The following is a 60,703-nucleotide window of genomic DNA, read 5'->3' as shown; positions in this document are numbered from 1 at the left end:
CCAATCAGAGGAAGCCCAGCCTGAAAATCTCCACCCACCCTCTTCAGACCTAAACACTTTTGACTTTCCTGCAGATGGCTCTTTTGCTAACGACTGTCTCCCTGAGCTTCACTAAAAGGAAGACGGAGGGCTTGTTTCTCCTGAGGGTCTGTAGGAACTCTTCCCCAAGAATAAACCCCTTCTTGGCAGTGCAGTCGAGCAGGTCATCAGCACACTCCTGCCTCAGTGTGGTTGGCCTTCTCCTGCCTGACCCTGGCAAGGCCCTCAGATTGTCAGGCTGCAGCCCGAGTTTTCCAGTCTCTGCCCAGCAGCTCACCCAACTCTTCTATTATTTCCTCTATCTGCACAAGAGGTCGATTATCTAAATCGCTATTGTAGGCGATGAGGGCATTTTGGGTTCTGAACCCAATTTCCAATGTGTGTGGTCGGGGGATTGCCCCCACCACCACCAAGCAATACTCAGGACACCAGCCGGGTGTCCTACAAATCAACACAATTCTAACATGATCCGCTGTGAGATAGCATCAGACCCACAAAACACCAGTTGCGAGCCCAGGTTGTTACCTCTGCTTCTGACCCACTGGCTATAAATCTGAGGTCCCCATAGCCCCCTACTTGGGTTTCATTAATTTGCTGGAGCAGCTCACAGAACTCAGGAAACCCATTTACTCACTAGATTACCAGTTTATTACAAAGAATACTAAAAGATATGAATCAACAGCCAGATGAAGAGATACATAGGGCGAGGTCCAGAACAGAGGAGCTTCTGTCCTCACGGAGTTGGAACCCATGGAAGCACTCTGGTTCCCCAACCTGGAAGCTCTCCAAACCCTCTCCTTTTGGGTTTTTATGGAGGCTTCATTACCTAGGCATACCTGATTGAATCATTGGCCACTGGTGATTGAACTCAGTCTTCAGTCCCTCTCCCCTCCCTGGAAATCAGGGGATGAACTGAAAGTTCCTCTACTCATGGTTGGTTCCCCTAGCAACAAGTTCCCATCTTTAGGTGCTTTCCTAAAGTCACCTCATTAATATAAACCCAGTGTAGTGGAAAGGAGTTTATTATGAATAACAAGAAACCTATTTCACCTTTATGGCTGTGAAGCAATTTCAGGAACTGAGGACAAGAGACCAAAAGGGTTTGGGGATCCATGAGCCAGGAACCGTGGACAAAGACCAAATACATATGAGAAATACATTTTGGTCATCTAAATGACCAAATACGTATTTCTTATATGTACTACAATATTGCAGAGGGTAAAAATAATCTCATGAGGTATAAAGATGGGGCTAATCTTCGTTTGAACCATATGAAATTCTTTTCTTGACAGTCAAAAAACAGTTAAGTATTGGCAATTTCATATGATTCACCTAATGGTTCTTCCTGTCTCAAAAGGCAATGTAGGGCACATCAATTCCCCAAGTCAGCTACACTCATTCGATTTCCATGATTTCAGCAAAGCACATACACAGAGGACTCAAGCGTGTATCTCCAGCTCCCGCTTCTCTCCTGACCCACTGGACATCCCCATTTGGATGTCACAAATGCACCACAAATTTGCTAATATGTCCCAGTTAAAATCACCCTTCCTTCCTTTTCTCAGACCTACTCATTCTGTATTCCTTATGGCACATGGCTCCAATGTCTACCCAAAGTCACCAAGGTCTACCCAGGAGACTTCTTGGCTGCTCTTTCCTTAATCTTCACCTCCACTCGATAGACACACGTATTAATAATGTCTCCTTAGCGGTGGTCAGTCTATTTCCTACTTCCCCACTGCCCTCTTCTAAGCCTTCAGAATTTCTTACTTGTATTCCGGTAACAACCTCCCAATTGTTTCCCCAGCCTCCAATTTTCTCACACCTCCAAATCACATGGAATCCTTCAGAGAAATAGTTCTGAAGTGCAAATCTGTTGTTATTCTTCACGTCTCCTGTTGCCTTTATGATAAAGTCTTCACTCCTTATGGCCCATAAGACTTTGTATCTCATGGTTCTCAAAGGAAGATGGGATCTAGCAGTATCATTTCATTTAGGGTTATTTGGGGGTTTCTCGGTGTCCGGTATGTTACTAACACTTAGTGGGCAAGGACCAGGGATACCAAATATCCTGAATGGGAGATGCAGTTCTGTCCAAAGAACTGTCCTGTCCAAAGACCAACAGTTCTTGAGTTGAAATACACTGGTTGGCTCCTGACTACTTCTCCAGTCTGATTTCTAGCTACTCAAACTTTTTAACTTTGTGCTGGAACCATCTTGAACTTTGCAATTCTTGGAGGTGCCTGTTATCTTCTACCTCTGTCTTTGCCTCTCCTTGCCCATCCCACCAGTCCCATGCACCAGCTTCTTAATTTGCCAGCTCCTTCCTACTTATCCTTCTAGAACTCAGCTCAGATGTTATAATTCTGGGATTCCGTAATTCTGGAGCTCTCTGGGCTCCAAAGCATCTCGCATTTCTCTCTCTACTACTGTGTTTATACTGTCTCTTCATTTGTAGGTATCTCCCATTCCCCTGTGAGCCCTGAAGGGTAAGACAGGGAGGTCAGTTTCTGTATTCCTAGAGTAGAACTAATTTACTGTAGTTCCTCAAAGAATTTGTAAAGCTATAGAATATCTTCCACTTTTTATCAAGATTTTTTAAATCTGAAAATTGATACATCTGCTTGGTAAAAATTCAAACAATATAAGAAAGAAGACCCTGTAGCATAATGGATAGGGTTACCTGAGTTTGAATTCATGATTCACTGCTTAACTTCCCTGGCTCTCTATTTCCACATCTGGAAAGTGAAGGTAATAATAGCGGCACTATTCTATAGTGATGAAATGCAAGTGATAAAGAGGCTGATCTCAAGTTCCAGCTCTGCCACCTACTAGCTGTGTGACTTTGGGCAAGTTACTTGACATCTCTGTGCCTCAGTTTATACAAAGGTAAACTAAAGATAATAAAATCTGTCCTACAGGTATTTGGATGATTAAATGAGATGATACATACCTAGCACTTAGAACACGGCCTGGCATAGGGCAAGTACTCAATAAATGTTAACTAATATTAATAATAGCAAAAATATTATAAAAGAGTATATATTGAAGACACCAGTTTCTCTTACCATAAGCACATTTATTAATATTTTATGTATTACTCCAGAAATTTTATGTGTATATCTAGTGATATATTTATTTTTCAAAAACAAACAGGAGTAAATTATACATTTCTTATTTTTCCCCATTTACAATATGCTTAGAGACCTTTGTCTAATAGCACATGTAGTTCTAACTCATTGTTTTAATGGCTTCATTGTATGGCAGTTCCATGTTTTATTTACTAGTTCCATAAATTTTTTTACAAGCTCCTCCCACTATTAATAATTATTTCCAGTTGTTTGCTATTGCAATAAAAGTTTGCTGTTGAGTAATTACATTCATCACAGATAAATCTCTCTCCCTTAAGAGAAGGCAGTCTCAACTACTCTCCAAGATATCAAGGCTTTTAGTCTCCAGACTTCCTCCGTGATCTCCTACATTGCCCCATGCAAGTGTCCTGGGGCCATCTTGTCTCTTGACTCTTTCTCAAGGCCTCTTACCAGATAGTCTTCCATCCCCACAGGCCTTATAGTCTTTGGGATCCATACCACCTGAGTTTTCTTTCTTTCTTTCTTTTTTTTTGCAATAGCTTTTTTTTTTTAACTTTTAATTTTATATTGGAGTATAGCCGATTAACAATGTGTGATAGTTTCAGGTGCATAGCAAAGCAACTCAGCCATGCGTATACATGTATCCATTCTCCCCCGACTCCCTTCCCATCCAGGCTGCCACATAACATTGAGCAGAGTTCCCTGTGCTATACAGTAGGTCCTTGTTGTACACAACCTGAGTTTTCACCAGTTAATAGTTACAAGTAACTGATTACTACTGTTAAAAATGACCAAAGAAGACAACTTAGGTGATACAAACACACTTTATTTGACACTTCATGAAGTGAACAGTCTCCTTTTGGAGAACGTCAAAATGGGGTGGAATGCAGGAAGCTTTTGTAGGCTAGAGAAGGAACAAGGAAGTAAGTAGAGACCCCAGAGTTGGCTTCATGTTTGGGGAACCACCTTTCTGATCAAGTGGAACATTTCCAGGGACACAAACGTTGTCTAAGTTTTGATTTGCTGACATGGCACCCTGGGCAGAAGCAGCTCCATCTTGGGTCAAGAAACTTATTTCAACACCGTACAAGAAGAACAATGTGGAATGCTATGTTACCAGATGGCTGCAGCTGGGCAGAAGGGGGAAATGTGTGCCTTCATCTTTCTAGAAGGGGAAATGATTTATAACTGTCAGAAATCTGATAAAAAATTAGAAGTACATAAAATCAGTTACATAAATTATAAAACATGAGTCATGATTCTATTTGTTTTGTGACTTTAAAAATGACTAATTTTTCATCAATGTAGAAAATAAATACGGATCACTACAATATCCAAGTGGTTGTTCCCACTTCCTCCCTCCTCTGCAAATATTGTACTCACCCTGTGCCTGTGGTTGGAATTCAGTATTGGAAGTGGAGGAGGCTGGAGGGAGTGGAGGGCAGGAAGAGAGGATCCAGATGGAAAAGTTGGGGAAATGTCAGAGAGAAATTTCCCTTGTGCCCAGTTTCGCTCAGAGCTGCTTCTGCCTGGAGCTCTACAACAAAAACGGTTCAGAAAGGAAGCCAAAGACAAAAAACTCTTTCGTGAAGCTTTCCAGGAGTAGACATGTCTGAAAAGCTGATTGTGTTTCTTCCCAATCATGCAGGTCCACAGTCACCCAGGTCCAATCAGCACAAAGACTGAGATGATAAACCTACGTCACAAAAGTTTCTGGACTCCAGGCTTCTTTTCAGGGACAAAAAACGCTTGAAATATATATGTCCTCTCTGGAGGATTTGTTCATCGCAGGCCCATGTTTTACTAACTGTCAGTTGGGGAAGCAAAGGCGGGAGTCAGCACCACGTCCTGAGGATCTATCTTCTGGGGATTTCAGGAGACACCAGGGAGTGCCGTGAGCTATGGGGAAACATCTCACGTCTGCCCTGGAGGAGCAGTTCATCTTGCTACTGTATTTTGTACAGCATCAAGAGTTTTTCAATCAGATAGATGTTCTCCTACTTTCATTCATCCAGGTAGTCCATTTCTGCCCAATCAGGCAGATCGGCTGAACAGAAAGCCTAAAGCGTGTTCATCCCAGGGTCTGGAAATGCCAGATGTATTTCTTTTAAGTCCTGAACTGCTTTTCACTGAACGAGGCCAAGCCTCCATCCAGAAGGTTCTGCTTGGCAAGTAAGCCAGGTCCTGCCCCTGGGCTGCTAGGGGTCGGGACCTCGTGTTGGGCTGTGAGGGCTGGAGGTCCCCTGTTCACCTCTACCATGCAGTGAGCCAGGCTGAAGCAGTGGAAAGAGCATGGGGTTTACAGACAGTTTCTAGCAACGTTCCTTACTAGTGTTGTGACTTCTGTCTCGTCGTTAGCACTCAGTGCATTATTAGCTATTATTATGAGCAAGTATTAGAGGCCAGATGTCACCAGCACTAAGGCACTGTTGTCCTCTTGTCCCTGGCTACTCACACTGCATCCGTAGATTGGTTCATCTTCATCGCCTGGGAGCTTATTAGAAATGCAGACTCTCAGGCCCCACTCTAGAACGATGGAATCAGAATCTGTGTTTTCTCAAGGTCCCAGGAGGTTCCCACATGAACAGTCTGAGAGGCCCTGAGGTCTAGTGGTCAAACTTCCTGCCTCCCTGAAAGGGCCGACACACCCACTCTGCTTTATTCAGAAGGACAGTCTCTCCGAGTGTTCTCCTTGTGGTGAACAGTCTTCCTACAACCCACACCTGGACACGTGGTCAAATCAAATATGAACTGACTTAATGGGGTCAGTGGGACAGGATATTTGATATTGAGATTGACCATCGCCATATTTAACTCCCATTTCATAACCATTTTGCTTTCTTCTTTCTGAAAAGGGTGGAGAATTATTTCAAAACAGTCCACCTCCCCAGCTGAGTCATGGATGAGGCTGTATGGTAGCTTTTTATACACTTCTCTGCCAAAACGTTTCTTTTAAGGAAAAAAAAAAGAGTCCCTACCAGATACACCCTGGGAATCTGTCCCCTTCCCACCTGGCTTCTGGAGGTCAGTCGCTGCACAGATGGAGCTGGTCTGTGTGGCCACCTGGCCTCCCCTTCAGTGAATGTCACAGATTCTGCCTATTAAGTGCCCCTTTCTTACATCTGCACATGCAGGACACTAAGCCATTTGCAACGGCAATTTCTGAATGTGACCCACAATGCATCCTTGCAGCAACTCTCCGTCAGGACCCACTGAATTAGAGGCAGCTGCCGTTCCTGAAACCCGAATTCCCGGTGCGAGGCCTCTGCCGACCATCTGTGACACCATGGAGACCCTGTTTAGAATCAGCAATGTTGCCTGGACCGTGAGCTGTGACTCTGAAGGTGTGTGCAAACAGAGATCTCACTCATGTTTGGTTAAAATTTCCTGTTCTTCCAATTTTCTATCCTAAAAAGATGTTTATGTCCACTGTGTGAAACTTTCAGCAGGAGTGGCCTTCATCCCATACTCTTGGCCAAGAGCTGTGCAATTCGTGGGCTGCATGGGAATTGGTCTGAGACCAGTGGGATCAAGGAAGGGGCTGGCTGTGGGTTCTGAAGATATGTCAGCCGGGTGTTGGTCGTTTGCAGGTAATAGAAACCCAACTCACACCAGCTCAGGTTAGCTTAGTAACTGGGAAGAGTGCTGGGTGGCTCACAGGTAGAAGAGAGAGTTGAGGACCAGGGTGTTGGGAACTCTAATGGGAGATAATACAATGTTTCCAGGAATTTCTCTCCTTGGTGGGTGTGTGTGTGTGTGTGTGAGTGTATACATACACTCAGGCTGGCTTCCTCTTTGCCACTAGAGATGATGGCTGCAAGGAGCTCTTTGACTTGTTTTTCCCTTGTATGACCCTAAGGGGTCAGCAAATCATTGGCCTGGTGGCCTATTTTTGCACACCCCCAACTCCACACATGGCAAGCTAGGAATGGTTTTAAATTTTTAAAGAGTTGTAAGACAACAAAAAAGAAGGCTATGAGACAGGACCCTACGTGGGCTGCAAAGCCTAAAATATTTACTATCTGGCCCTTCACACACAAAAAAAATGTTCTGAATCCTGAAGGGAAAGAGTTCCTCACCCCTTCCACCAATTCCAGCAGAAATGGTCCCGAGAGACATGCGCATTCCTGAGGCAGTCACTGTGGCAAGAGAGGTCGGGGGATTCTGATTGACCAGGCTTGCTTCACATGACCCCTGGGTACCTGGGCGGCAGGACCGTTCTTCCAAGAAAAAGCAGGTTGCAGCTCCCAAAAGAAAAAGGGAGAGTTGGGCAAGTCAACCAACAGATAACCCATAGGAAACCGATGACACTCTTTTTTAAAAGAGGGCTGTTTCCAAAGACATGGACAGTGGCGAGGGATGGAGGAGAACACGGGGATGGGCCACAGGGGAAACCTAGGCCTGAAGGGGCAGGGAGGGAACTGTTAGCTAAATCTACAGGAGCTGTGACCATGAGATGGGTCACCGGGCTGGAGAGAGAGGGGAGAACACAGCAACGGCCAAGCTGCTGCCTGGCGGGGAGGGAGCTCACACTGCCCAGGCCTCCAGCCTCCTGTCCGTGCCCCCCATTGGCCACACCAACCAGGAGGCAGCGGGCACAGCCTAGAGGTCAGCCTCCTGGGCACGGAGCACGTGGAGAAGTGTCTGGAGCAGGTCTGGAGGGGCAAATGGAGACAATGCGACAGTCCACAGAGAGAAGTCTGTCCTCCAACTCTACCCGGCTTATGGCCTGTGCAGTCAGAGGGCTTGAGCTTAGACGGGGCCCACACTTGGGTCAATGCTCTGCCGTCACCGTCTTGACATCCTTAATAATTTTTGAACGAGGGGCCCCGTGTTTTCATTTTGCACTCGGCCCCACAAATTGCATAGCCAGGCCTCACTCTATATTTAACGACTGCGTGATCTCAACAAGTCCTTTTATCTCTTCTGCCATTCGGTTTCCCAACCTGTAAAGTGATCTGAATGATATTTTCCTCTCAGGGTTGAAGAGCGAATGAGATTTGTACGTGCAGGGCCTGCTGGAGAGAGCGAGCCACCAGCCAGCATGGTCCTCCCCTCCCGCAAGGGTGCTTCCTCCACTTTCCGCAGACACAGACCTTGACAGCTGTGGGCAGCAACTCGGGAAAGAAGAGGAGGCCCTAAAATGCAACCCGACTAGAAAGAATCCTGGTCTTATCTCAGGCCCAGAGCTGATCACAAGGGCAGAAGTGACAGAGATGGGGAGGGGTGGTCGTTTGTTTGGCTACTAGTCATTCAGAGACCATTAGAAATAAACCTAACAATCCCCTAGTTACCTTGTTTGACATGAGGAAACTGAAGTCCATAAATATCCAAAACCTTGCCCAAGGTCACAGACATAGTGAATAGCAGAGCTTGACCCCAACTCAGGACTTCTGGGGCCAAGTCCAGGGAGCTCTTAACTCCCTGTTGTTGACAAGGAGGCCAGTAGATTGAGGGGCTCTGATGCCTCCATGCACGTAAGCAAACCCATCTCTAAGCCTGGAAACGTCTCAGGGTTACCAAATCAAAACGCTAAGGACAACCAGCCACAAAGAGCCAAGTAGGCTTTAAATCAAACCATCTCCTTTCTTTGCTTCCTCACTTTCCTTATGTAAGTCTTTCCCTGGACCTCGTCAGGTTTGGCACTGCCCCACTGGAATGGATAAATGCTCAAATAAGCTCTTAAAATGTTTAATATGCCTCAGTTTATCTTTTAACAGAACACATTCATACTCACACCAGAAACTGGACATGGTTTGACTTCAATGCAAGACTTGGGGATTATTATCAATTTGCTGTGGTACAAATTGTTAACAATTTGCCTTTTCTCCTCTGCTCCCTCCCCAAGAAATCCCCACCTTCTTTCTTCCTCTGCACTTCCACTGGAAGAAACTCAGGTTTTTATTCCTTGAGGGTGCGTACTAGCGTCATAGGTGCCATGGACCTTGAACCGAAGGGCCTCATCAGGACTCTGATGAAGCCCCTGGCATGAGGCCCTGAATGCGTCTCAGAGCTGAATGGAATCTGGATGAAAATTTCATTTTCTCCACATAATGCCTGGGCCCTAAATGGTCAATGTTTTGTGAGTCCCGTTAAGGTGAAATAATTCTGTTCATCCTGACTCACAGATTTTCTGCCTGCTTATATACCTAAAGGCTTTTTCCACTTCTCATCAGGGTATTTTTTATTTTATGCAAAATTGTCTTATATCCCACAGCAAGCTTTAATCTGGTGAGGACAGTCTGTTTTTCCTGGCAACCTCGAGGATACTAGATGAATGGGGGTCAGCTGGGTAGTTTGAAGAGAAGCCTTGGTAATCTGTTAAACAAAGCTGGGAATTTTCCGAAGAACGTTTAGCAAAGATACTACAGTTTGAAGTGAATAGGAAGGGTTTTGTTCGCAAGCTCTGCCTCACTGTTGGACTCAAAGAGTGTTCAGCCCCAGAAAAGAACATCAATGTCTTTTTGGAAATTAAACACACGCACACACCAAAGACTTCTTTTCTGCCCACACTGAGTTTGCTTACCTGTAAAAAAGTTTGTCATGCCTGAAAATATGTATCTTTGCCTTTGACCCAAAGCAAATGCTATAGAGGAACAAAGATACCATATCTTTTGTCTTTGGGAAAATGAATTGTCCAGGATTGTGCTTCAGAGAGATCAACAAAAGACCCAAACGATTCTGCACAGTGAAATCTTGGAGTTTGGGCTGTGGATTGGGAATCCGGAGGCACTTAATCTCTTTGTACATTTATTCCTCCATTTGAAAATCACGGATAATACCTGCTGCCTACTTAACCTTAAATGGATATGTGAGGATTAGCCAATTAAAGTTTGCCAAATGCTTGGAAACCAATGGAGGGAAAAATCTGTATGAACATAAAGTATTATTATCATTTCCCCCGTCTTCCTTTTCTCTCTCTCTTTCCAAACATTCCTGTCCTGGGAGACTCGGTGAACAGTGCTCGTGGTTTTGCTTCTGGTTGCTATTGCGGAAAGGGGCTTTTTCATTTTATTAACAATTTATTAAGTGGTTTGTTTGAAATTGGTCCTTCCTATACCATCAAGGGGAGGTTTCCAAACCAAAGCATCCTAGAGTGATGTCCAATGGCTCACACCTGGCAAGGTTTCTTTTGGGTTTATCTTTAGAATCCTATAGAGAGGCAAAAACAACAATTTTCAGGTAAAATATTAAGTATAATTTGGAAAAAATGTGCCCATTAGTGATGTAAAGCTAGTGAAGTAGAAAAATAAAGTTAATTTAGAACCCTTGTTACAATCCTTAAAGAAATTCCCCTTTAACCAAAACAATAACAGCACTTTATATTTACAAACATTGCCCCTCTGGTTCTTAAAACCACCTGTAAAATGAGCATAACACAATTTGGTCATATTATACTCATTTTACAGTTGAAAAAATTGAAATGCAGAGAGGTTAAGTGATTTTTCCCAAAATAATTTAGCTAATGAGTGGCAAAGCTGGAACTAGAATCTAAATTTCCTTGTATTTTCTGGTTCCAAGAGCAGTAGATTTTCCCTTGTTGCTACCTTTTGACTATGGCCCAAATGATGTTAAAAGTCCAAACCTTGTTGCTTTGGTACTCTGATATGTTTTTGTCCACACCACCAAACAACTGAGTTCTGACACGATCTACCTGCAGATAGCATCAGATCCCACAGGTTAAGGGTTGTCCTACAAGACTTCCCCTCCTCCCACTTCAGAGGCCGCTCAAAAGTCCAGGTTGTCGCCCGTGCTATTGATCAGAGGTTCCAATAATCCCCCTCCTCGGGTTCAACTAATTTGCTAGAGCAGTTCACAGAACTCAGAGAAATATTTTACTTACAAAATTGCTGGTTTATTATAAAAGGGTATAACTCAGAAACAGTCCAGTGGAAGATATGCGTAGGGCAAGGTATGGGGAAGAGGCAAGAGGCTTCCATGCCGTCTCCAAGGGTGCCAGTCTCCCCGAATCTCCACGTGTTCACCAACCTGGTAGCTCCCCAAATCCCGTCTTTCTGGGTTTTCATGGAGGTTTTCTTACATACACATGGTTGATTAAATCATTGGTCGTTGGTGACTGAACTCAATCTCCAGCCCTCTCCCTTCCCTGGCCTGGGGGTTGGGACTGAAATTTCCAACCCTCTAATCACTACCATCCTTCGGTTACCTAGGGACTTTCCAAAAGTCACCTCATTAATGTAACAAAAGACGCTTTGTTGCTTTCATTACTTAGGAAATTCCAAGGGTTCTAGGGGCTCTGTGCCAGGAACAGTGGATGGAATCCAAATGCATATTTCTTATTATATTAATAAATTACAATCTCACAGGTACCCTTTCCTTTACTTCACAGACTATTTGGACTTGTGCAACACATCTAATCTGATGTGAGAACCTGTGGAAAACCTGGAACAGAATGTCCTTTCCAAGACCACTTCTCTGTGCTAAGGGATTGTAAGGCCAAATGCAGAGAATTACCTAAGGAAAGCTGGGAAGTCAGGACCAGGAATTCTTACTGGAACGGCATTTATCGCTCAGTGTCTGACTCTAATTCCACCCATGCTGTTGCTTCGCTATGTCTAGAGTTGGGTACGCAGTCAATCTATCAGGAATATTTGGTAGGTCCTAATACATAGATGGAAAATCATTATCATTGTTAAGAAACAAAATTCAACTAAGTAAATTTTAAAGATTTTATTGGCTTTATTCAACAAGTCATGAATGAAGCAGCACCCAATCTAGCAGATAGAAAATAACTCCATGGAGCTGTACAAAATGAAAGACTTTTATAGGCAGAAGGGAGAAGATACAAGGAAGTTACACTAGGCAAAAAAGCAGGTTGGTTATTGCGAGGTTACTTTCCTTTAGGGGATGGCAAGGGTCTACCAGCCAGATGACCTAACTAGTGCTGATCAGGCAATTCCTGACTGACTGGTTTAAGATTCCATTTCCAGGAGAGCTGAAGGTGTAATTAAATTAAGTCTTGGTTTGGTGACATGGAGCTTAGCATAAGTGACTCCATTCTGGGCCTGTTGTCTTGTTTTTAACATCATTGTGTGGGATATAATGGATGTTGTGGTATACCAACCAGATCCTTCTTTCAGGACCAACACTCTCATTCCCCCAGATTCTGGGAACTCTCAGCTGAGCTCCACTCCAAGAATTGGCAACATCCAAAGACAGCTGCACCCACCAAGGTCACCCTCCCTACCCTGTGGCAGGATGTTTGAGTTGGGGAGAATGGGTGTGGTTTATGAAGGTCCAACACCCCTGCCTCAGGGCATGACAACTCTGGAGGACAAAATGATGGTCCAGAACTCTTCTTAAGATTGATTGAGGCTTTTTTTGTAATTCCACGACAGTTCAATTTCTCCCTAGGTCCAACCTTTTTCTCCTGTCACCTCCTAAGAACACTCTCTCAATAAACCTCCTGCACCCAGTTCTAAGAATTTCAGAGTCTGTTTCCTAGAGAAACTGACCTGTCATATAGTACCAGAAGGGGCCCAAAAAAACAGACTTCAGCCAGCTGGCAATGATGATTCCATCGCTGGTGGGAGATGAAGCATTAATAGCCCTTGGCATGTACTTGCAGTACGATTATTAAAACTTTTACCAGTGGCAAACTAGGATGGAATACCGGTGGAAGGAAATTGTTCTAGCAAACAGCATTGGAGAGTTTTGTGGTAAATGCTAACTGTAAGGACTGTGAAACTGAATGACTGTTGCTAAGAGCCATCCATGCATTAAAGAATGTCAATGAAGGCAACTAACCATCAATATGAGCAAAGTGTGAAAGCCAGAAGGGGGCCTCCTTGGCAGTATTTAAAAGGACTCTCATCTCCTGCAGCAGGCAGGCAGAAAAATCTGAGGATCAAGGCCAGGATTTAAGTATAAAAGTAGCAGAACTCCATGAAGGTTGATATTTCACCTTGACAGTTCACCTACACTAAGATTGTGGCCCTGTTTGGGAAGGAGTGGGACCCTAAGAGTTATGATGAGGAACCTAAATCTTCATATTCTGCTAGACTCTCTGGGCCAAGAAAAAAGGCCCATTCCTTCTTGTTAAAGGCTAGTTCTTCCTCCTTACTGGAAGATGAGACAGAAGCTTCTACCTTGCAAAACTATGTGCACCCACCCCCATAATCTACCACACCTCCCTTTGTAATCACCAGAAGAATAACTTAGGGTCAAGTCACAACATAACCCAGCTGGGGGAGTGCAGGAGTTGCAAAGCAAGAAAAAGGATTATACACCTAAGAAGCTGAAAGATGTAACCAAATTTTACTGTCAAGAGCCAGCAGAATACAAATGGACTGGATTCTTGGAGGCGCTGGATTAAAGGGGATGGAATATAAAGTTGGATAAAGGATAGTTTATAGATCTTGGAACACTAACCCTTGATGCAGGATTTAAGATCATGGCAAGAACCTTGGGAGACATGCCAACATTGTTGGGGCAAATGAAGGAGGAAGGAATTGAAGGGCTAGGAAAGTGGGCATATTGCACTGGCTACATAATGCAATGTCAGAAAACCTGTTAGCTTATTATGTTCCGTGAGAGAGTTCAGAGGACATTCCATCTACCAAAGAGCAGGGGATGTGCAGGGGACACCGGCATTGTTAAGAATCTCGGTGGTGGTTAACCTCTGTAGAATAGGACTGATTTTGGAGGATGCTATTGCAAAATTGGCTCTCAAATAGCACAGTGCTTGTAGACTTCTGAAAAAATAGAGGCCAGGTGGTAGCGCTTAGCCATCAAAAGCAAAGTGAGCTCAATTATTGTAAAGAGTGGCAAGGCTGGGGAGCGGGGAGTGGCATGACTCACGGAGTGCTGTGGAGATAGTTAATGGAACGCAGCATCTCCAGGGTCAAGACTGAGCGGGCAACAAGGTTATTTCTCAATCTGTGTAACAAAAAGAAACAAAGGCTAAGGGCTACTGCTACAATAAAATGTCACAATCCCTAACTAAGTTTCTGGACCTGATTCAGTTTTCAACCCAAAGACCTCTGACTGAAAGCAAGGCTGGGTTTCATGAGTGAAGGACACTGCAAGATCAAATGCTATCATAATGATTCTCCCAGTCCTTCTCCAGAGGGATCTACAACCATCTACTTAGGGAACCATGTACTGAGGAAAGTGCAATACTCATTCAAGAACTGTGTGTTGACATTGGTTCCTGGCTCACAGTAGGTCAGCTAAGTGTATGGACCTAACCAGTAGCTATTTCTCCAGTCTCTGAGTGTATAATTAGAATATGCGGTTGACAGAATCTCTATATTGGTTCCTTGACCTGTGAGTTAAGAATTCTCATAATGGGAGAAGCCTCTGATACTGTCCCTCCCACCATGGACAAGATATTAAATCAAAACCAACATTGCATCCTTTGGGAATAGATTAGTGTCAGGTCTGAGGACCTAAAGGATGCAGAGTTGGCAATTACTGCCCCATCCACATTTAATTCACCAGTCTGGCACCTACAGAAGCCAGATGGACCCTGTGATATGACAGTGGACTACCACAAACTCAATCACGTAGTAGCCCCAGTTGTAGCTGTTGTACCAAAAACGGTTTCTTTGCTAGAGCAGGTTAGCCTGGTATCTAATACACTATATGCAATCATTGATCTGCATATGGGATAAACAACGGTACAAACTTATGATCTTGCCCCAGGGCCATGTTAACTCTCTCCCTCTCATAATATAGTGACCTGACTGGGCATTCCAAAAAACCATACATTTCTTCACTTTACTGATGACATCATGTTAATCAGATCAGATAAGCAAGAAGTGCCAAGTATTTTGGAGGCCTTGGTAAGACACATGAACTCCAGAAGGCGGAAGATACCTCTAAAGAAGAGTTAGGGACCTACCATAGTAATGAAATCTTCCAGGTACATCCCCTTCAAGGTAAAGAACAAAGGATCATAAATAGCCCCTTCTACCCCTACGGAGGAAGTACAATGGCTGGTAGGCCTCTCAGATTTTGGGTGTAGCCTCTTACACATTTGGTAATAATGCTCTAACCGAATGTTTATTACTATGTTCAAAACTTAATTATTTATAAATTATTTATTCATAAAAACAATAATTATTTTATTCATTGTTTTGTGGGGCAGGAATCTAGAAAGTTCTCAGCTGGGTGGCTCTGACTTGGGTCTCTCAGGTATTGCAGTCAAACAGTGGTTGAAGTTAGAATAATGGGGGGTGGGGGAAGGAGTGGAGACCAGTGAGAAAGAAGAAAGCTGGAACAGCTGAGAGCTGGCAATACATTCCCCCCCCACTGCCCCCCCCGCCTTGCCTCAGGATCTTTCCAGAGAGTTTCTCCATATGGACCAGGTTGGGCTTCCTCACAGCATGGTGCCTGGGGTCCAAAAGCATTCTCAAAAAACCTAATAGAAGTTGCATAATCTTTTCTAAACCAGTCTCAAAAATCATGCAGCATTACTTCTGCTACTCTTCTTTGGTTGGAGCTGTCAAAAGTTCCCACTCATATTCAAGGGCAGAGGACATAGACACCACCTCTTAATGGAAGGAGTGTCAAAGGATTTGGGGGCATGTTTTTAAAATGCCATAGTGTGATGAACTGACATCAGCACCAATTTTAGAAAAGTCTGTGCACATGTGTTGACTCCACCACTTTCTACTTGCGTGCCTATGAAATATAATACGATCCATCCTCTCAGGAAAGGACTTTTGCTTTCTCTTTTTGCTGCTCAGTAGCAACATGGAAGATAAAAATGCTTTGTAGTCAAACTCCTTTGGATGCAAGGAACAAAGACTCACTCATGCTACTAAGAGTTGCCGGGAGAAACAAAACCAGGAGCAGGAACAGCAGCTGCCCCGGAGCTGGAGGTGAATCCTCGTGACCTTAGCGGCAGGAGGTCTTGGAGTCCCACCCTAGTGCTCTTGCATTTATCTCATTTGGCTATTCTCTACCTTTCAGTTTCTCCCTTCTATTCCTTTCTCACCTTCTGCTGTCTCTGTGTCCTTTCTTTCCTTCTCACTTCCGCTGACCCGCCGTTTCTGCTCTCTTAGAACCCAAATAAGCATCATGGCCTCTCCAGCTTCTCTCTACATCAAGGCTTCTCTCTACATCAGCTCTCACCACTGTCTTATTCTTTAGGAATTTCCTAGTTCAAATTCCCAGGAAAGGAACAATTTGCTGGTGCCAAAGTGGATTGTCTGTGTTTGGGTAACATCATTTTCTTGTTTACTTACCAACAACTTGTATAAAGAAAGCTCAGGTCTTAGCAATTCAAGCTGGAAGGAAAAGGCAACCATGATTGGCATGGCTGTACATTCATCAGCAGAGTCCAATGTAGATGTCAACCTGCAAAGAATTGTGGTGTGGATCAATTAAAATAAGAAAAGTAAAAGATACTGTAAAATATAAAGTTATCTAAGAAGATGTGATATTACGTTTTTAAACATACATTCAAATGGATCCACAGATTCACTTTTCAAGTATCAATGTGTCAAGTTAATATCCTTGCTAATTAATCTATCAAACTGATATATGCAGATCAATATTTTGTTTCCATGAACGATTACTGCTACTGTTTTTCCTTGACATCCGGCTATGTGCTAGCTACATCAGGACCTCCAAGAGTTGAGCCTGACTCTCAAATTTCAAGAAATTAGATGTTCAAATGAATGCCGTGCTAATTAATATATAGATTTTAGCATTATATTTTCTTGGATTCTCTTTAAAAAGGGGGAAACTCAGAAAGTATACTTTGTTCAATAATAAAGGCTTGAAAATGCATCTGTTTCTAACTGCATGTGGTACCTACTCAAATCTGTATTGGAAAATTACACAGTAAATGTTTCGTAGGTTTTTCTTTTTCACTCATGTTCAGTCTCTCACAGTCTCTCACTTCTTAATCAATTCCTTTTTTCTCAACACAGACTGCATTGCCATCGAGCTATTAACTAATAATTTTTTTAGAACTCAGAATGAAAAGAAAAACCTAACCAAACAAATAAACAAGAGTAAAGCTTCAGGAACCTTTGTGCCTGAACCATTATGCTAAGGCATACATCCCTCTGCACATGGTGAGTTGAGTTCAGATAGGCTCCTGATATGGTGATTGCAATTTTCTAATTTAAGAATTGTCTAAAATCTAAAATGAATTTCCTTTTCCTTGTCTTCAGGAAAGCCTGCAAATACCAAATCCAATAATGAGAGAGATTTAATTTCCTTTTTGGTCTATGACACAGCATAACAATTATCTGTGGATGATAAAAGAAAATGCATAAAGTAGAATGCGCTTAGTTCACACCAGATAAAGCCCCCGTGAAATGATGCCATGGTTGGCGTCATCTGCTGACATTCATGCATGATTCAGCACCTCTAGACAACAATTTGGAGGAAATCTGCTTCTCCATTACAAGCCAGACTCTGCCTTTTTGCTAGAAAATGAAAGGATCAAAATTCCCAGCTTTTAAGGTTGGCTACCTCCTGTGACATCCGGCAGCCAGAAGCAATCCAGAGACTCTTTCTGGTGTTCCTCTGCACTGTTGAGTGCATGGTAGACATGAGGCATCCAGGTGATTGACGGATTTCTCGCTTGTCCTCTGGCTGCTTTTGCATCTGTTGACATAGCCTCGGTGTTTATATGTGTGATTAGGCCGAGACTTTCTGCGTCAACCACACACAGATTGTATCAAAAATAATCAATCTTATTTGACTGCCTTAACATTTTGGCTATTTTAGTTGTTAAGGCAACCAGATCTGATGGAGTATTCACTCATCAATTTGATGTTCAGCAATCGTCTGTCATGGTTCTGAAGTTGGAGGGAAAAAAATAATAAAAATCAACTGTCAAAACAGTCAATCCAATCACGAATTTCTCCCTGACACCAGAGACCATTGTTTCTCCTTTCCATTTCCCCTCCTCCTCCTCTCCTGAGATCTGTCCCTCCCACAGGTTCTTTCCTCCAGCGATGCTGAACAGCAGAGAAGGGAGATACTCTAGGTTCACAAAGGCTTACATTTGCCTAAAAGGTTTCCCTATACTTTGTTTTGACGTTTGATAATTTTTTGCTAAATAATCCTAAAAGGTCCTAAAAGGATGGATGCATTGAATGTATGGAGAAAGTTATTCTGAATGGAGAATTTAAGCAGAAATGTCCTTTGCTTTCTCTTTCAAGACGAATTTCCCTTTTCGGGGAGCACAGCTCCAAAGCCAGCGACAGGCACCTGGCTTGCACAGTCCCTTCCTGTCCCTTGAGCCTGTTCCAGCCTCCTTGGAACAGAAGAGCTCTGAGTCTGGCCCTGGTTTGGGATGTGGCTGGCTTTCCAAGCTGGAAAATGTGTTAGTAATTACTTTTTACTGCTGTTTCTATTTGAATTTCCAGACTTCTCCCCCCTCTCCCAGCCTGCGTTTCTCCACCCAGCTTCCTACCTCATTGACTGCTAATTTAACCCTGGCTCCCTTCCTCCAGAAACATCTGACCTTGTGCAAGAACTTGGCATCGATTTCTCTCCTCCTGCTTCCCCAGAAAGGAAGCGCTGGACTAAGGTAATCAGCATCAGCAGGCATCCCTGCCAGACCGCCTGCCCGCTGTCCGCTGGGCTCCGCCAGGTACGACAGCAGCCCCCTTTTTTCCAGGCAAAAGGGCAGTGGCCACTAGTTGCCATTTGCCAGGAGACCTTTTCCAACATTTTGCTTCAAGATGGTGTTACCAGGGATGTGGACTAAGCCCAATTAGCTTGTTTAGTGAATTAACCTCTAGGGGAAAAAAAATATATCCATAGAAGCATGGAAACTTCCTTAGCTCACATATCCCTGCTTTAGATTTGAAAGAATTCTATTGCTTTTTCTTATCAAGAAAGATTATTCTATGTTGACTGATAATCTGGAAAGGGTTATAAAGAAACTAAGAGTTGTTTTAGCTGCTTAAGAGAACAAACTTTGCAATCACTTAAGAAATGCCCATTTCTTCCTTCTGTTGATAAGCTGATTACATACCACTGTTATCTCCCCATTAATTAAGTCCCCAAGGACAGTTGCAGGGTATAGTTTCATAACTGACATAAGAGCATATATGTACTTGAAAATAATGCTACTTCAGTTTTTTAGAAATAGTCCATAATTCCGTATTTTCACTAATTCAGTCCCACCTTCCCTTATTACACTGAATGAGTGGGTTTCATGTTACATGTTTGTGAATGTATGTTCTTGGAGTTTGTAGAATAGAACTATCTTTGTAAAATGCCTTGTGTTATAGGGATTCAGTATAGAGCTAGAAGTTGGTTGAGTAGAGATGGGGATAGAAATTACAAATAGGGCCATGGACTCTACTCATTACTATACACATTCTATACCACCCAGACTATGAAGTTCAAAATACATAGTACAAATATACATATACATACATATGTATGTATACATATAACATACATATGTACAAAGTACATAGTATGAAATTGTGGATAAGCCATCCTATCCCTCTATTTATTGGGCAGGAGGAAGTAGCAACTCCATGGGTCCCAAGTGACGAGGCCTCTATGTATAATATTAGGAGACGCACATCCAGAGACGGGGTCCCTCCATGTTGTTTCCACTTCTCAGTTAAAGGAAAACTGAGACTAGTTCCTTAATTAAGCACAAGTTTTCAGTAATGAAATACACTACATACACCCAAAAAGAGCATGTGAGAGCAAGAATGCATGCTCCAGAGCTAAAGCCCTGGCTTTAGCTGTGGGACTCTCAAAGTATGGTTTTTAATAAGTTAAAAACTTGACTCTCATGCAAACATACAAAGAACACATGTCAAAATTCATTTAATCTATGAATGAGGGAAGCATTAGGATTATAATACTGGTTCAAGAATAGGAGAGACTGGATATATATCTATAGATAGAGAGAGAGAAAGAAAGGAAGGAAGGAAGGAAGGAAGGAAGGAAGGAAGGGAGGGAGAGAGAAAGAAAGAAGGAAAGAAAGAAAGAAAGAAAAAAAGAAAGAAAGAAAGAAAAAGAAAGAAAGAAAGGAAGGAAGAAAGAAAGAAAGAAAGAAAGGAAGAAAGAAAGAAAGATCTCTCTTGAATTATATTTTCTACTGGACAAAAATCATTTGTATTTTTATCAGACAAAAATCTACAAGTTGGGACTTCCCTGGTGGTCCAGTGGTTAAGACTCCAGGCTCCCAATCCAGGGGGCCCAGGTTCCATCCCTGGTCAGGTAACTAGATCCCGCATGCTGCAACTAAAAGAACCCTCATGCCGCAACTAAGACCAGGTGCAGCCAAATAAATAAATAAATGAATAAATAAATAAAATAAAAATCTACAAATTAACCTATAATTTCACAGAATTTAGTACTAATCAATACTAAATAGCAAGTCAAACAAAGGTACATTCTGTTAGAGAATTAATCTGTGGTCTTCAATTAGATAAAGCTCCACATAGGGTTCTTTTTGCCTTATTTTCATGTTTGGGATAATTTTTCTTAACAGGATTTAGGGCAAATTACCTCAAATCTCTCTGAACCTCAACGCCTTTATTTGAAAAGTGGGAACAACAATATCTACCTTATGGGGTTGCTGCAGGATTTAAATGAAATTATGTATCTAAAGCATCTCCCACAACATGTCAATAAATGGTAATTCCCTTCTCTCCATGTATTCCTTTTATTCCATATTATCTGACATTTTGCCAACCAGATCTCTTTTGATTGGCACTTCTACATGTTACCAAAATAATGGTAATTCATGGTTATAATGATGATCCTGAGACTCTTCACAGCCTTCTGTATCATTACAGATAAAATTATGTGCTTAGTATAGTATTAAAGTTAAGTGTAATTTATTATGCTTTACTTTTTAAAGTCATTATCCATGGAACTTGACTCGGTTAAAACAAAATATCCAGTTAACCAAAGCCATATTTTCCAGATTATTAAGCATAAAAGAAAATTCTACCAAGTGTTTTTACTTGGAACAATAATTTGAATCCACAGGTAGATTTGAACAAACACCCTCTAAATTTTCTTCCAACTCTAAGATTTTATAATAAGTAGAAAAGGATACCTAAGGAAAAAATAATATGCAGAAAGGAGAAACTTTATGTATTTTAGTCCTCAGAAAAAAAGAATACAATTGTATACTAAAAATAATGACTTAATGACTGTGGGGTAGCATTTTTATTTCTTTAAAAACATGTAATTATAGGCAATTTCAAACATATAGAAAATAACAAAACTCTCGGGTACCCAGCTTAATATTTAACATATCTGAATATTTATCCGTGTCTCCTTGAGATTGAAAAAGAAATAAGATATAGCTAAACTTCTCTTCTCATCCTCCACTCTCTCCTTTTCTCCACCTCCCACCCGACAAAGGTAATCATTATCCTGAAGTTGATCCATATCTTATGGCAATGTTATATACCCAAAATACTATATATCATTATTTTGTGAGATTTTTAGACTTTACTCAAATGATATCATATGCTATACGTTTTTCAACATCTTTCGTTCACTCACATTAGGTTTTTGAACTTTATCTGTGTAGGTATATCTAGACCTACCTTACTTTGTATTCCAAAATGTAATTATTCTACAATTTGTTGAACTCTTTTTTTTTTTTTTCTTTTTTAATATTTATTTATTTTTATTTTTTGGCTGCATTGGGTCTTCGTTGCTGCGCGCGGGCTTTTGCTTGTTGCGGCGAGCCGGGGTTTCTCTTCACTACAGTGCACAGGCTTCTCATTACGGTGGCTTCTTTTGTTGCAGAGCACGGGCTCTAGAGCACGCAGGCTTCAGTAGTTGGGGCTCGTGGGCTCTAGAGCACAGGCTTGGTAGTTGTGGCTCACGGGCTTAGTTGTTCTGTGGCATGTGGGATCTTCCCGGACCAGGGCTCGAACCTATGTCCCCTGCATTGGCAGGAGGATTCTTAACCACTGCACCATCATGGAAGTCCCATCATATTGAGTTTTAAGTGTGCTCTGTGTGTGTGTGTGTGTGTGTGTGTGTGTGTGTGTGTGTGTTTGTGTGTGTATAACCCTTTAATGGTTATATGCATTAAAAATATTACCTTCCTAGTATTGGTTTGTACTTTTAATTAATTTATGTAATATTATATATTCTTTTCACTTGAATGTGGCCCATTTTCCTGTCTTGAGAGGTAGTGTATAGAGCAGTGGCTCTAGAGTGGATCCACATGACCTGGGATCAACTCACACATCTGCCACTTACCACACAGGTTAGGGAAGTGAACAGTCTCTCCAGGCCTCAGTCTTTTATGAAGATCATAGTAATGATGGCCTCCTAGGGTTTTCATGAGAATTACATAAGTTAGCATATATAATTTACTCAGAATACTGTGTGCACATAGAATAGCTCAATAAATATTGGCTTATTGTTATTTTACTTTTATGGTTTGTGTTTTGTGTCTCATTTAAGAAATATTTATCTGCCCTGATATTAAAAAATATTATCTTAAATTTTCCATTAAAAGTTTTTAAATGTTGCTTCTACATTGATCCATCTGGAATTTGTTTTTTAAGTGTGGTATGGGTAGGAAGTTTATTTTTTCTCACATTGATAACCATTTTGTAGCAGTATTTATGGATAGCTAATCTTTTTCTCATAATGTTACCTGTATCATACGTATCTCAAATATTTATGGTCTGACAATGGTTTCTTGATTTGTTCCAGTGGTCTATTTGTCAATGCTATGCTGCTTTAATTACTATAGTTTTATAAAACACCTGCAGATACATTAGTATGGGTCTTCCCTCCTTATTCTTCTTCAAAATTTCCTGACTCCTCCCGGCCTTTTGCTCTTCCACATGAATTTTAGGATCAGGTTGTCAAGTTCTATGAAAAATCCCACTAGTTCACTTCGGTTTTGAGAAAGAGTCAATTACAAGGCTAGATTTTAACCTAAGAAAGTTCATTTGCACTACATGTCAGCAGTATGTTATGTGAAAAGAGTCCTGGACTAAGATTTGAAGATTTAGGTTAGAATATCTAACTAAATGAGCTCCTTGGGACAAGCCCATTCATAACTCTAGGCTTCAGTTTCCTCATCTGTAGAAGAGTCTGGCCCATGATCATACAATAGCATACCTAGAACAATTCTACTCAAAAAGTACCCCCTAAAAGAGCTACATTAGCATCCCCCAGCAAAAGGATAGCAAATTAGAATCAGAATCTGAGGACAGAGCCCAGGAATCTATGTTTAACAAGCTCTTCAGGTGATTCATACATATGGCATGAATGTTAATTTTATGGGTCAACTTGGCTAGGCCATGGAATCCAGATATTTGGTCACACAATATGCTAGATGTTTCTTCAGAGAAATTTTTTTTAGATGAGATTAACATTTAAATCAGTGAACTTTGAATAAAGCAGGTTACCCACCACACTGTGGGTGAGCCTCACCCAATCAGTTGAAGACCTTTCTAGAAAATAGACTGACCTTCCTCTGGGAAGAGAGAATTCTAACAACAGACCATCTTTGGACTCAAACTGCAACTCTTCCCTTGGTCTTCAATCTGCTGGCCTACTCTGCAGATTTTAGACCTGCCAAACCTCCATAATCACATGAACCAATTCCTTAAAAAATATATACATACTTTATATATATATATATATATATATATATATATATATATATGTATGTGTTATATTTACATATTTTATATATATCTTCCTCTTACTGGTGTGTTGCTCTGGAAAACCCAGACTAATACACACAGTAAAGTTTGAGAAGCTCATCCTCCAATGCACCTGGCATAACTCCATCTTTTATGTATGACTTGTCCAGATTCATTCATTTGTGGAAGAACTATGGCTAGAATCTAGGTCACAGGACACCCAGTTTGATGTGCTTTCTGCTGTGCTCTGCTTGTTAGGGAAAATACCCTGTAATGAAAATAAACTGTTTATGTTGAGTGGGTGGGTTAAAGAGAGCAGAAATTTTATTTCTACAATGAATTAATTTGAGTTCCATTTAAATAAGAAGCCCACCTGGTGATTCATTTATAAATTTCTATATGCTTGACAGAAAAAGCAGCAGCAGGGGACTGAAATATTAGAACTAAACGTCCATTTAAAGGTGAATCATAAATGAAAATGAAGTATCTCTGAAATGAAAATGTGAGACAATATAAGCTTCTTTTAGCAAAATATTTCATTTTCCTACAGGATGTGTGTGTGTCAATGGAGCCATAGATGAAGTGTAGATGTAAGCCCTTGTATGTTGATTCACTTGGGCCTAGAAAGCATTTAGTGGGAGAAATCACCCACTCAGGCCCCAGGGATGTGAGAGACCCCATATCCCAATAAGGGAGAATGAGTAAATGCAGCTCCAGACTTCATCCACTTCCTAGGAATCTACCCGGATGTGGGGAGAACAGCTGACACAAAAGGATCTAGGCTTAGATCATTAGATCATAGGAAGAATGTCCACAGTGTAAGCATTTTGACACAGCGGAATGTACTCTGTGGGAGCTGGATCTAAACTCCTACCCAGCAAGCCAATGACCTTATGGTCCCCACCAGGCCTCACACTTTGTTTCTAAATATATGAACTGATCACTATCAGAGAGATTTTGCTGACTTGTACTCCATGGTGTATTAGGCCTTAGCGAGTAATCAGTCGATTTAGAAAAAGGGAAATAAAAAAGAGCATCTTCCGATCAGGCAGATGTGTTCCCTCACCTTTGCGTGTTTTGTGCTTCACACAAAACACGCAAAACCATGACTACTTATACCAACTGGGAGAGTTTGCAGAGAGTGGAAGCTAATCCTCTCATGTGGAATATAAGCTTGGACACACGGGCATTTATAAACCCTTTATCCTGACTGAAAAGTCTTTGGTGTTTTCAAATGGCTCTGGGTTGTCTGAGGCTGACCCGGGGCCTTGTTAGAAATTTCGCATCTCCTCGGGCACCACGCTCTTGCCAGCGTAGGGAGCTTGCACTGAATCAGTTGGGGAGGCGTCAGGAACACTGCTTGAATATTTATAAGTGAAAATATATTAATAGAGCTTAGAGAACCTCTATCCCCAAACCTCCAAGAGACAAAAGAAATGTCCAAGGGAGATGGCTGACTAGAATTTTTTAAGCTACTGATATTTTAAAATCTATTATTTTTAAATGGCACCTCTCCTCCCAGCAACTGAATGGGGAGTTTCAAATACACACTGCCCATTCCCTGCCTTTATCACTTGTCCTCTTAGGGACCCTGTTGGGAAACTTTCCTTTGAGTGTATCGGACCTGACTCTCCAAAGAGAAAGCAACAAAGCCGGTGTGTTTCACAAATGCATACGCTCTCATTAAAATAGCTGTCCCTTCTCCCAGAGAGCCTCCCACAAAAGCATTTTCATTGTCTAACTAAAATGTAGTGCAGCCTTTATTCCACAAAGCCAATTTGTTTATGTTTCCAAGTTCAATCACAAACTATTTGTAAAACCTATTTAGAATCAGAGTCACATAGCCAGAAATGATCATGCTCTAATTTCCTTATTAGAGAGATTCTTGTTGCAGCTGGCAGCCTGATTTGACTGCTCCCAGGGTTTGCAGCGACATGTTCTTACCCTCGTTTCTCAATTTTGTTCTTCGTGCCTTTTGTTCCCCCACCTCCAACATACAAATATCAAGCCAGAAGGAACAATTCCCGACATTGTTGCTTAAATGGAGGTGAAATAAGAGACTGCCACCTTTTCACCTGTCAAGAAATGAACAAAATTGGGTTACTCACAATATCTGCAGGAGAGAAAGGAAGGAAATGTTCACAAAACACACTATGAAAAGAAGGAAGCTTTTGGATTCAGGTAAAATGTCGATTATTTCAAAGGACTTGGGGGGAATGATGTTTTCTGGATAATTGAATCAGAATTAAAGCAGAAAGCCAATGCAACATTCAAGAAAACTTACTTCACCTACACTTTCTTACAATTTTTTCTTTATAAAATAGGTGAGTTGATCTTTCTGACATAGCAAGATGTCTTTTCAAGGTAATTTAACAGTGCTCTAACCATGCAGGGTCTTGAAGTGTCTCTGTGTCTGCATCAGTTAGTGAAATCTTACTCATCCTTTAAGGTCTGGTTCAAACATTATTTTGTAAAGCTTTCACCAACTTCTCACTATTTTCCTGATGTAACATAGTCATTTGTTTTACACAGTATTATAGATTCCACTAGTCCAGTCAGAGGATGCTATGAAAACTGCAAAGATGTTCCCATTTTGCTTATAATGATGGTTAAAGTAATATCATAAGGTTCACCCTGTAATAGATTATCAATGGCTCAGAGACCTTGCCTGCTATGTCTCTCAAATTAAACTGGACTGAGAACATTGTCTACTAATAAGTAAGTGTCAAATAAATATGTAACACTTGTCACTCAGCACTAAGCTTGTTTTCCAAAACAGTCTGAGGTACAGAGGGTCAGGCAAAATGACATATTCCAGATCTTAAAAATGGAGGTTTACTTTGAATTGGGTGATTTGACGCCACTTGAGGTCATATATTAGTTTTCCTGAACAGCCAACCTAATACAACCTCTTCACTCATGTTTCCAAATCTCTTTGGGATTCCTCCATCATTCACCCAGACTTTCTCTTTTTCTTTCATCCACTATTGAAATACCACCTCTTCACTAAACACCTTAAGACACACACTACTTATTGCCCACCCAATATTCATTCATTCTTTCCTTTTTTCCTTAACAACTGAACCTTGAATTTATCCAAGGTGTATGTGTCCAATTTTCCAGATTCCCAGCAATCAGGAAACCCTAGATGACCAAGTTCTGACCAAGGAGATGAAAAAGGACTTCACTGGGTGCGACGCACAGGAAATTTTCTTAAAGACAATTTCGGCTGGTGTGCTCTTGGGCCCTTTAAACTTTATCTTGCCTTTTCCCCCCTTCTTGCCTGTCACCTACACTTACTGTCTGGAAGTACAACAGCCATTTTACAATGTTAAAGATGATGAAACAGTAGTATCAACGGAATCTGGACTCTTGATGACATTGCTGATTCACACTAGTCTTGGACTGCCTAACTCTGATCTTCCGCGGCATGAGACCAGTAAACTCTTTTCCTGTCTAAGCTATCTTTTGTTGGGTTTCGTTACTTGCAGCCAGAAACAATCCCAACAGACACACCCTTCTTAACCAACTGAGAGGCCTAGAGTAAATTTGCCTGGGACTTTCCCTGTCCAAGCAGACAACTCCAACATTTCCTGTTTCAGTCACCACTCTGCAACCTCCCCTACAGTAATGCTTGACAGGCATTTCAGAGAAAATGGCAATCCACATCAATGAAATTCCCAGAGATGATCAAGCCCTCTTATTTTTAACTACTTTTAGGATTTCCAGATAAAATATTTTTATTTGCTAAATCTAACAGCTCTACCCTTTTGGGGTGGGGGGGAACTGTCTCAAATGTTTTATATGTTTTCCAAATATCTTGAACATTTTGTAATTTTATTATTTTCTGCATGTTCTGTGATTACTACATTATGCTTTCTATACAATGCTCTTTATTGATGTTTACCCATGTGTTTCCCCTATATTAAGTGGTTCCAATCTGCTGAGTTTTATATATGTGTATCTGTATACACACACACACACACACACACACACACAATTTTTCCCCTCTTGTCAGTTGGCACTGCTTTACTGTCAGAATGCCTGTCTATAGCATTTTGACCTCGCTTATCCAATTTACTCTTAAGTCTGTTTTTAATGTGACTATGTAAGAATTTTATGTAAAATAAAAATAGATAACTCTAAATAAGGATTTGAAGGACTAATCTATCCATAAAAATGATGGACTTTGTGTTGTTTATTTTGACTACTCAGAGAAATGTTTCTGGCCTCTTGGTTCTTGATTATGTTTGGTTATAATACCAGTATATTCAAATGCTCCCTCGATAAGAGAGGTGCGGCTATGTAAGATTGCCTCTTTAAATATTTACCTGTTCTCTTTGTGTGTATGCATGCATGTGCATCCCTGCATGTGTACTCATGCATGCACACACATGCACACACGTGCACACATTCAGTAGTTATTTGACAGTTTTTGTGCCCTGAAAGTCTATCCATCTGAACGTTGTCTGTGCTAGTGTTTAAGCTCTTAGGTGACAGGAAATCATTTTACTGAATTCACTTGACACCCCAGCACCATTCGTCAGCTGGGATTAACCATTGCTCCTATTGATGTTACTATTCTATATATTCTTGCTACTTAAGCAAAGACCAGCAGCATAGGCATAGACAGGGAGCTTATTCAAAATGCAGAACCAAAACCCTTCCCAGACCTACTGAATCAAAATCTACATCTTTAACAAGATTCTCAGGTGATTCCTATGCTCACTGATGTTTGAGAAGCATTGATCTAAAGCAACAGTTTTCCAACTTCAGTGTGCATCAGAATCACCTGGAGGGCTTATTAAAATACAGATTTCTGGGCCCAACTTCCAGAATTTCAGACTCAGTAGGTCTGGGGCGGAGGCTGAGAATTTGCTTTCCTAACAAGTTCTCAGATGGTGCTGATACGGCTGGTCTTTGGACCACAGTTTTGAGAACCACAGCTCGAAAGGAAACCGAGTGGCAGAATTGGCAAAAATTCAGTGGCTTAATAACCAGAAGGTCTGGATGTTAGCTTTTATTCGTCAAGTAGCTAGCCGTGTGACTTTGAGAAGCTCTCTGTGCTCTCTACGGCTCTTTTTTCTCATTGGTAAATACGTCGATCAGCTCAAGCACAGCACTTGTCTTCTCAGTTCTGTGTACACGTCTCCGCTCTGCACTGTCAGCTCCTTGAAACCAGGAACCATATTTTAATTATCGTTTTATCCCCAGTGAGACCATAGGAGTCTCTTGGTTGAATGAATGAGTAAATGAGCAAATAAAGAAATGAATCCAAGACGTAAGATCCTGGTTGTGAAAACATTTTTAAAAGGAAAAGTAGTTTTATTACTGTTATATATGGTACCTAGTTCTTTAAAATTGTTGATTAAACTACTAGAGTTTCAAGAACACAGAGGATTATAATAATAATAACAACAGCAGCAACAACTAATACTCATGGGGATAATATTGGACTAGATGCAAAAATAATCATAACTGGTGAAGAATACATAGCCCAGATGTTGAATCCACTAGGCATGGAAACTGCAAGACACGAGGAGGCGTGATCTGATGAGTCGAGGGAGATGAGGACTGGAGCAATTAAGCCGGACTCAAGGCCAGCCAAAAATTCTAGCAAACCGGCAGTCAACTCCTGCTTTAAGGGTGGTACTGCTGCTTGGGTGAGTCAGAGGATTTCTGGGAAAAGGATTCTGCGGTTTCAAGCTTAGCAATTCAGCATTCTCTTGTGGGGCTTGGAGGGGTGAGTGGTGATGGGAGTGGAGAGCGAGCAGGGTACAGGCTTGTCTGCATTCCAGCCCGCCCCGTGCACAGTCCCGCTAGGTTCCTTGCATGACCTCAAGGTGCAATTCAAAGCTCCAAGCCAGGGCTAGGCTCTAACTCTCATTTTATAGGTCCTGCAACCTGGCTTAGAATACTTCCGCTCCCAGTGGACCAGGTACACAGGGTGTGACACTAGGAAAGTGTACAACTTCCTTGTTGCTTTAGAAACTGTTCAAGTCTCCCTGTGGGCCACAGCCTTACCACGTCTGATGGCAATAAAACTAAGAAGCAAATGTTTCTGCCTGTGCCAAGAGAATGATGCTTGTAGAAAGGAAAATTGGATCAACAGCTCTATATGTAAGAAGCTGAGCAGCCAGATGCGATCGGGGACTAGAATATCATTTTATTAAGAGGGAGTGGGGCTTCCCTGGTGGCGCAGTGGTTGAGAATCTGCCTGCCAATGCAGGAGACACGGGTTCGAGCCCTGGTCTGAGAAGATCCCACATGCCGCGGAGCAACTAGGCCCGTGAGCCACAACTACTGAGCCTGCGCGTCTGGAGCCTGTGCTCCGCAACAAGAGAGGCTGCGATAGTGAGAGGCCCGCGCACCGCGATGAAGAGTGGCCCCCACTTGCCGCAACTAGAGAAAGCCCTCGCACAGAAACGAAGACCCAACACAGCCATAAATAAATAAATTAATTAAATTAAAAAAAAAAAAAAAGAGGGAGTAGATGCCCTTGGTACTTGAAAACTCAAATTTTTTCCTCAAGAAGTTTTCATTTTCCTCTGCTATGTACATCTGTTTCTTACTTGCTTGCATTCATTTTTTTTTTTAAAAAAAAGAAAAAATGCAGCATACATTTCTAGGCTACAATGTAATGGGGTTTAATTAATGTTTGGGAAGTATTTTGAGTTTCTTTGATGAAAGATGTTGGCTGCCACTCAGGGTCTTACAGCACAATTTTCCTGCTGGTTTTTAAGGTTTTAAAGTGAAATAAAAATTCAATTGGATCTGAAACACTGCTGATGGGTGAGTTTTTATTTAATAAGTTAAAGAAAATAGCACATTACAATCACCTAAGCACGTGAGTTTCTCTGTAACATTGCTAAGCTATAACCCAATATATCTCCAGAAGAAAAAAAAAAAAAAAGAAAGGTAACAAAGCCCAGGAAAGTAGGTGTCAGCTTCCTACCAACCGATAATTATAATGCCAATGTGGGTTCCTGAAAGAAACACCAATAAAATGACCAGGAGTCAGTACCTGGTGTTTTAGGCAATTTCTGTGGGAAAGTTGAGCATGGCTACTATTTGAGTCTGCATTTGAGCCCAGCAAGGAACAGAACATTTAAGCAGAGCCAAATGCGGGTATAGCAGATATAAACATCTACGTATTTATGTATGCAAATTAGTATAAACATTTGATAGGCTTCAAATTATTTTCAACGGCTTTTCCTTCTCTCTGATGACACTGAAATGTCACCGTCTTCAAGCACTAACACTTCTTCAAGTGTGGCTTAGCGACTTCCACAGAGTATACTTACTCTTATGCGAAGCACAGCTCTAACACGTTTGGTTAGCTGGTTTCTGAAGCCATGGCATATCAGAGGCAAGAAATTAGATAAGGGAGTAGGACTGCTAAGAAGGATGCCCTGATATCACCAAAGAGTGACCCAGACATGCTTGCCAGCTATTTCATCCAGCAGTCATTTTAGGCTGTACAGTGTTCACCTGTGTACACTCTCTGCCCCGATGGGTCAGGGGGCTGAGGAGCCATCTACCCAATCAGTCAGCAATTCTTTGTCATCCACTCGTGTCCTGTGTGAGGCACTGTCCTATCATTCCAGGGAAATTCCTAGCTTTCTGGATTTGTGCCCTGTTAGTAAACCCACTGGGCAGGACACAGCCCGCCCGTCATAGCATGGGTGGTGCATGATCAAAGGCATTGGGAGTAACTGCTGAGAAGCCATTGTATAAGGATCTACGGCATGTGGCTCTGAGCCCTGCAGTTCAGGGCACTGATCTAATATGTAGGCTCTGGGTTCAAATCCTCATTTCCTAGCCAACCACTAGTTAAGTAATGCTGACCACTTACTCGTTCTTCCTGAGTCTCAGTTTTCTCATCGGTAAAATGTGAAATATAATAGGACCTGACTCAAACGGTTGTGAAGAGGATCACATGAGATAACATAAGGAAAGCACTTAGCACCTCTACCGAGACTGATATAGGAGAGACTTAAAGCTGGAAGAGATTTTGGCAGTCAACTTATCCTAACACCTCATTTTAAAAATAAGGAGGGCTTCCCAGGTGGCACAGTGGTTAAGAATCCGCCTGCCAATGCAGGGGACACGGGTTCGAGCCCTGGTCCAGGAAGATCCCACATGCCGTGGAGCAACTAAGCCATACACCACAACTACTGAATCTGTGCTCTAGAGGCCGCAAGCCACAACTACTGAGGCTGCATGCCACAACTACTGAAGCCCGTGCTCCTAGAGCCTGTGCTCTGCAACAAGAGAAGCCACTGCAGTGAGAAGCCCGCGCACTGCAATGAAGAGTAGCCCCCGCTCTCCGCAACTAGAGACAGCCCGCACGCAGCAACAAAGACGCAACGCAGCCAAAAGTAAATAAATAATTTATAGAAAAAACACTAATAAGGAAAATGAGTTCCAAAGAGGTCAAGGTAAACAGCCAAATATTGGCAGAACAGGAAACCTGATGGAAGAAAAGAAAAACAATTGCATACCTAGTCTATACCAGGAACATCACATCTACTATCATTTTTGATGCTCAAAAAGTTCTATGAGGTATTGTTTTATCTGTTTCATAGAAGAAGAAAGCTCAGAGAGGTTCAGTAAGTGGTCAAAGGCCACACAGACAGTGTGTGCTAGAACTGGGATGCAAACCCGGGTTTGCTCGACTCCAAAGTCCATGTCCATTCCTCTTTGCTCCGTCTCAACGTAGAAAGCAGGACTCGTACTTTTTTGGTAACCTATTTGACATTGGATATAAAAATGCGTAAAACCCATCAGAACACTCCTGAGCTATTATAAGACTGGGTGAGATTTAATTGTGTCCTAGAGGTGCTCAATGGGACATTCACTTTTTAGCTGAAAATCCCAATATCAAAATGTTTCTTCCCAGCAAAGGCAGAGAAATATGGCTCTTTTCACAGCCTCAGTGTGGCAGAGAATGCTAATAGAGGAGAGGAACGCAGACAGGGCATGGTTGGAGCAGACAGAGCCACAGTGCCATGTAAACAAACCCAGAGAGAGGTATTTCTTGGCAATTAGAGGCAGATATATTGCAGAAAGTATTGAGGGAGCCAATCTCCATAGAAATCAACAGACAAAGACTGTATTTAAAGGGAAAGATGAGAAATTACATTAGCAGAGATGGAGAAAGATCTCCAGGTAGTAGCAGGACCCCACAAGGAGCCAGCACCATTCCCACACAGGCTGCCCGTGACGAAAACAGCGCAGGGGCTGCAGCCAGGATCAGCAGGAGGTGAGAGCAGAGAAGTCCTGACCACACGTAAGCATCACTATTCCCTCGGTCACAGAAGGGACTGGAAGTTTTCACTGGTCCATCAGGTATCTTTTGCAGGTATGGTTGTAATTTATCGCACGGGATTTGAAATCACACTGCTGGGTTTGAATCCCAGCTTCACCACTTGCCAGCTGTATGACCTTGGACAAGTTATTTAACCTCTCTGTGGACCTCAGCATCCTCATCTATAAAATGGGTCCAAAAACTGTACCCACATCATGAGGCTATTAGGAGGATTAAATAAGTAAGTTAGTACATAGATGACACTTGGAATAATTCTTGGCACATAGTGAGAGCTCAATAAATCTTAGCTGTTATTTTATCTCATAGTGTTGCTTAGAGGATGAGGTAGGATTCATGCCTGGCCTACAGTAAGTAATCAATGTTCATTTTTATTTTATATTTGTTTATATTTATCTTTCACAGGCGTGGTAAACATTTACTATTGAATTCATGAAGTCCCAGGTTAACTCATTTGGTATAGTTATAGATAGATATCTGGCCTAGGTTGACCCTACCACCAAGATCCTAGTACACAGAGAAGGCAACTGGGCAAGTACCACTATCCCCTACTCCCCACCATGGAGAGGGATACTCTAAAAGGAGGACTTCTGTCCGATGTCCACAATGTAATCCACTGATGGGAGATTATGGTGTGGTTTCTTTTTCTGATGATGTTGGTAATTAAAGGACACCAACCACAAAGCAGCTTTCAGCATCCTCTTCTGAGGAATCATCTGATTAAAAGCTGTCACGGATCCTCTTCCAAAATTCTCCCAAAGAGAGTATGCACTGACCCGCTACTTTACTGGAGTGAGAATGGAACCCTTCATAATATCAACAAAAGACACTTTATTTTAAAGCGTCATAACTGATCCTAATGGGCAAAAGCTGAGAAAAGTGAGATTCGTAAAAGTAGCAGGAAAATATACTGAGTGTCTTTGCATCAGTCAACTGACATTCAGAATGAGGTTCACCCAAAGGTCACCCTCCGACTGGTGATTTACACGGTCTGAGTTAAATAATAAAGCAACCATGAGAAAACTCAATGAAAAAAATATTGCTTCCTCTGCTGCCTGACTGGGGGGCAGTGAATGAAGGAATGTGATTCCCCGGAGAAAGTAGGAGAATGTGGGGTGCAGGTTGAGAGGGTGGGGGGAGGAAAATCAGGTGAAAATGGCTTCGCCTTAATCGGAGAGGTATTGAAATTATCAAGAAACAAAGGAAGGCTTGGCACCCCGAGGTCCGTGATGAATCAAGCAATGTGCAACCCTGTGAAGAATAAGACGGCAGCACAAAGTGTGCTGTTTCTGACTAGCTCTTCAAACCCACTGAATCGTCAGCCCAAAGGCAAAACACTTATGATACTAAATAACCCAGACTTAAAATGTCCAGTAGAGTTTATTTTATTTTTAAAAGAAGCAGGTTTGTATTCTCAGGTCCTATTCATGTCTATATAGTTGCTTTGGCCGTGGCGCGTGACCTGACCAGTTGATGCAAATGAACCAGATCAAATAAGAAGTCTCCTTGGTGAAACTACTCGTTGGAGTTGGGGTGTACACATCTCTCAGAACCTTCACACGGGTAGAGATAGTGCGTGGCCAGCCAGCCTGTCAGCCCATTCACTCAGGCAATCTATGAATCCCTCTAGAAGATTCCGCAGGGTACAGTCTGGTTCCAATGGAAACCTAATTTAAAGTGGTTCCCAGATGACCAGCCTGGAGCCATCCTCTCCCAAATACAGAGAACCCAGGGGCTGCACATCTTTAGTCTGACATGACTATCAGGCACTTTGATTCCTCCTGGCAGGAAAAGCAGCAGTGAAATTTGTGTAAATTCTCCTTTCGACATAATGAAGCATTCCATAAACTGAACATCTCAGGACTCAATTATAAAGGCCAAATTGCTATTTTACTCACTAAGATAAATAGCTACAGCCTCATCAATCTTGCCCTTTGTAATTTACCTTATCTCATGGATACTTCACAATAACTCTATGAGGAAAACATTTGTTCTAGTCAGGTATCTATTGGTCACAGGTAACAAAAGCTCAATTCAGCCCAAGAAAACAGGAAGGAATGGAGCCTGGGGGTATTATTGTAAAGTTGTAGCACAGTCGCACCGGAATCTAGGAAAAAGTGAACAATCAACCCTCAGGACACATGAAATTAAGGTGGTTCTGGGACCTGTCGCTCTCTACTTCCACCCCTTGAGTCAAGTGCCCACCTGGTCTGGGCAGACTTCTTTTGGAAGCAGGATCATGTGCTTAGAGGGCAACGATGTCCAATTAGCAGGGTCTAAGGTGAGAGGCAGACTGCCAGACAGGAAGGTACAAGCAAAGCATCACCCCCCAAATAATCCTAGTATGGCACTATTATCTCCACTCATCAGAAAAGAAAACTGAGGCACAGAAAAGTTAGGAGGGCTTAGTCATGTAGCTGGCAAGAGGCTCTAGGCTTTCTTAGGGCTTGGGTGTTGTATTCAGACAGGTCTAAGTTGAAATCCTGTAGTTTGCTTGCTGTTCGATCCTGGACAGGTTATTTAATCTCTTTGTGCTTCAGTTTCCTCACCATCAAAATGCACTCATGTCAAAGGTTTATTTTTAGGATTAAATTAAATGAGACAATTGATTTAACTCATATAATTTAGTGCCTAGAATAGAACAGCAGGCAAAAAACTTGATACTAGCCTTTCTGTCACCTATGAAACCATGTCCTAAGCTGCACCACAGTTTCCCACTGAATGTGATGGGTACTTTGCTGTTCTTCCTCCAAGTCTATGTGCTGCTACTCCCAGACTTCCAGCTCCATGGGGACTGTGTCTCACTCCTCTTGCATCCTGTCCTGGCTGGCTGAGCAAATCGGCAGTCTCTTCAAATTCTTGCGGAAGTAAACTGCTGAATCAGTTCACCACTCTCTTCTCCACAAATCCCCTAAGGACCACGCACCATTGTTGTGTTTCATTGTGTCTTTCTCAGGTCGTCTGCATCTCTGGAGTGCCAACCTGGTTTTTTCCTCTTTTCCCTTCTTTCTGTCTTTCATGCAGCTCCACCTGGAGGCCAATGGCTTGAGTTTGTCAAGAAGACAAATTTATCACAGGAGAAAAATGCCCGCCATTCAAGGAGGGCTGTTCGACTTCAGATGAAGAAAAGGAGTCCTGAATTCTACTTCCTGGGTATGTTATCAGGGAATTTCTCTGTTGGGATGAAAGGGGAGGGAGAGCAGGAAATCTTTATGACAAATGGGGAAATTGGGGTAACATTTAAAGTGGAGGACTACTCCCAAAGCAAGTCCAACTGACCCTTGAACAGCATAGGTTTGAACTGTGCAGGTCTGCTTGTACACAATTTTTTTTCAATAAATATGTTGGAAAAATTTTTGGAGATTTGCAGCAATTTGAACAAACTCACAGACAAACCACATAGCCTAGAAATTTCAGAAAAGCTTAAGAAAAAAGTTAGTATGACATGAATAAATAAAATATAGAGATATACATATAACATACAAAATATAGGTTAATCAACTACGTTATCAGTAAGGCTTTTGGTCAACAGTAGGCTATTAGTAGTCAAGTCTGGGGAGAGTCAAAAGTTATGCATGGGTTTTCCATTGCATGAGGGTCGGTGCCTGTAACCCCTACATAGTTCAATAGTCAACTGTATTAGAATTATGAGTACAAATAAAATAAGAAGTGAAGAATTGCTTGCCTAAAGATGACCTCACATTATTCATCTCACAATCTTCCCCCAGTTATTTTCAAAGTCAATATCAACAATGTGCTCCAAAAATCTTCTAGACAAGGTGCTAACTTTGAAGAGAGATATTCCACAAGGATGTATTAATGATAGGACCAGGAAGGGAAAGGGAACTCCTATTTGACAAATACTTTCATGTGTCTGCATTGACCTAGGTGCTTGTAATACTTCATTCCTGCCCCCTCCCAACCTTGTAACATTGGTAATGTTCCAGTTTTACAGATAAGGAATACCAAAGATAATGCCCTCGGATTATGCAATTAGTAAGGGATGTGCTGGAGCCCAGCAAGGGGGGCTGCTACACACAAGATACCAAGTCAGTCTTTCTTCTCAAAATTGCTCATTTCTCTTTTTCATGCTTCAGGCAACTCAGCTTGACCACCACTATCTGACAGAGAAGACTGGTCCCAAAAACATGACCCGCTGAGAGCAGGAAGAAGGAATGGAGTTGTTGTTTAGGAACCAACCATGACTGACCATCACTCATAAGGAAAGATTTGCACCTACTAGTTTGGAGCTATTGAAAGATCATTCTGATAAGTACAAAATTATTAGCACATGGGCTTTTGGGTCAGACCGAACTGGACTCTCCCCTTTACTAGATGTCCTTGGGCAAGTTACTTAACCTTGCTAAGTCTCAGGTTCCTTAGTTTAAGAGGAGAATAATAGTTGTACCTACCTCATAGAACTACTGTAAAGATGAAATGCAATAGCTTGTAGAAAGTGTTCCTTGCTTAGGAAAATGCCTGGTGCATAGCAAGTACTCAAGAAACTTTAGCTATCATCAATAGTAGATAATTTTAAAGAAATGGGGATTTCTTTGTCACAAAAATTGCTACAAGAATGGTAAAGAAGAGGTCCTTCCTTAATGAAGAAATGTGAATCATTTACAAACAGCACACATTTGCATGTAAACAATAATGAGATAATATACTTAAATACAGTGTGTTTCTCTAAAAAGTTTGAACACACTACTTCCCACTGATTCTGAACCCCACTGTGTTACTTATTTACATTGTTAAATTGCTTAGCAACACCTGTTCTAGGCTTGAGTAGAGATATAAAATTTCAATCAAGAATAGGACAAAATACCACAAATGTTAAATAAATATACAACTACCATATTAAAGACTAAACATAAAAATCACATTTATTTTAAAGTATCTTCCCGGGATTTTGACTTTCTGTAAATTCAAATGGTTCTTCCTATGCCACGTGTGAGGTGAGGGCTTGGTGTGTTGGTGGAAGTGGAGGGGCATCGTGGGAAGGGATGGGTTTTGCTCCTTTTTTTAAAGCAAGTAAGGGATTTAATTGTCTCATATGACAAGTTAAGAAGCCTGGGGAAGCCAGTACAGTGCTGGAATGGCAGCTAAACTTGTCTGCCAGGTCTGCCATCCTTATCATGGAGCTTTTGTGTCCCTGGCATCTGATGCTCTGCCCAAGAAGTCTTTGCAGAAGCTCTTTAGTCAGAATTGGGTCAAAGGGAATCTGTCTCCCCATGAGTCTTGGAGCTGGGGTGTGTATGTGTGCATCTTGGGAAGGAATGAGTCTCTGTGCTCCCTGTTCCAGAAATTAATCCAGCTCTCTCTTTCCTTCCTTTCAAACCTTGACTAGCTCAACAACGATAGAGGGGAGAAAGGTGACAGTGATAAACTCTCCCTACAGAAAAAGATAGAGACATTCACTTATTATGTTTTTGAGGACACGAATCCAGTCTTTGCCTCAGTTACTCTGTTGAGCAGAGTAACTCATATGAGCTGCCAACACCTACAACACGCTGAAATTTCATCAGCTACCAGTATGCCCCAGCCAAGGGTAATATTCTCAGCTTTCTGATAACAGCCTTTCCTACTCTTCACATGTCCATCCTATTTGCCCCATCTGTAACCTTCCCTGGAGGAGCTCTTAACATTGGCACTCCATTTTAAATCCTGTTTTCAAACAAGGTAGGAAGAAAAGAAATAAGCAAATGTTAGGTTTTACGATTGACTCAGAAGACCTTAGCTAGGTTTTCCAACATGAATTTTTGAAGGCTGATCACTTGGACAACTACTGCAAAGACTCCAAAATTGCTCTCCGTTTCAGGTGGAGTATTTTCCATGGTATATTCTTTTTATGTCTGTCTCCTTTTCTCCTTCTTGTCTTCCTGAATACTGAACTTGGGATCAAGAGACCCATCTCAGGGCTTACCTCAGGTCTAATTTCTAGCATGATTAGTTTAGAGTCTAGAATAAATCACTTTACCATTCTGAGTATCTATTTTTGTATATGTCCAATGAGGTATCTGTATTTGGTAAATGCCAAAGTCCTTTCCAGCTCCAAAATTTCTAACCACTTATGCATCTGAGAGGGACTTTCACTCCTGGATAGAATGTAGGAGGTCACAGCAGGCTAACAACCACACTGTAGCAAAAAGAAAAGAAAAAAAAAAAAAACCAGATACATTTCAAATATCAGTAAAGACATTGAAGAGCTATGGATGCAAAGAGAATTAGATAAACTAAAATTTCTAAGTGAGCTTACAATCACCAGCTGTTTGCTTCCCAAGGCATATTTGTCCATTGTGGGTACAAGCTGAAGACTGGATTTAGGCCAAGCAGAGGACTGTACTGGGAAAAAGAGAATACAGCAGAACTTTTGTTGAATGTGTGAGACTGAAATAATGGATTAGAAAACAGAGAAATGCAAGGCTCTTTCTCTTATGTTCTGGGGTGGTAGGGAAGACTTATGTGGGCTGAACCAGAAAGAGAAAGTAAAATCTCTTACAGTCTGCAGTGCCTAGGAGACACAGTCCAACTAGAAATTTGGGTTTGCAATGAATGCACAAGAGTTCTTCCCCTTAAACCATTTGCCAGGCTTTGAACCTGTGTGAAGTGGAAGTCTACGTTGTAAGCTCAAGATTTCTGAAGAGCATAACTTTTAGAGCTGAAGAGACAGGGAGCTGTTAGGCTCCCCATCAAAAGCCCAAAAGAACTCTCTACAAAGAACAGGGACAAACCAGAGGTGAACTGACACTTACTAAAAACTGCAACCCAACCTCACACCCAGCTCAATTTTTACCTATCTGCCTATCAGAGAAAAGGAGGAACACTTGCTGGTAGAAGATTTCAGCCAAGCATTCTCTGGTGTTTTTTGTTTTGTGTTGTGTTGTTTTTAATACCCAATGTCTATACTACAAGTCAAAATTCCTAACATGAGAAAAGAATGGAAGATGTGATTGATAATCAAGAGCAAAAAAATAAAACAATAGAAGCATAACCACAGATAATGCAAATATGGTAATTAGCAGAAAAGGATTTTTAAATAATTAAGATTATTATATTAAAGAAAATAAAGGAGAAATTGATTAAAAGATTAAAATTTCAACAGAGAATTGGCATTGCTAAAAAATAATCAAACGGGCATTCTAGAATTGAAAAATACAATAATATCTAAACTGTAGAATTCACTGGATGAGTTTAATAGCATGTGGAACACAGTATATTTAATTCAAAGACAAGATTAATTTAAAAAAAAAAGAAAGAAAACCCAAACTGAAACACAAAAGTAAGGGGAAAAGAGTGAGAAGAACAGAATAAAACATAAAAGACATGTGGTACCTAGACAAAAGATCTAATGCATGTATAAGTGAAGTCCCAGAGGAGGAAGAGAAAGGGACTAGAAAAAAAGCAATTGTTATAGAGATAAAACTGAGAATTTCCCAAGATTGAGCAAAGATATCAACCCACAAATCCAAGAACAGGGAACACTAAGAAGAATAAATACAATGAAAACCGCATCTAGGGGCATTATATTCAAAGTGCTGAAAGTTAAAGACACAGAAAAAATAGTCAAAGGGGGGAAACAAAACAAAATAGACTGCTTTCAAAGTGACAACATCAAGACAGAGAGCTGACTTTTCAACAGAATCTATGGAAGCCAGAAGATAATGCTTTAACATCTTTAAAGAGCTGAAAGAAAAATATTATACCAAGTGAAAAGATACATCAAAAGTTAAGCCAAAATACGATGCTTTCCAACAAACAAACCTTGACAGACTTTGTCTCCAGAGAATGGCACTATAAAATTTACTAAAGGAAAATTTTCAAGCAAAAGGAAAATAATCCCAGATTTAAATATTAAATTTAGGGAAGGAATAAAGAAAACTACAGCAGATAAATATATGTGCAAATATTTGAAAATATTGACTTTATAAAACAAAAATAAGGAAATATTTGTGACAAAATAACAATGTAGAAGTAAAATTATAAATAATATCACAGAGAACTTGAGGGTCTAAATGAGATTAAACTGTTATAAGGTTCTTGAATTACTTGTGAAGTGGCAAAAATACTAAGTTAGGATATATACTGTGAATATATACTGGATATATACTGAGGGTATATACTGATCCTCTAGGTGGAAAGCTAAAAGAAAACCAAGAATGTATAATAAAAAGCTAATGAATGAGAAAATGGAATATTCATACTTGATTCAAAAGCAGGTAGGAAAGGAAGAAGAAAGGAACAGAATAGATGGGATAAATAGAAAAAAATAACAAGTAGAAAGAATTAAACCAACTATTTCAGTAATTATATAAATAAATGGAATAAACACTCCAATCAAAAAAAAAAGAATGAATTTTTTTAAATACATGATTCAATTATAGGCTCTTTATAATAAAAATATTTTAAACTTTGACACACTTATCTGGCAGTCAGCAAAGCATGGGCCTGGGAGATGAAGTGCCCTGGGTTTGAATCCTAACTTTTAATTATAAACTGTTTGAACATAGGTTAGTTACATAACTTCACTGAATCTCGCTTTCCTTATCTATAATAAAAGGGCATATATATGTGTTAGCATATGGTATTTGTTTTTCTCTTTCTGACTTACTTCACTCTGTATGACAGTCTCTAGGTCCATCCACCTCACTACAAATAACTCAATTTCGTTTCTTTTTATGGCTGAGTAATATTCCATTGTATATATGTGCCACATCTTCTTTATCCATTCATCTGTCAGTGGACACTTAGGTTGCTTCCATGTCCTGGCTATTGTAAATACAGCTGCAATGAACATTTTGGTACATGACTCTTTTTGAATTATGGTTTTCTCAGGGTATATGCCCAGTAGTGGGATTGCTGGGTCATATGGTATGTTTTTTAGTTTTTTAAGGAACCTCCATACTGTTCTCCATAGTGGCTGTATCAATTTACATTCCCACCAACAGTGCAAGAGGGTTCCCTTTTCTCCACACCCTCTCCAGCATTTAAAAAATGGTTCTGAAGAACCTAGGGGCAGGACAGGAATAAAGACACAGACGTAGAGAATGGACTTGAGGACACGGGGAGGGGGAAGGGTAATCTGGGACGAGGTAAGAGAGTGGCATGGACTTATATATACCACCAAATGCAAAATAACTAGTGGGAAGCAGCCACATAGCACAGGGAGATCAGCTCAATGCTTTGTGGCCACCTAGAAGGGTGGGATAGGGAGGGTGGGAGGGAGAGGCAAGAGGGAGGAGATATGGGGATATATGTATATGTATAGCTGATTCACTTTGTTATAAAGCAGAAACTAACACACCACTGTAAAGCAATTATACTCCAATAAAGATGTTTAAAAAAAATAAGGGCAATAGTACCTATCTGCTAGGATTTGTGTGAGAATGAAATAAAATTAATGATAAAAGCTAGGGCACAAGATCCTCAATGAATGATCAGTATTATTGTTTTCTCATCACCACCACCCACCATCCCAGTCTCTAATATTGTGGTTAAAGGCTTGCATGCTGGAAATACAGTACTTTGCTTTTAATTCCTGCTCTATAGGTTATTAACCATGTGACCTCAAGTACTTAAACCTAAACTCCCTACACTGTGGTTTCCTCACCTGTAAAATCGGTATCTCTCAGAATTGTGACGATAAAATGAAGTCACCTGTTAAGACACATATCACATTGCCTGGAACCTAAGTGCTCTCTACCCAGCAGCCAGAGTGACTATTAAAACGTAACTCAGATAATGTCAATCATTTGCTCAAAAGCTTCCAGTGTCTTCCCATTGCACTTAGAATAAAAGCCAAAATCTTTACAATCACCAAGAGGTCCCTTAAGATCCATTACCCCTGTGAACTCATCTACTAGCTACCCCCTTTCTTACTCTGCTTATTTCAGACACACCAGCCTCCTTGTACTTCCTCAGACAAGTCAGTTATGCTGTTGTCTCAGGGTCCTTGTACTTGGAGAGTCTTCCTCCTGGGGAGTTCTTCCTTCTGCAGTCACCCACCAACTTCTCAGAGCCACACCGCTTGCCGTTACCACTGCTGGGTCTTGTTCAAATGTATTAGTCAGTAAAGGCAGATGGGACTACACTATGTAAAATCATACCTTACCGCCCACTCCACACCACTTCCCTATCTTACTTCCTTGGTTTATTTCTCTCCTTTGCAGAAATCACCATTTTACATTCTTTTCTATTATAGTTCTTTATTAGTTTGTCATATGCCTTCCCGCATTACAACGTAATCCCACAAGGGCAGGGATTTTTGTCTTTGACCACTGCTGTAACCCCCAGCACCTAGGCACATAGTAGGCATTCAAGAAATATTTATTAAATGAGAGAATTTAAAAGTTAGTCACCATTATTATTATTATTTACTTATTTGATCATTTCTTCCTCCTCTTCCTACCTTAGTAACTATTGAAGGCATTGAGCCATACCTGAAATCAAGGCACAGCTCAGCTTATTCGTCGCTTCCTCAAGGAATTCTCCCCTGAATTCCCTGTGTCATTTCCTCCTTTTTTGCCCTCTCACAACATTGATCTCCGTTGTGTGATTCTCCGGTTTAAGTCTATCTTTTCTACTAGACTCATGTCGCTAGAGACCTCATCAATTTTTGCTTGCCTCTATATTTCCAACACTGAGTACAGAGCTTGGCACATAAAATATACTCAATAAATAATGAATGAATGAATGATCAGAATAGGCTCTTGATTTACTGTGCCTATTGTAAAACTAATTCTGCACATAACTGGACCATTCTGACTGTGCTATGTTTAGTGTTTGTTCACGATTGATAAGCTTTGGCATTTTATGTGCCATTTCCTCATTGACACTGAACTGTATAACTTAAGCTAAGCTGTGTTCTGGTAGGTATTCACCAATGGTTCTCATTGGTTTGTATGCAGAGTAGAAGATGGAAGGCCAGTAGGTTGCCAGTTAGCAAAAATCCATTGGCTACTGCTCAGATCTGTGAAAGTATCCAGTTAATATTATGCATTAATATTTCATGATAAGGAGGATCTTGGAAATCAGTCTAGTAATAAAAAGAACAAGTGAAGATAGATGCATTCTTCTTTACTGTGATGGAGGAATTATGGCCACTATAGTACAGGTAGGAGGAAGAAATGGTCATTTATTGGGAGCCTGTCATAGGCCAGACTCCATTCAAGATACTTTGCATTTATGATCCCATTTGATCCAAATCATAAATGTGGTTGAGGAGGGAAGATGTTGGCAAATGTAGACATGTCTGTGCATGCTTTTATGTGTACCTATTTGTGGGTGTTTGAAATGAGCAGGGTCTAGTCCTGTCTCTGCTTCATATTTGCTGTGCAAGCTTAAGCAAGTCAATTAGCGTCCCTGAGCTTCAGCTCCTACATTTGTAAAATGTGGATCATAAGGCCCCATCTCACAGAGCTGGTACTAAGATCAAATAAAATAATGAATATGAATGTTCTTTGAAAATATTGAAAACAAGTGTTGGGATGGGGGTCGTAGGGTGTTACAAGGATCAAAGCAACAATCTATGCCTTTGGATGGCATAATGTTTTTGCATTTTCCCTGATGAAAGCTAAATCTGGGGTAAAGTCATATTATATCAGCTTATTACCTATTCATTTATTGCAATTCATTCCAATAAGTACATTAAATACCTGTTATGCGCCAGACTCCATAAGGCCATGGAGAATAAAATGAACTAAACATGATCCTGCCTCAAGGAGTTCACACTTGAGAGGAGGAAACATATGGGTATAAAAATAACTATAAAATTCAAGGCAGAATATGCATAATGCTATAGATACCAGGAAGTCACACCGAATAATTTATACAATAACTATATACTGAATACCAACTATGGACCAGGCACTGTTCTAGAACCCAAAGTGACAGGAGTGAACAAGAAAGATAGAGAGCTTGTTTTCATGGGGCTTACTTCTCATATATGAAAAGGGATAAACGGTCCAATTTCAGTTAACTGCTGTGTTGAAAAGGAAACAGGGTGATGCGATCATGAGTTCTGCAGGAGCAACAGGTGGTCAGCTAAGGTCTCTGATATCTGAGCTGAGACTGGAGTGGCGCCAACAGGACAGCTTTGAGAAGATCTTCTGAAAGAGAGTTCTCCACAGAGAGAATAGCAAGCGCTAGGAGCTTGTGGGTTTGCGGCTATGACAAAGTGAGAAAGTGCAGTGAGATGAGAAGACGCGAGCAAGGGTGGTTGGGGCCAGCTCACACACCACATTTTGTCTGTGTTGAAGAATTTGGTGTCTAATCAAGGTGCAGTGGGAAGCCGGGGAAGGTTTTAGAAAGAGCAGAGGTAGGATCTGATTTACATTTTAAAAGAACACTCTGGTTGCTATGAGGAGCAGGTTGACTGCAGTGGGGAGAAAGTGAATGAAGGAAGCCCAGACAAGATGCTATTTTTGTAAATCCAGGTGAAGGATGATGAATGGTGACTTGTAGCTAAGCTAGAAGCAGTCTAGATGGGGAGAAAGGGACAGATGCAGGATATATTTTGGAGGTGAGCCAACAAGAATTTGAGGAGGAGGAAAAAGGTTGTTTCTAAATGAAGAACACTTCAGTTTCTATCTTTACTTCAAAATCCTTTAATGTCAAACAGTAAATATGTCTAATGTATATTTAAGCTAATATTAAAATACTTTGGCTCTTTAAAGTTTTCCTATGGTAAATGTGGTTATTCAAGAAAGTTGTTAAAAAGAGCAGAGTAAAAATTAAGAAAAATATACAAATATATCATATAAAATATGAAATATGATATATACATATCTAAGATGAGAATGCTTAATTTTTTCCCCCAGAACTATGATTTGATCTTGTGTTTCTGAGGAGGTGGTGCTGCATCAGATTTTGCCTCTTTGTCTATAACATCTTTCAAAAGCTGAAAACAGTTTGACAACTTTAACACAAGTGCTAGGTGTGAGCATTTCTTTATATATCAGAGGTGACTTCCACCCACTGGGGAAAATGGGAATGCCTAGTGTCGCAGTACGTCAGGGGCTGGATGGAGCACGCGGGCATCTCACCAAGGCCTTAAATATAATGCAATCGGACAGATTGCTATTAAGTCCACTCCCACCCCTGCTTTGACTGGGGAGGAGGGAGACTGCAGTTATTTACAACTGGCTGAGAGAGGCCCGCGTAACGCAGTCCCTTGGGGAAGCTAGGTTAGAAACCTTGGTCCACAGGCAGTCAAGCCCTGAAGGGTTAGAAGGGGCCACTGCGGACTCCGCATCTACAGGAGGGCCCCTGATGATTGTTATGCCTTTTTGGTCCTGTCTGTTTAAAGGCTAAGGATTCCATAGAGGTAAGGAATGGGCGGGAGTGAGTTCTTGGGGGGGGGGTGGTCCTCCAGGGGAAAGAGTCCCGTAGAGAGCAGCTGGGCCACCGACTGCAGGAGTATATCCTCCCACTGCCCACCCCGCGCGGATGGGAGGTCGAATGAAGCCGGGACAAGCCAGCGAGGCTGTACCGTGGCGCGCATCAGCCCCTGGGAACATTCTCTCGCCTGCCGCAGCTGTAATGGATCTTTGCCTCTTAAAAGAGGAAGATAATACCGGGTTTAGCTTATAAATAGATAGTTGTACGCTCTCCCTGCGAAGCATTGATTGAGAGAGCCAAGCTGACTGTTGATCTAATTTTAACTTACATTTTAGCATGCGGCCTCTCCGCCTCCCTGTCGCTATTTGGCGGAGCGCGGGGCTCAGCTGTCTCAAGCGACCGCCAGAGGGCGGGCCGCTAGTGTTCCTGCCACCGCACCCGTCTGGCCTCTGTTTACGCAGGCACACAATGCCGGCCTTTATTGGGTTTGAAAAATAGGAGTTTCATTTTCCTGCGCCGGGATGACCTCATCACTCATGAAAGTCAGAGGAAAGCGAGGAATTGGATGACAGGCAGTCAGGAAAATAAAGCTTGCATTTCACCTCCTCCCACTCCACCACCTACACAGAGCGATCAGGATGTGCTTCTCATTTAAAAATCACGTCGCTGAAGCCGGGAAGTGGGGGAGGGAGGGAGGAGAGGAATGTTAAATTCTTGTTGGTACCCCGGCACTGTGTGTTCTGTTTCGAAGGTTAGTATCACCTACTCTCTACCTACAAGGGTTCTCTATGGAGCTGTCGCCAAATGCCAGTGCACCGACACTCTCTAGGAAAGAGTGACTTGACTTTAAAATATTATTAGTTATCCTTAAACATGTTTCATCTTGCCACAGTTTAAATAATGGTCATCAGCAATTTTATACTGCTAGCTTGTAAATTTCAGATCTGCTTATGGCTTCAGACGAACAGGATCGGTAATTACAGTCTATCACGTTTTTGTTGCCACCTTTTGGGACCACAAATTATAGGGTAGAGTATAATGTGATGGGAAGGGACACAGAAGACAAAGAAAAAATCCTCCTCAGAAATTCCCCAGCCCTGGAGCTCAGTATTTGGACTTTCCTTCTGGGGTTGAGTGAAACATATTAATAGAAGCTAATGTTTATCAAGCACTTGCTATGTGTCTGGCACTGTACCAACCATTTTACATTTGTTGCCTCCTTAAATCCACAAGACAACCTATCTGTGAAGTTCTATCATTATCCCCATTTTAGGGTTGAAGAAATTGAGGCTAAGTTACTTGCCCAAAGTCAGGTTAGCTAGAAGGGGGCAGAGCCAAGGTTCAAGGCTCAGTGGTGAGTGACCCCGAGCCCATGCTCTTGACCACCATGTTACATGTCTTGCAAACCTGCCTACCCTTGGCAAACTCGTAAACTTTCTTCATCCCTCAGCGAAGGAGGGTACATGTGAAGAGAGGGTGGCAACTTTCAGACAAGGCCTGCCAAGGCCAAAACCAAAAGGTTCTTCACAGGGAGAGCTCCTGAAAAAGTGAAAAATGTACAAAGAAATTATCATCTGCAGCTTTGCCCCTGAAAATAGCTTATAAGATGGACGTAAAGTCACCAGCAGAAGGAAATGTTCAACAAAGGGGCCTCACTTGGCCAATCATTCAACAACTATTTGCTCACAGTGAACTGGCCATTGCAGGGAGCAATGGGATACTATGATGAAGACAACAGACATGGTCCATCCTTTCCTGGAACCTCATGAGGGAGGGGGTTATAAATAGGTGAACAATGAAACACATAATTGTAATTGGTGATGACTGTACAAAGAACATGAGTTATTTGGGGAGAGGGAGCCCAGGCTGGCCTGTCTGAGGAAATGACATTCCAGCTACAACATGAGTAGGAATTAGCCAAGTGAATGACAGGAATGAGTGAGTGTATCGTGGGCAGACATGGGAAGGCTTTGAGGAGGAAATGGTGTTGGGAATGGAACAATCAAGGCGGGGAGAGATGTGAGAGGAGACTGGAGAGCTCGCATAGGTCTTGTAAACTAGAGTGAGGTTTTCAAACATCATCTTAAGTGCAATGGGGAGACCCCTTGAAGAGTTTTAAGCATGAGAGTGAAGTGATTTAATTTATATTTTGAAACGATTACTTTGTGATGGCGAGAATGGGTGGGAGATGGGATAGGGGGTCGGCGTGGGTAGACCATTAGGAAGTCAGTGCAACAGCTCAGGTGAGAGATGACGGGAGCTTGGACAAGTCCTGGCATGTTGGAGGAGGACGGAAGTGGATGAACTAGTTGGGGGTTGGTGATGGATTAGACCGGAGAGTTGAGGGAGAGAGAAGGGTCATGGATCTCTCCCAGTTTCTGGCTTGAGGCACAAGATTGAATGAGGCATCATTTATATTTATATTTATAAATCCAGTGGACATGAAAAGAGGAGCAAGCTGGTGCAACAGTTGGTTTGGGCCATTCTTATTTGAAGAGCAAAGGCTGCTGACTGGCAGACAGAAAGGAGACTTCAAGGGGAAGCTTTGAGTGACTTGTCATTTCTTTATGGAAATGACCTTGTTTTTGTTGCCTCCACGGTTGAAAGCTAAGCATTAATATCGTTGTAAGACGCTATAAGGAAGCAGTGAGGTGGTGGTATATGTATATGCTTTTATTATGAAACTTGGAGTCTGTGAGCTCCAAAGGAAGCTGAAGAAGCCAGCCAGCAGCAACTCTCGACTTGTAATGGATCGCAAGCCCAGGCAGCAGCACTGTGTTTTACAGCCCCACGTAGGAGCAGAATCACCAGTGTCAGAGTTGGAAAGGATGGCATTACACCCACTAGGAAACTAAATACCTACAGAGATGAAGTGATTTGTCCAAGATCATGCAGCAAATCTGTAAGTGAACAGGGAAAGGAAAAAAACAGGTTTTCTGGTTCTTTCCCATGCCACTCTGCCTCTCAGGGGTCAAGGCTTTCTCTCTTGGGCACACAAGTCTTCTGCTTCATCAGGGGACATTGCTGAACTGCTGTGATACTGGTAATACACTTTCATCCAAACTCCGTGAGAAATGCAAGTCTCTGGAGTCTGCCCACCATTCTGCAATTCTTCAGGACAAGAACCCCAACTTTCCTTAGCATTTCTGGGCACTTGCCCAGGCAGCGCTGCCCGAGGTACCCAGCTCCTGGCAACAGATCATTTTTTCTTGAGTCAGAAGGGATGGATGGATTATTTCCTTCCCTCAGGGACTGTAGGATACACTCTTGCCCTTGTGGGAGGCTCCCAGTTATAAAGGAAGAGTTGATGACCTGCTATGCACCAGACCCTTTGCCTATGGAGTTCTTCTCAGTTAATGAAGTAAACACTAGCTGTTCCTCTCTTTCCTTCACATTCTATTTCCTTGCCTTTTTTTCTTTGGAAATTTTAGCATTGGACTGGAACTGAAAATCATTATCTTATGCTTTCCTATTCTGCTTTAGAGTCATGGAAACATCTCTTTTTCCTCAGGTATGTACAGACCTGAGATGCAATCAATTGTCCAACCAATTTGACATGTTAAGAGTAGAAATATATGATCAAAATTTGCTGCTATCAGGGTAAAGCAAGAAAAGTGAAAGTGGTTTAAATCCATTTATCTAACACATCATTTTGAAATAAAGTTTTTCACAACTATGATTAGTGGTGGTATTTAATAACTATGAATCTTAGGTGTTAGGTATAAACAGTCCTATCTGCTCAAATACACTAATTTCTTTTAATCTCTTCAAGTGGTAAATATTTGTGTGAGTATGTAAATCTTCTTTTTTCCAGTTTTATTGAGATATAATTGATATACAGCACTGTATAAGTTTAAGGCGCACAGCATAATGATTTCAAGTAGTAAATATTGTTGTCCTTATTTACACAAGTTTCTTCTGAAATATTTAATCTCCAGGAATATCAGTCTCTGCTATTACAAGGACAGTAATATTTAATGGCAGTAGTTTTCTAAAGAAGGGTATATTCAAAAGTATGACTTATAGGAAAGCAATTGATGGCATTTCTCAGCAGAGATGGACATTTATGCAACAGAAAACAGCCATAATGATGTTTTAAATAAACAACTAGGTAAAAACAATGGCATGAGGAGATAGTTACGAATGATTCCTATAGCATAGAATTTTATCAGAGGAATTTAATCAAATCACTTAAATGCTAAAGGTTGCTTCATCATTTAGTCTTAGTTTCTTTAAAAAAATTCTTCTCACATTGACTAAAGAAGGCTTAATTTTTCCATTTATACTTTTCTGCATTTTATTATTTCTACAATGCATATATGTGACTTTTACCAATAGAAAAAGCAAAAACATTAAAGAAAATTTATCCCATGTTAAAAAAAAAAAACACCTCAAAATCAGAGGATTGTTGCATAACACGAGGACGCCACTTTGATATTAATCTCCAACAAAAGTCATTCGGAGGAAAAATGCCTGTCAAAGCAGAGAGCCCATATACGCAATAGGAAGAGCTTGAGAGTTGAAAATTCTGTTGTTTAGGCTGCCCTTAAATAGGAAAATGTTTATTCTTTGATACCAGAGAATAATTACAGTGGTTTGTGATTCATACAAGCTGTACACTGAAATGACGCTGCTTTGAATTCTTTCTCCAGTAGGGTCTGGGCTTGTGCTGGCCCTGAATATAGGCATTAAACAGAAGGATGTCTTCCTGGGATTAGGCACTCAGTTTGTAACTATGCAATACAACAAGTTAACTGTCCTAATTAGGTTTAGAGTTCACGCCCTTGACCTCATTAGCAGACAGTGACACTAACTGCTTACAAGCAAGCAAAAGCATTGATAACCTAAACTGTACAGATTAACGAAGGAAAAGGACCCACTGCTCTGTGGGAGCAGACTTTTCCCAACCAGTCAATGGGTGAGGGATTGCAGTCTCCTTCTGGACGTCATAGGCAAATGAATTATTAAGAACAACTCTCTGAATAAACAAATCGAAGCATTTTTTCTCTGCTTTTCATGCTGCTTATCTCACTTTGGCTAGCTGTTCATTGATGAGAAATTTTTTTAACAACAAAGTTTTGGGGAGGTCCCATTCTTTTCATGGCCATCTTGATAGCCTTTGACATGCTCAAGCACAAAGATGGTGTTTTAACCATCTCTGCCTGCTCTGCACACATATCTTGCCCCTTTTTTTCTTTTCTTCTCTTTTTTTTGATAGGGAAGCGCATTTGACTTCTTGATGTTAATTGAGGAAAGAAGACTGGGAATGAAAACGTCTTAGAATTCTTTGCTCTTGTGTTCAGGCAAAAACACCTTTTCCCACTCTTCAGTGTTTTTAACTATCCCCCCTCCACGTTTTATTCCTTCAGTTTGGAGCTGTGGTTCCCAGTGCTTTTCCTGCAGAAATCCACATAGGCGTGTGCCACCCCCTCGCCAGGTGTAGAAATAAGATGGGATGCAGGTTGGTTGCCTTCCGCCTCCTTGCCTGCTCTGTCTCCACTCTGAAAGCATGTGAGAATGTGTGGGAAGGAGAGCAAACTTGGTGCAAGGATAATCTTACATCCACTGCAACTTTCATGAAAAGTACCCCATTTGCAAACTTCAGAACTTTATTACTTACAATAAATTGCCTGTGGCAAACTGCACAACCGACTGGACAGTATGTCACAACACGGTGCTTAGGAATTAGAGCAGTAATCTATTCCCATTCTTAAGACGAAGTGAGGGACAGAGTCTACAGGATTTTGCCACAGAGGCCCCGAGACCCACCAAGCACAATACCTCCTATTCAGAGTAGAGGTTTCTCCGTGAGTACCAATCTGTAAGAGGGAAAATTAACTCTGATCTGATGCAAATGAAAAGAAATACAATGTGCAGAAATACTGAAACAAGCCAGGTTATGATGCTAAATATTCATACCGAGAAACTACATTGATTCAGGCTCTTATCCTTTTCATGACGTGGTTTCCTCTTCTTTACAACAAAGGCAATTATAGTACATACCCAATAGGACCATTAATACCTGTGAAGCAGTGTAAATTCTGCCTGTCATATAATAATCTCTCAGTAAAGGTTAATTCCATCACTATTATTCTCATGACATGGGCACAGGCATTGAAGTTAAACTGAGGATAAACTCCAACACTGCTAGTATTGTTAATTTTACTAGCACTAAATTCACCCTAACTATGACATAATACTGAAAGGGAGGTGGGTTTATGGCCATCCTTGTAGCCAGTTCAAATTATTGGTGAGCCAGAACACAGGTATGGTTAAATAGAAAATTAACCTTAGGCTTCCCTGGCGGCGCAATGGTTGGGAGTCCGCCTGCCAATGCAGGGGACACGGGTTCGAGCCTTGGTCCAGGAAGATCCCACATGCGGCAGAGCAACTAAGCCCATGCACCACAACTACTGAGCCTGTGCTCTAGAGCCCGCGAGCCACAACTACTGAGCCCAAGTGCCACAACTACTGAAGCCCACGTGCCTAGAGCCCATGCTCTGAAACAAGAGAAGCAACCACAATGAGAAGCCCGCACACTGCAACAAAGAGTGGCTCCCGCTCACCTCAACTAGAGAAAGCCTGCGCGCAGCAACAAAGACCCAAAGCAGCCAAAAATAGAATAAGTAAATTTTTAAAAATAAATAAATTGTGGTAAACAAATGACATCTTGAAAAAAAAAGAAAATTAACCTTTAAAAATTGTTCATTTCTGGTGGAACCATAAATTGGTACATTTTTTTTAACATCTTTATTGAAGTATAATTGCTTTACAGTGGTGTGTTAGTTTCTGCTGTATAACAAAGTGAATCAGCTATACGTATACATGTATCCCCATATCTCCTCCCTCTTGTGTCTCCCTCCCACCCTCCCTATCACACCCCTCTAGGTGGTCACAAAGCACTGAGTTGATTTCCCTGTGCTATGAGGCTGCTTCCCACTAGCTATCTATTTTACATTTGGTAGTATATATAAGTCCATGACACTCTCTCACTTCGTCCCAGCTTACACTTCCCCCTCTTCATGTCCTCAAGTCCATTCTCTACGTCTGCATCTTTATTCCTGTCCTGCCCCTAGGTTCTTCAGAACCATTTCTTTTTTTTTTAGATTCCATATATATGTGTTAGCATATGGTATTTGTTCTTCTCTTTCTTACTTCACTCTGTATGACAGACTCTAGGTCCATCCACCTCACTACAAATAACTAAATTTCATTTCTTTTTATGGTTGAGTAATATCCCACTGTATATATGTGCCACATCTTCTTTATCCATTCATCTGTCAATGGACACTTAGGTTGCTTCCATGTCCTGGCTATTATAAATAGTGCTGCAATGAACACTGTGGTACATGACACTTTTTGAATTATGGTTTTCTCAGGGTATATGCCCAGTAGTGGGATTGCTGGGTCATATGGTAGTTATATTTTTAGCATTTTAAGGAACCTCCATACTGTTCTCCATGGTGGCCGTATCAATTTACATTCCCACCAACAGTGTATGAGTCAAGTGCACCCCCTCCAGCATTTATTGTTTGTAGACTTTTTGATGATGGCCATTCTGACTGGTGGGAGGTGATACCTCATTGTAGCTTTGATTTGAATTCTCTAATGATTAGTGATGTTGAGCATCCTTTCATGTGTTTGTTGGCAATCTGTATATCTTCTTTGGAGAAATGTCTATTTAGGTCTTTTTGGATTGGGCTGTATGTTTTTTTGATATTGAGCTGCATGAGCCGCTTATAAATTTTGGAGATTAATCCTTTGTCAGTTGCTTCATTTGCAAAAGTTTTCTTCCATTCTGAGGGTTGTCTTTTTGTCTTGTTTATGGTTTCCTTTGCTGTGCAAAAGCTTTCAAGTTTCATTAAGTCCCATATGTTTATTTTTGTTTTTATTTCCATTTCTCTAGGAGGTGGGTCAAAAAGGATCTTGCTGTGATTTACGTCATAGAGTGTCCTGCCTATGTTTTCCTCTAAGAATTTGATAGTGTCTGGCCTTACATTTAGGTCTTTAATTCATTTTGAGTTTATTTTTGTGTATGGTGTTAGTGAGTGTTCTAATTTCATTTTTTTACATATAGCTGTCCAGTTTTCCCAGCACCACTTATTGAAGAGGCTGTCTTTTCTCCATTGTATATTCTTGCCTCCTTTATCACAGATAAGGTGACCACGTGGGCATGGGTTTATCTCTGTGATTTCTATCCTGTTCCATTGATCTATATTTCTGTTTTTGTGCCAGTACCATAATGTCTTGATTACTGTAGCTTTGTAGTATAGTCTGAAGTCCGGGAGCCTGATTCCTCCGGCTCTGTTTTTCTTTCTCAAGATTGCTTTGGTTATTTGGGGTCTTTTGTGTTTCCATACAAATTGTGAAATTTTTTGTTCTAATCGGTGAAAAATGAAATTGGTAGTTTGATAGGGATTGTACTGAATCTGTAGATTGCTTTGGGTAGTATGGTCATTTTCACAACGTTGATTCTTCCAATCCAAGAACATGGTATATCTCTCCATCTATTTGTATCATCTTTAATTTCTTTCATCAGTGTCTTATAGTTTTCTGCATACAGGTTTTTTGTCTCCTTAGGTAGGTCTGTTCCTAGGTATTTTATTCTTTTTGTTGCAATGGTAAATGGGAGTGTTTCCTTAATTTCTCTTTCAGATTTCTCATCCTTAGTATGTAGGAATGCAAGAGATTTCTGTGCATTAATTTTGTATCCTGCTACTTTATGAAATTCATTGATTAGCTCTAGTAGTTTTCTAGTAGCATCTTTAGGATTCTCTATGTATAGTATCATGTCCTCTGCAAACAATGACAGCTTTACTTCTTCTTTTCCAATTTGGATTCCTTTTATTTCTTTTTCTTCTCTGATTGCTGTGGCTAAAACTTCCAAAACTGTGTTAAATAATTATGGTGAGAGTGAACTACCTTGTCTTGTTCCTGATCTTAGAGGAAATGGTTTCAGTTTTTCACCATTGAGAATATTGTTGGCTGTGGGTTTGTCATATATGTCCTTTTTTATGTTGAGGTAAATTCCCTCTATGCCTACTTTCTGGAGGGTTTTTATCATAAATGGGTGTTGAATTTTGTCGAAAGCTTTTTCTGCATCTATTGAGATGATCATATGGTTTTTATCTTTCAATTTGTTAATATGGTGTATCACGTTGATGATTTGCATATATTGAAGAATCCTTGCACTCCTGGGATAAACCCCACCTGATCATGGTGTATGATCCTTTTAATGTGCTGTTGGATTCGGTTTGCCAGTATTTTGTTGAGGATTTTTGCATCTATGTTCATCAGTGATATTGGCCTGTAGTTTTCTTTTTTGTGACATCTTTGTCTGGTTTTGGTATCAGGGTGATGGTGGCCTCGTAGAATGAGTTTGGGAGTTTTCCTCCTTCTGCTATATTTTGGAAGAGTTTGAGAAGGATAGGTGTTAGCTCTTCTCTAAATGTTAGAATTCGCCTGTGAAGCCATTTGGTCCTGGGATTTTTTTTGTTGGAAGACTTCTAATCACAGTTTCAATTTCAGTGCTTGTGATTGGTCTGTTCATATTTTCTATTTCTTCCAGGTTCAGTCTCGGAAGGCTGTGCTCTTCTAAGAATTTGTCCATTTCTTCCAGGTTGTCCATTTTATTGGCATAGAGTTGCTTGTAGTAATCGCTCATGATCCTTTTTATTTCTGCAGTGTCAGCTGTTACTTCTCCTTTTTCATTTCTAATTCTGTTGATTTGAGTCTTTTCCCTTTTTTTATTGATGAGTCTGGTTAATGGTTTATCAATTTTGTTTATCTTCTCAAAGAACAAGCTTTTAGTTTTATTGATCTTTGCTATTGTTTCCTTCATTTCTTTTTCATTTATTTCTGATCTGATCTTTATGATTTCTTTCCTTCTGCTAACTTTGGGTTTTTTTTTGTTCTTCTTTCTCTAATTGCTTTAGATGTAAGGTTAGGTTGTTTATTTGAGATTTTTCTTCTTTCTTGAGGCAGGATATTATTGCTATAAACTTCCTTCTTAGAACTGCTTTTGCTGCATCCCATAGGTTTTGGGTCATCGTGTTTTCATTGTGATTTGTTTCTAGGTATTTTTTGATTTCCTCTTTCATTTCTTTAGTGATCTCTTGGTTATTTAGTAGTGTATTGTTTAGCCTCCATGTGTTTGTATTTTTTAGTTTTTTTCCTGTAACTGGTATCTAGTCTTATAGCGTTGTGTTTGGAAAAGATACTTGATATGATTTCAATTTTCTTAAATTTACTGAGGCTGGATTTGTGACTCAAGATATGATCTATCCTGGAGAATGTTCCATGAGCCCTTGAGAAGAAAGTGTATTCTGTTGTTTTCGAATGGAATGTTCTGTAAATATCAATTAAGTCCATCTTGCTTAATGTGTCATTTAAAGCTTGTGTTTCCTTATCATAAGGAAACACAAATCACCTTTCCCAAATCACCTTTCTGATTGGTGAAAGTGGGGTGTTAAAGTCCCCTACTATGATTGTGTTACTGTCTATTTCCCCTTATGGCTGTTAATATTTGCCTTACGTATTGAGGTGCTCCTATGTTGCATGCATAAATATTTACAATTGTTCAATCTTCTTCCTGGATTGATCCCTTGATCATTATGTAGTGTCCTTCTTTGTCTCTTGTAATAGTCTTTATTTTAAAGTCTATTTTGTCTGATATGAGAATTGCTGCTCCAGCTTTCTTTTGATTTCCATTTGCATGGAATATCTTTTTCCATCCCCTCACTTTCAGTCTGTATGTGTCCCTAGGTCTGAAGTGGGTCTCTTGTAGACAGCACATACACAGGCCTTCTTTTTGTATCCATTCAGCCAGTCTATGTCTTTTGTTTGGAGCATTTAATCTATTTACATTTGAGGTAATTATCGATATGCATGTTCCTGTTTCCATTTTCTTATTGTTTTGGGTTTGTTATTGTAGGTCTTTTCCTTCTCTTGTGTTTCCTGCCTAGAGAACTTCCTTTAGCATTTGTTGTAAAGCTGGTTTGGTGGTCTGAATTCTCTTAGCTTTTGCTTGTCTGTAAAGGTTTTAATTTCTGCGTTGAATCTGAATGAGGTCCTTGCCGGGTAGAGTAATCTTGGTTGTAAGTTTTTCCCTTTCATCACTTTAAATATGTCCTGCCACTCCCTTGTGTCTTGCAGAGTTTCTGCTGAAAGATCAGCTGTTAACCTTATGGGGATTCCCTTGTATGTTATTTGTTGCTTTTCCCTTGCTGCTTTTAATACTTTTTCTTTGTATTTAAATTTTGATAGTTTGATTAATAAGTGTCTTGGCATGTTTCTCCTTGGATTTATCCTGTATGGGACTCTCTGTGCTTCCTGGACTTGAATAACTATTTCCTTTCCCATATTAGGGAAGTTTTCAACTATAATCTCTTCAAATATTTTCTCAGTCCCTTTCTTTTTCTCTTCTTCTTCTGGGACCCCTATAATTTGAATGTTGGTGCATTTAATGTTGTCCCTGAGGTCTCTGAGACTGTCCTCAATTCTTTTCATTCTTTTTTCTTTATTCTGCTCTGCGGTAGTTATTTCCACGATTTTATCTTCCAGATCACTTATCTGTTCTTCTGCCTCAGTCATTCTGCTTTTGATTCCTTCTAGAGAATTTTAATTTCATTTATTGTGTTGTTCATCATTGTTTGCTCTTTAGTTCTTCTAGGTCCTTGTTAAACATTTCTTGTATTTTCTCCATTCTGTTTCCAAGATTTTGGATCATCTTTACTATCATTACTCTGAATTCTTTTTCAGATAAACTGCCTATTTCCTCTTCATTTCTTTGGTCTGGTGGGTTTTTTCCTTGCTCCTTCATCTGCTCTGTGTTTGTCTGTCTTCTCATTTTGCTTAACTTACTGTGTTTGGGGTCTCCTTTTCGCAGGCTGTAGGTTCGTAGTTCCCATTGTTTTTGGTGTCTGCCTCCCGTGGGTAATGTTGGTTTGGTGGGTTGTGTAGGCTCCCTGGTGGAGGGGACTCATGCCTGTGTTCTGGTGAATGAGGCTGGATCTTGTCTTTCTGGTGGGCAGGACCATGTCCGGTGGTGTGTTTTGGGGTGTCTGTGTCTTATTATGATTTTAGGCAGCCTCTCTGCTAACGGGTGGGGTTGTGTTCCTGTCTTGCTAGTTGTTTGGCTTGGGGTGTCCAGCACTGGAGCTTGCTGGTCATTGAGTGGAGCTGGGTCTTAGCATTGAGATAGAGATCTCTGGGAGGTCTCTGGCTGATTGATATTACGTGGGGCCGGGTGGTCTCTGGTGGACCAATGTCCTGAACTTGGCCCTCCCACCTCAGAGGTTCAGGACTGACACCCATCCAGAGCACCAAGACCCTGTCAGCCACACGGCTGCTAGTGTTGGATGGTCTCCTGCGGAGGGGGGGTGGCTGTGGCTCACCACGGGGACAAGGACACTGCCAGCAGAAGTTCTGGGAAGTACTCCTTGGCATGAGCACTCCCAGAGTCCACCATTAGTCCCACCAAAGACTTGTACAAACATTCTAAAGAGTGCTAAAAACCTTAAAATTTGAATTACCTTATGTCTCAGCCATCCCTTAACTGTGAATTTATCTTATGGAAAGAATTAGAGATGTGTGAAAAGATATACATCTAAGATGCTTTATCAAATTTATTTATAACACTGAAAAACTGGAAGAGCCTAAATGTCCAACAATAAGTTACTAGTTAAGTAAAATATGTATGTTTAAATGATGGAAAGCTGCATAGACATTTAAAATTACATCATAGAAGACTATATACTGGAACGGACAAATGTTCCTGATATGTAGCCCAGTGAAAATAGCAAGTTACAAAACAGTATATTATAAAAATACTATTCACATATAAACGTAACAGACTGAGGTGTACAAATGCAAATATTTTTTAAAAATGAAGCTTGTTGCTATATTCTCAAAACTTTGATTTTCCAATCTACGCAGAACATACATATTTTTTGACCTATTCTTGTTTAAATCTTAGTCCAGTCCCCTGATATTTATAATCCAATCTAGTTATTAGAGTCTTAGGCTCTCTTTGTTGACAATTCTGTCAAAATTCAATATTATGAGCTGTCACTATTCATAGTTCCAAGCTTTATCTCTCTGAACTAACACTGTCTACTCTACCATCACTAACTCTAAACAGAGCAGGGGAGAAAAATCCTCTTCTTGTGCCTGCCCGAGAGCATCAGTAGTGGGAGGAAGACCTGGTCTTGACCTGGGGCCACCTTATTTCCATGGCATCTACTGCTGTGGAGTCTCGGTGAAAACCAGATGCATGGTTTCCTGAGACCATATTTTGTTCCACACTAGCCCCCTCACAGAGCACGCCCTCACCATGTAGGGGCAGCTGTGTGTCGTTTTGGCACACTCAGGAAGCTCTACACCTACCTGTCTGCTAATCTCTGTACTCAGGTTAGACCTTGAGATCTTCTTCTGTGCCCTCTGAGGCGAGTCACTGACAACTGGGAAAGGTGTGTCTCCTTTCTCCTCTCTCTTCTAGGCACACCCCAAGATCTCTTTGAGTCCTACTAGTATTGATTATCCCATCGATCATTCTGCCTTCTGAAATCACCTGATTTCCTGAGCAGGACCCTTCCATCTTTAAGGGGCACATGTCAAATAGCTATCTTGCTACCTGGGAATGGGATGGAATGAGGTAGAAAGGCCATGGAGTCAGGAAGACAGTTTGTCATCCCTGAAGGATCTCAGAGAGCCATCCTGAGAATCCTGGCCAGGACTTTCTCAATTAAAAAAAAAGTTTTAAGTATATTTATGTAAGATAAACTTCTCCATTGTAAATATACAGTTAGGTGAGTATTAACAAAGGCAAACACCCATGTAATCACTACAATCAAAATACAGAACATTTCATCTGTCCAAAAAGTCCTCTCTTGCCCTTCAAAGTCAATTCCTGCTCCCCTGTCCTAGGCAACTGATGATCTGTTTTCTATCCCTTGAGATTTGCTATAATTTCATGTAAGTGCTATAATATAGCATGTACTTTCTTGTGTCTGGCTAAGCACAGTGTTTCTGAGATTCATCCATGGTGTTGCTGTAGTTTGTTTCTTTTCATTTGTAACATTCCATTATGTGGATATATCACAATATGCTTATCCTTTCACTTGCTAGTGGATATTTGTATTGTTTCCAGTTTGGGGTTATTACAAATAAAGCTGCTATAAACATTTATGTACAAGTCTTTATGTGGATATATGTGCTCATCTCTCTTGGGTAAATACCTAGGAGTGGAATGATTTGGTCACATGATAGTGTACATATAAATTTATAAAACTGCCAAACTGTTTTCCAAC

The 60,703-nt window shown here is 41.0% G+C and overlaps 1 long non-coding RNA gene across 1 annotated transcript; it reads left to right on the top strand.

The window, feature by feature from the left end:
- Nucleotides 1–9,326: 9,326 nt before the first annotated feature.
- LOC309629258 lies at nt 9,327–37,277 on the top strand. Its single transcript, XR_014244955.1, has 3 exons — nt 9,327–18,714; nt 25,740–36,212; nt 37,157–37,277. It is a non-coding gene; the product is annotated as an uncharacterized lncRNA (long non-coding RNA).
- The last annotated feature ends 23,426 nt before the right edge of the window (nt 37,278–60,703 follow it).

Source organism: Balaenoptera borealis (genome assembly GCF_965194805.1).
Source record: "Balaenoptera borealis genome assembly, chromosome: 5".
Lineage (NCBI taxonomy): Eukaryota > Metazoa > Chordata > Mammalia > Artiodactyla > Balaenopteridae > Balaenoptera > Balaenoptera borealis.
The sequence above is the reverse complement of the archived record's forward strand: the minus strand, read 5'-3'. Positions and strand labels throughout refer to the sequence as shown.